This window comes from Nerophis ophidion, linkage group LG04, assembly GCF_033978795.1.
Source record: "Nerophis ophidion isolate RoL-2023_Sa linkage group LG04, RoL_Noph_v1.0, whole genome shotgun sequence".
Lineage (NCBI taxonomy): Eukaryota > Metazoa > Chordata > Actinopteri > Syngnathiformes > Syngnathidae > Nerophis > Nerophis ophidion.
The window spans coordinates 7,285,248-7,357,336 of record NC_084614.1 but is presented as its reverse complement, the minus strand read 5'-3'; the positions used below and the strand labels follow the sequence as shown (position 1 = coordinate 7,357,336).

At 40.1% G+C, this 72,089-nt stretch overlaps 1 long non-coding RNA gene across 1 annotated transcript; it reads left to right on the top strand.

Moving 5' to 3' along the window:
• The first annotated feature begins 17,488 nt into the window (after window positions 1-17,488).
• Window positions 17,489-68,728, top strand: LOC133550508 (uncharacterized). Its single transcript, XR_009806283.1, has 6 exons — window positions 17,489-17,600; window positions 17,693-17,856; window positions 26,817-26,952; window positions 67,921-67,980; window positions 68,309-68,368; window positions 68,590-68,728. It is a non-coding gene; the product is annotated as an uncharacterized LOC133550508 (long non-coding RNA).
• The last annotated feature ends 3,361 nt before the right edge of the window (window positions 68,729-72,089 follow it).

Below are 72,089 nucleotides of genomic sequence, written 5' to 3'. Positions count from 1 at the left end.
CAAAGTGTAGTAAAAAAAAACATGGGGCTTGTCTTCTGGCAAACAGGGTAAATGACTTCATGAAACTACCCTGGTTGTTGGTAGTACGTACTCCGTCATGGACCCAATTCCACTTGTCAATCAAGAGAATTTGCCTCAGTTCCCGTTCCAAAAATTTCAACAAATCAATTGCTCATTATTAGTCATGTCTGTAAGTCGAGTTCCCAAAACCCATGACAGAGTTTCAACTCAACAATATTGAGTCAAGGTCGTTCCATCAGTGCCACAACTAAGTCGTATTTCAACTGTGCCGCTCTCGGTGGGACAATCTGTGACACATTTTTCACACGCCCATATGTTCCCAGGACTGACAATAAATTATATGTTCCTAGGACTGACAATAAATGATATGTTCCCAGGACTGACAATAAATGATATGTTCCCAGGACTGACAATAAATGATATGTTCCCAATACTGACAATAAATGATATGTTCCTAGGACTGACAATAAATGATATGTTCCCAGGACTGGCAATAAATGATATGTTCCTAGGACTGACAATAAATGATATGTTCCCAGGACTGACAATAAATGATATGTTCCTAGGACTGACAATAAATGATATGTTCCTAGGACTGACAATAAATGATATGTTCCCAATACTGACAATAAATGATATGTTCCTAGGACTGACAATAAATGATATGTTCCCAGGACTGGCAATAAATGATATGTTCCTAGGACTGACAATAAATGATATGTTCCCAGGACTGACAATAAATGATATGTTCCCAATACTGACAATAAATGATATGTTCCCAGGACTGACAATAAATGATATGTTCCCAGGACTGACAATAAATGATATGTTCCCAGGACTGACAATAAAAGATATGTTCCCAGGACTGACAATAAATGATATGTTCCTAGGACTGACAATAAATGATATGTTCCCAATAAAATGTAGGATGCAGGATAAAGTATTATTGTCATCTAATCAATGCGTTCCCCCGCAGAGTCTGAATCGATCGGAAAGTGTGCAATATCTATAGGTCCCCTTTTCATCGTACTTTGGCCAAGGAGCGTTTCGAGGTCTTATTGGTCAGATGAACAGGACTTGAGCATTCCTACTGCAGTCGGGTCGGTTTTATAGATTGTTTAGAACAGGACAATTCGAGAATGTACCTAAGGATCATGTTTCACACTACAGTACCCGGAAGAAACCTCTGCAGGCGAGTGGAGATCTGATGCCGACTCCACACAGACCTGTCACACCTGGTACAATCCAACACAGACTTGTCACACCTGGTACCATCCAACACAGACTTGTCACACCTGGTACCATCCAACACAGACCTGTCACACCTGGTACCATCCAACACAGAGTTGTCACACCTGGTACCATCCAACACAAAGCTGTCACACCTGGTACCATCCAACACAGACCTGTCACACCTGGTACCATCCAACACAGAGTTGTCACACCTGGTACCATCCAACACAAAGCTGTCACACCTGGTACCATCCAACACAGAGCTGTCACACCTGGTACCATCCAACACAGAGTTGTCACACCTGGTACCATCCAACACAGAGTTGTCACACCTAGTACTATCCAACACTACCCATAGTGCTTCGAGTCTATTTTCAGATGAAAGTGACCAAACATCAAATACAAATGAAGCTTATTGCCTTTGTCTGGTCTTTGGTCTAATTTGAGCTGGTGATAGAAATAGAGCTTTGCAAACACTGTCAACGTTCACCGCCTAAATATATCCCCCTTGTCTCCGTCTAAGAACCGAGTCCTCATTCAAGTGCAAGTTTTTAGGACATCAACAGCTGGCAAGAGTGATTGTCAAACGGATATTTCTGAGAGATTGCACAGTTTTTAAAAAGCCTTCCCAAATAAGGGTGATTGCACAATCTTTTTTTGTGTCGCAACCTCTGTCTTCCCACTCCTGAGAGATCGCGACTTCTTGCCTGGAAAAGAGTGATGTGCCATCTCCGGGTTGGGGAGGAGACCCTGCCCCAAGTACCTAGGAGTCTTGTTCACCAGTATATGGTGAGATCGACAGGTGGATCGGTGCGGCGTCTTCAGTAATGCGGACGCTGTACCGATCCCTTGTGGTGAAGAAGGAGCTGAGCCGGAAGGCAATGCTCTCAATTTAGTGGTCCATCTACGTTCCCATCCTCACCTATGGTCATGAGCTTTGGGTTATGACCGAAAGGACAGGATCACAGGTACAAGCGGCCCAAATGAGCTTGTTTTGCCGGGTGGCGGGGCTTTGGTCTGGATGCCACCCGAACGCCTTGCTAGGGAGGGGTAGACCGGTAGTAGACCACAGGGAAGACCCAGGACACATCGGGAAGACTCTTTCTCCTGGCTGGCCTGTGAACCCTTGGGAAGAGCTAGACAAAGTGGCTGGGGAGAGGGAAGTCTGGGCTTCCCTGCTTAGGCTGCTGCCCCCGCTACCCGACCTCGGCTAAGCGGGTGAAGATGGACGGGTGGATGTATTTTACAGTTTTTAAAAAGCCTTCCAAAATAAGGGTGATTGCACAATCTTTCTTTGTGTTGCAACCTCTGTCTCCCCCTCTCTGGAGAGACGGTGACTTCTTCCTGTCTCTGTCAGAGACTCGAATAGATAGCCCGCCTTGTTTCGGGAAGGGTTCTTCAAATCTGGGAAGAATACCGAGGAATTCCCAGATAGTGACACTTATTTCCCCGCTGACGCGGCCCCCAGCCTCGGAGCTGGACGGCGTCCAATGCGACAGCAGTTTTCCTGCTCTGCTTCCTGCCTTCCGTACCATCTGGCCTGTGGACAGAGAAGCCAGTGGTTTTGCATATTCAGCCGGCGGTCCGTCTCTCGGAACAGGTGGAGGCCGAGCTGATGCATGACAACGAAGGAGGCCAGCTGGTCACATGATCCTATCTGCGCGTTACCAAATGTCAGCGGGACATCAAACATGAAGCAAATCAATGTTAAGCAGCCGCCGTTGCCCGCGATCATGTCGACGTCGCCATGAATTATTCCGAGGAAGACGTTTCCAAAGAATCGCCTGCGGGGGACTAATAGGTCTGGACTCGCAAACGAGGCCGGCCGGCAGGATGTGTGACCCCCGGCTAATTGGGTACATTGCCAGAGAAAACTGACTCCCGCCCCCTCCGCGCCGCTAATGCGCCCACCTTTATTCTGAAATCTGGCTGACACGATGGGTCAAGAAGGCGGCGGTAAACAAGACAGGCGTGTCACCTCGGCGTGATGAGGGCGCCGGCGCCTCCTTCACATGGACCACGTTGCAGCGCTCGTTAGGCGGACTTGCACAAGGCTGTGATGTAACCTCGTCGTCTTCTCTTCAACGCCCGGGCGGGACACGGTTCTGGACTCGGTACATTGGGCTGATTGTTCCACATGCAGTCGTTCTGGCTGTGTGGAACAATGGAATCGAGAGAAAACCCCTGCTTTGAGGTACCGGTGGAAACACAAGTTGCGGCCGTGTTGAAGTTACCATCATTTTTTAACTGATTGATGACAACTAAAGATTGAGAAAGTTTGCCAGCAGATCGGTGTGAGGAAAAGAGTCTCAATCACACGGAATATTCCCAGGAGTTTTTGAGAGACAATGAGCAAGCCAGAGGAGGAACCACAGATCTCTTCCCCTTCAACAACAATGCTAACCAAGCAGACTTTGTGAGAGACAACAAGCATTACTTTACCAATAATAATTATCATTTTAAAATCACTCTTTGTGCGAACATTTCGATTGGTCATATCGAGTCTTAGACTTAGGTTGGTCACTTCTAGTCTTTGACTTAGATTGGTCACATCTAGTCTTAAATTTAGATTGGTCACATCTAGTCTAAGACTTTGATTGGTCAGATTTAGTCTTAGACTTAGATCGGTCACGTCTAGACTTTGACTCAGACTGGTCACATCTAGTCTTAGATTGGTCACATCTAGTCTTAGACTTAGATTGGTCACATCTAGTCTTACATTGGTCACATCTAGTCTTGGACTTAGATTGGTCACATCTAGTCTTAGACTTAGATTGGTCACATCTAGTCTTACATTGGTCACATCTAGTCTTAGACTTAGATTGGTCACATCTAGTCTTAGACTTAGATTGGTCACAGCAAGTCTTGGACTTAGATCATTCACATCTAGTCTTAGACTTAGATTAGTCACATCTACTCTTAGACTTGGATTATTTCATCTAGTCTTAGACTTAGATTGGTCACATATAGTTTTAGAATTAGACCGGTCACATCTAGTCTTAGACTTAGATTATTTCATCTAGTCTTAGACTTAGATTGGTCACATCTAGTCTTAGTCTTAGATTGGTCACATCGAGTCTTAGACTCGGATTGGCCCCCTTTAGTCTTAAACTTAGATTGGTCACATGTAGTCTTAGACTTAGATTGGTCACAGCTAGTCTTAGACTTAGATAATTCATATATAGTCTTAGACTTAGATTAGTCACATATAGTCTTAGACTTAGATTGGTCACATCTAGTCTTTGACTTAGATCGGTCACATATAGTCTTAGACTTAGATTGGTCACATCTAGTCTTGGACTTAAATTGGTCACATCTAGTCTTAGACTTAGACTGGTCACATGTAGTCTTAGACTTAGATTGGGCACATATAGTCTTAGACTTAGATTGGTCATATTGAGTCTTAGACTTGGTTTGGTCACCTTTAGTCTTAGACTTAGATCGGTCACATCTAGTCTTAGACTTAGATTGGTCACATCGAGTCTTAGACTTAGATTGGTCACATCTAGTCTAAGACTTTGATTGGTCAGATTTAGTCTTAGACTTAGATCGGTCACGTCTAGACTTTGACTCAGACTGGTCACATCTAGTCTTAGATTGGTCACATCTAGTCTTAGACTTAGATTGGTCACATCTAGTCTTAGATTGGTCACATCTAGTCTTGGACTTAGATTGGTCACATCTAGTCTTAGACTTAAATTGGTCACATCTAGTCTTACATTGGTCACATCTAGTCTTAGACTTAGATTGGTCACATCTAGTCTTAGACTTAGATTGGTCACAGCAAGTCTTGGACTTAGATCATTCACATCTAGTCTTAGACTTAGATTAGTCACATCTACTCTTAGATTTGGATTATTTCATCTAGTCTTAGACTTAGATTGGTCACATATAGTTTTAGAATTAGACCGGTCACATCTAGTCTTAGACTTAGATTATTTCATCTAGTCTTAGACTTAGATTGGTCACATCTAGTCTTAGACTTAGATCGGTCACATCTAGTCTTAGTCTTAGATTGGTCACATCGAGTCTTAGACTCGGATTGGCCCCCTTTAGTCTTAAACTTAGATTGGTCACATGTAGTCTTAGACTTAGATTGGTCACATCTAGTCTTACATTGGTCACATCTAGTCTTAGACTTAGATTGGTCACATCTAGTCTTAGACTTAGATTGGTCACAGCAAGTCTTGGACTTAGATCATTCACATCTAGTCTTAGACTTAGATTAGTCACATCTACTCTTAGATTTGGATTATTTCATCTAGTCTTAGACTTAGATTGGTCACATATAGTTTTAGAATTAGACCGGTCACATCTAGTCTTAGACTTAGATTATTTCATCTAGTCTTAGACTTAGATTGGTCACATCTAGTCTTAGACTTAGATCGGTCACATCTAGTCTTAGTCTTAGATTGGTCACATCGAGTCTTAGACTCGGATTGGCCCCCTTTAGTCTTAAACTTAGATTGGTCACATGTAGTCTTAGACTTAGATTGGTCACAGCTAGTCTTAGACTTAGATAATTCATATATAGTCTTAGACTTAGATTAGTCACATATAGTCTTAGACTTAGATTGGTCACATCTAGTCTTAGACTTAAATTGGTCAAATCTAGTCTTAGACTTAGACTGGTCACATGTAGTCTTAGACTTAGATTGGGCACATATAGTCTTAGACTTAGATTGGTCACATCTAGTCTAAGACTTTGATTGGTCAGATTTAGTCTTAGACTTAGATCGGTCACGTCTAGACTTTGACTCAGACTGGTCACATCTAGTCTTAGATTGGTCACATCTAGTCTTAGACTTAGATTGGTCACATCTAGTCTCAGATTGGTCACATCTAGTCTTGGACTTAGATTGGTCACATCTAGTCTTAGACTTAGATTGGTCACATCTAGTCTTACATTGGTCACATCTAGTCTTAGACTTAGATTGGTCACATCTAGTCTTAGACTTAGATTGGTCACAGCAAGTCTTGGACTTAGATCATTCACATCTAGTCTTAGACTTAGATTAGTCACATCTACTCTTAGATTTGGATTATTTCATCTAGTCTTAGACTTAGATTGGTCACATATAGTTTTAGAATTAGACCGGTCACATCTAGTCTTAGACTTAGATTATTTCATCTAGTCTTGGACTTAGATTGGTCACATCTAGTCTTAGACTTAGATCGGTCACATCTAGTCTTAGTCTTAGATTGGTCACATCGAGTCTTAGACTCGGATTGGCCCCCTTTAGTCTTAAACTTAGATTGGTCACATGTAGTCTTAGACTTAGATTGGTCACAGCTAGTCTTAGACTTAGATAATTCATATATAGTCTTAGACTTAGATTAGTCACATATAGTCTTAGACTTAGATTGGTCACATCTAGTCTTAGACTTAAATTGGTCAAATCTAGTCTTAGACTTAGACTGGTCACATGTAGTCTTAGACTTAGATTGGGCACATATAGTCTTAGACTTAGATTGGTCATATTGAGTCTTAGACTTGGTTTGGTCACCTTTAGTCTTAGACTTAGATCGGTCACATCTAGTCTTAGACTTAGATTGGTCACATCGAGTCTTAGACTTAGATTGGTCACAAATAGTCTTAGACTTGGTTTGGTCACCTTTAGTCTTAGACTGAGATTGTCACATATAGTCTTTGACTTAGATCGGTCACATCTAGTCTTAGACTTAGATTGGTCACATATATTCTTAGAATTAGGTTGGTCACATCTAGTGTTGGACTTAGATTGGTCACATGTAGTCTTAGACTTAGATTGGTCACATCTAGTCTTAGACTTAGATTGGTCACATGTAGTCTTAGACTTAGATTGGTCACATCTAGTCTTAGACTTAGATTGGTCACATTGAGTCTTAGACTTAGATTGGTCACATCGAGTCTTAGACTTAGAATGGTCACATCTAGTCTTAGACTTAGATTGGTCACATCTAGTCTTGGACTTAGATTGGTCACATCTAGTCTTAGACTTAGATTGGTCACATCAAGTCTTAGACTTAGATTGGTCACATCTAGTCTTAGACTTAGATTGGTCACAACTAGTCTTAGACCTACATTAGTCACATATATTTTTAGACTTACATTTGTCACATCTCGTCTCAGACTTAGACTGGTCCCATCTAGTCTTAGACTTAGATTTGTCACATCTAGTCTGAGACTTAGATTGGTCACATCTAGTCTTAGATTGGTCACATCTAGTCTTAGACTTAGATTGGTCACATCTAGTCTTAGACTTAGACTGGTCACATCTAGTCTTAGACTTAGATTTGTCACATCTAGTCTGAGACTTAGATTGGTCACATCTAGTCTTAGATTGGTCACATCTAGTCTGAGACTTAGATTGGTCACATCTAGTCTTAGATTGGTCACATCTAGTCTTAGACTTAGATTGGTCACATCTAGTCTTAGACTTAGACTGGTCACATCTAGTCTTAGACTTAGATTTGTCAAATCTAGTCTGAGACGTAGATTGGTCACATCTAGTCTTTGACTAAGATCGGTCGAATCTAGTCTTAGATTGGTCACATCTAGTCTTAGACTTAGATTGGTCACATCTAGTCTTTGACTAAGATCGGTCAAATCTAGTCTTTCACTAAGATCGGTCAAATCTAGTTTTAGATTGGTCACATCTAGTCTTAGACTTAGATTGGTCACATCTAGTCTTTGACTAAGATCGGTCAAATCTAGTCTTTGACTAAGATTGGTCAAATCTAGTCTTAGATTGGTCCCATCTAGTCTTAGACTTAGATTTGTCACATCTAGCCTGAGACTTAGATTGGTCACATCTAGTCTTAGATAGGTCACATCTAGTCTTAGACTTAGATTGGTCACATCTAGTCTTAGACTTAGACTGGTCACATCTAGTCTTAGACTTAGATTTGTCAAATCTAGTCTGAGACGTAGATTGGTCACATCTAGTCTTTGACTAAGATCGGTCAAATCTAGTCTTAGATTGGTCACATCTAGTCTTAGACTTAGATTGGTCACATCTGGGGACGGCATGGCGCAGTGGGAGAGTGGCCGTGCGCAACCCGAGGGTCACTGGTTCAAATCCCACCTAGAACCAACCTCGTCACGTCCGTTGTGTCCTGAGCAAGACACTTCACCCTTGCTCCTGATGGGTGCTGGTTGGCGCCTTGCATGGCAGCTCCCTCCCTCAGTGTGTGAATGTGTGTGTGAATGGGTAAATGTGGAAGTAGTGTCAAAGCGCTTTGAGTACCTTGAAGGTAGAAAAGCGCTATACAAGTACAACCCATTTATCATTTATCTAGTCTTTGACTAAGATCGGTCAAATCTAGTCTTTGACTAAGATCGGTCAAATCTAGTTTTATATTGGTCACATCTAGTCTTAGACTTAGATTGGTCACATCTAGTCTTTGACTAAGATCGGTCACATCTAGTCTTTGACTAAGATCGGTCAAATCTAGTCTTTGACTAAGATCGGTCAAATCTAGTCTTAGATTGGTCACATCTAGTCTTAGACTTAGATTGGTCACATCTAGTCTTTGACTAAGATCGGTCAAATCTAGTCTTTGACTAAGATCGGTCAAATCTAGTCTTAGATTGGTCACATCTAGTCTTAGACTTAGATTGGTCAAAACTAGTCTTTGACTAAGATCGGTCAAATCTAGTCTTAGATTGGTCACATCTAGTCTTGGACTTAGATTGGTCACATCTAGTCTTAGACTTAGATTGGTCAAAACCAGTCTTTGACTAAGATCGGTCAAATCTAGTCTTAGATTGGTCACATCTAGTCTTAGAATTAGATTGGTCACATCTAGTCTTAGACTTAGATTGGTCACATCTAGTCTTAGACTTAGATTGGTCACATCTAGTCTTGTCAAAGAAAAGTGTGTTGACAAACATTTACTTTCACTATGTGCAGTCCCAGTCCATTTGTACCGGGTCCGGGTTATGCAGTAACCAGGGCACTCCAGCAGAGGGAGCTGTTACCAGTGGCAGTTTTAAGCCTGCTGGACCTGTTCAGGGTCTGCAAGCACATCAGTTTATATATATATATATATATATTTGCTTGGCAACGCTCAAGTGTAAGAGTGGAGACCTGGAGCGCTTCTTCGAAAGGGACTCTGTGTTTGCGGGTCATTAGACGGTGTGGTCGTGCTCACAGCGTGCTCAGGCTGATGTGTGGAGTAGACTCCTACGTGGTCTAACTCCTACGTGGTCTGACTCATCTCTTCCACTCACCCCTAAGACAGTGCATTAGGTACACCTTCCCCACCAGGGTCCGTGCACAGAAAAAACTTTTTTGTCACATCTTCTCACAGCAACACCCAGGACGGGAGTTGTCACCTACGTACAAATCATATTTTGAGGCAAAAAGACGAAATAATTTGTAAAAGGAAGCCAATTATATCAAAAATATAAAGAAATAAATTGACACCTGCAGAAAAATCTGTTTTTTTTTAACCTTCTTGACCTGGTTCTCTCCCAAGTGTCCCTGGTGTCCCTTTTTTAAGGGACACCAGTATAAAGATGACGCGATATAAGATATTGTTCTAAAATGCGCTGAACGGGCAGGATGTCGACTGAAAACAGGACTGGTACTAGGAATTGAACCCAGTAACAGGTGTCCCTTTTCTTTTTTAGAGGGACACCAGCATAAAGATGACACAATATATGATATTGTTTTAAAATGCGTTGAACGGGCAGGATGGAGACTGAAAACAGGACTAGTACTAGGATTCAACCCAGAATTGAACCCAGTAACATGTGTCCCTTTTCTTTTTTAAAGGGACACCAGTATAAAGATGACACAATATAAGATATTGTTCTAAAATGCGCTGAACGGGCAGGATGTCGACTGAAAACAGGACTGGTACTAGGAATTGAACCCAGTAACACGTGTCCCTATATGTCTTGTTCTCAATGAAGTTTAGAAAGTTTACACGCAGGACAATTTAAAAGTGATTTTAAACATGTGTCCCTTTTTTTTTAAAGGGACACCAGCATGAAGATGACACGATATATGATATTGTTTTAAAATGCGCTGAACGGGCAGGATGGAGACTGAAAACAGGACTGGTACTAGGTTTGAACCATGGATTGAACCCAGGATTGAACCCAGTAACATGTGTCCCTTTTTCTTTTATAAAGGGACACCAGCATGAAGATGACACAATATATGATATTGTTTTAAAATGCGCTGAACGGGCAGGATGGAGACTGAAAACAGGACTGGTACTAGGATTGAACTCAGTAACAAGTGTCCCTATATGTCTTGTTCTCAATGAAGTTTAGAAAGTTTACACGCAGGACAATTTAAAAGTGATTTTAAACATGTGTCCCTTTTTTTAAAGGGACACCAGCATAAAGATGACACGATATATGGTATTGTTTTAAAATGCGTTGAACGGGCAGGATGGAGACTGAAAACATGACTGGTACTAGGTTTGAACCATGGATTGAACCCAGGATTGAAGCCAGTATCATGTGTCCCTTTTCTTTATTAAATGGACACCAGCATGAAGATGACACGATATATGATATTGTTTTAAAATGCGTTGAACGGGCAGGATGTCGACTGAAAACAGGACTGGTACTAGGCTTGAACCCAGTTCTGGAAGTACCGCGAGTATTCACCCAGAAGCTTTGAAGTGTTACAATCCAAACATATTCGAGCAGCCATTCTTGGAACACATCCAACTTCAATGAGTTTTTTTTTAGAAAAGTGGTCTATTTCCTGTTGTAAATCTCCCAGCTTTTAGGAGCCGACAGTAGTCGTTTGAGACTTATGTGACAGTAATGGCCAACAAATTCTCCCGCCTTGCCAAATTCCAGTCATGTGACTTTGAGCCAGAGTCATGTTTTGGGAACTGGCTCTCCCACCAGGATGGACGTCCACGGGTCACCCGATTGTGTTACCTCTGCTTGATAAGGAGATGGAATGTCCTTCCATGGCTGTCATATCTTCTTGTCAACAAACGGGCTATTGTTTGGATGGCAAGTTCGTCACTACAATCATTGATTTGTTGTTCAAAATCCCTTTACCAGATTGTGTTACCTCTGCTTGATAAGGAGATGGAATGTCCTTTGATGGCTGTCACATCTTCTTGTCAACAAACGGGGTATTGTTTGGATGGCAGGTTTGTTGCCTCAATTGTTCATTTGTTGTTCCATACTCTTTTCACCAGATTGTGCTACCTCTGATTAATAAAAAGACGGAATGTGTTTCCATGGCTGTCATATCTTCTTGTCAACAAACGGGCTATTGTTTGGATGGCAAGTTTGTCACTTCAATCATTGATTTGTTGTTCAAAATCCCTTTACCAGATTGTGTTACCTCTGCTTGATAAGGAGATGGAATATCCTTCCATGGCTGCCACATCTTCTTGTCAACAAACGGGGTATTGTTTGGATGGCAAGTTTGTTGCCTCAATTGTTGATTTGTTGTTCCATACTCTTTTCACCAGATTGTGCTACCTCTGATTAATAAAAAGACGGAATGTGTTTCCATGGCTGTCATATCTTCTTGTCAACAAACGGGCTATTGTTTGGATGGCAAGTTTGTCACTTCAGTCATTGATTTGTTGTTCAATACTCGTTTCACCCGATTGTTCCACCTCTGCTTGATAAGGAGATGGAATGTCCTTCCATGGCTGTCACATCTTCTTGTCAACAAACGGGGTATTGTTTGGATGGCAAGATTGTTGCCTCAATTGTTCATTTGTTGTTCCATACTCTTTTCACCAGATAGTGCTACCTCTGATTAATAAAAAGACGGAATGTGTTTCCATGGCTGTCATATCTTCTTGTCAACAAACGGGCTATTGTTTGGATGGCAAGTTTGTCACTTCAATCATTGATTTGTTGTTCAATACTCGTTTCACCCGATTGTTCCACCTCTGCTTGATAAGGAGATGGAATGTCCTTCCATGGCTGTCACATCTTCTTGTCAACAAACGGGGTATTGTTTGGATGGCAAGTTTGTTGCCTCAATTGTTGATTTGTTGTTCCATACTCTTTTCACCAGATTGTGCTACCTCTGATTAATAAAAAGACGGAATGTGTTTCCATGGCTGTCATATCTTCTTGTCAACAAACGGGCTATTGTTTGGATGGCAAGTTTGTCACTTCAATCATTGATTTGTTGTTTAATACTCGTTTCACCAGATTGTTCCACCTCTGCTAAATAAAGAGATGGAATGTGCCTCCATGGCTGTCATATCTTCTTGTCAACAAACGGGCTATTGTTTGGATGGCATGTTTGTCACTTCAATCATCGATTTGTTGTTCAAAATCCCTTTACCAGATTGTGTTACCTCTGCTAAATGAAGAGATGGAATGTCCTTCCATGGCTGTCATATCTTCTTGTCAACAAACGGGGTATTGTTTGGATGGCATGTTTGTCCCTTCATTGACTTGTTGTTCAATAGTCTTTTGACCAGATTGTGCTACAGTACCTCTGCTTAATAAAAAGATGGAATGTGCTTCCACGGCTGTCACATATCAAGTTATATGACCTATGGGTTGCAATATTAACCCAAAAAGCTACCACTGTAATGTTAGCATGTGAGAATGCTAACGTAAACATGCATACAGTTAGCATGTTTCAAATACCAAGCTATATGACTGTAAGGTGTGTGGCCGTTTAATTAGAGAAAAAAAAAACGTTAGCCAAAAAGTTAGCATTTTAACGTTATTAAGCTAGCATGCTAACTTTTCTAGCCGTTAACAAGCGTCACATACCAAGTTATATGACCCTAGGGTAGACGGTAGCTCAAAAATCTAATTACTGTTAGTATGCTAGCATGCTAGCTTTTCTAGCAGTTAACATGTGTCACATACCAAGTTATATGACCCGAGAGTAAACGGTTGCAAAATTAGCTCAGAAATCGAGGACTGTAATGTTAGCGTGTGAGAATGCTAACATAAACATGCTTACAGTTAGGATGTTTCAAATACCAAGCTATATGACTGTAAGGCGTGTGGCCGTCTAATTAGAGAACATTTTTTTTTAGCCAAAAAGTTAGCATGTTAATGTTAGTATGCTAGCATGCTAACTTTTCTAGCAGTTAACGAGTGTCACATACCAAGTTATACGACCTTAGGGTAAACGGTTGCAAAATTAGCTCAAAAATTGAGCACGGTAATGTTAGCATGTGAGAATGCTAACGTAAACATGCATACAGTTAGGATGTTTCAAGCATACAGTTAGCATTTTCCAAATACCAAGCTATATGACTTTAAGGCGTGTGGCCGTCTAATTAGAGAACATTTTTTTTTAGCTAAAAAGTCAGCATGTTAATGTTGGTATGCTAGCATGCTAACTTTTCTAGCAGTTAACGAGTGTCACATACCAAGTTATACGACCCTAGGGTAAACGGCTGCAAAATTAGCTCAAAAATTGAGCACGGTAATGTTAGCATGTGAGAATGCTAACGTAAACATGCATACAGTTAGGATGTTTCAAGCTTACAGTTAGCATTTTCCAAATACCAAGCTATACGACTTTAAGGCGTGTGGCCGTCTAATTAGAGAAAAAAAATGTTAGCTAAAAAGTTAGCATGTTAACGTTATTAAGCTAGCATGCTAACTTTTCTAGCCGTTAACAAGCGTCACATACCAAGTTATATGACCCTAGGGTAGACGGTAGCTCAAAAATCTAACACTGTAATGTTAGCATGCTAGAATGCTAACGTAAACATGCATACAGTTAGCATGCAAGCTAACGTAAACACCCATACAGTTAGCATGTTTCAAATACCATTATAATTAATGAAATCCTTTTTATATGACAAGTCTTTTCAAAATAAGACTCTTTGTACTTAAAACCAGGGATGGGATGATCCCGTTAAGCCCTTTCAGCCCTAACGGGATCAGCATGTTTACTCATTGCCTGAAATAAATGACAAAAATAAATGAAATGACGTCACGTCTTGGAAGTGCGCATGCTCCTGCTGCGACGATGGAATTCCCGTGAAGGACTAATGTTTCCCTCTGGTGGCCGCTCGCAGTACTGCAGCCGAGTGACAGCTCGCCAGATGGCGGGAGAACATGGCCACAACATTAGGTACAGCTGCTGAGGAACATCCAGCCATTTAATGAAGGTCCCTCTTTAAATCTTTCAATTAATTAATGTCTCTGGAAGGGTTTTCCTGGCATTTAAAGGGGAATATGTTTGGTATTAAAAAGTAATATATTTATGATAATAAACATTATTAATTAATTATAAAAGTAATATCTTTATCACACTTCCGGTGTGGTGATCAATTCTGTGGGCGGAGCTCTGTGCCTCGTTCGGACAGCACTTCCGTGTTATGAGCGATGTCAACGATTATAAATATTATCTAATTCCCTACTAACTATTTGTCCCGTGTGATTAATAAAACGTGACTAAATTCACAAGTTTTGTTGTTAATGGTGCCAAGTACCTACAGAATAAAACGCATGATGTTTTATTGAGGAAAACCGAAAGGGGGACACAATTTACGGCAGCACAGCTGAAATATTATGTATCGCTTACTATTATTTTTTTACATTAATAACGTGAGTCCAAATTCACAAGTTTTATTGTGGAATAAAACACATGATATCATGTAAATATAATGTATTTTATAATGCTGTATTATTGCTATAAATACATAATTTAATTATTTATTTTATTTGGATCTTTTTTTATTGAACAACAAACATACATTTATAATTCACACCAAAGTCAAGACACTTTCAACATCAAGGAAAAACAAAACAAAAATAAAATGCAGATAGAGTAATAATACTAAAAAATATATAATAATTAAAAAAAAAAAAACCACTAGTGCTAACTAAGGGGACGCATTTTACGGCAGCACAGAAATATGCTGAAATATTACGTATCCCTCAATATATATATTTTTAATTAATAACATGAGTCCAAAAATTCAAAAGTTTTATTGTAGAATAAAACACATGATGTCATGTACATATAATGTATTTTATAATGTTGTATTATTGTTATAAATACACCATTTTATTTTTTCATTTTATTTAATTTTTTTGATTGAACAACAAACATACATTTATAATTCACACCAAATTCAAGGCACTTTCAACATCAAGGAAAGAAAACAAAAGCAAATACAGATGGAGTAATGATGCTTAAAAAATATACAATAATTAAAATAAAAAAGACAAAAAGTGCTACCTAGGGGGACACATTTTACAGTGGCACCGAAATATACTAAAATGTTACGTATATCGTACTATATATTGTTAAAATTGATAACGTGAGTTCAAATTCACAGGTTTTGTTGTAGAATAAAACACATGATGTCATGTAAACATGATGCATTTTATAATGTTGAATTATTGTTATAAATACACAATTTTATTATTTTATTATTTTAATTTTTTTTTATTGAACAACAAACATACATTTATAATTCACACCAAAGTCAAGGCACTTTCAACATCAAGGGGGGAAAAAGCAAATACAGATGGAGTAATAATACTAAAAAATATATAATAATTTAAACAAAAGAGACAAAAAGTGCTACCTAGGGGGACACATTTTACGGTAGCACTGAAAAATTACGTATCTCTTACTAACTTTTTTTTTTCTAATCAATAACGCGAGTCCAAATCAACACGTTTTGTTGTAAAATAAAACACATGATGTCTTGTAAATATAATGTATTTTATAATGTTGTATTATTGTTATAAATATAAAATTTTTAATTGTATTTTAATTTTTTTTACATTGAACGACAAACATACATTTATAATTCACACCAAAGTCAAGGCACTTTCAACATCAAGGAAGAAAAACAAAAGCAAATACAGATCGAGTGATATTACTAAAAAATGTATAATTTAAAAAAAATTATAATAATGAAAAAGAGAAAAAGTGCTACCTTGGGGGACACATTTTACGGTAGCGCAGAAATATGCTGAAATATTATGTATCTCTTAATATATATTTATATTTTTAATTAATAACATGAGTCCAAATTCACAAGTTTTAGTATAAATTAAAACACACGATGTCATGCAAATATAATGTATTTTATAATGTTGTATTATTGATATAAATACACAAATGTTTTTAAAATTTTATTTAGATTTTTTAATTGAAAAACAAACATACATTTAGTTCACACCAAAGTCAAGGCGCTTTCAACATAAAGGAAAGAAAATAAAAGCGAATACAGATGGACTAATAATACTAAAAAGTATATGTAGTAATTTAAACAAATAAAATAAAAAAAAGACAAAAAGTGCTAACTAAGGGGACACATTTTACGGCTGCACAGACATATGCCATATATTACGTATCTCTCACTAACTTTTTTTGTAATTAATAACATGAGTCCAAATTCACAAGTTTTGTTGTAGAATAAAAAAACATGATGTCATGTAGATTTAATGTATTTTACAATGTTGTATTATTGTTATAAATACACCATTTTTTTTATTTACATGTTTTAATATATTTATACTTCACACCAAAGTCAAGGCACTTTCAACATCAAGGAAAGAAAACAAAAGCAAATACAGATGGAGTAATAATACAAAAATATATATAATAATAAAAAAAAAATGGACAAAAAGTGCTACCTAGGGGGACACATTTTGCGGCAGCACAGAAATATGCTGAAATATTATGTATCTCTACTAACTTTTTTTTGTTTCATAATAACGTCAGTCTGAATTCACAAGTTTTTTTTGTAAAATAAAACACATTATGTCATGTAAATATAATGTATTTTATAATCTTGAATTATAGTTATAATTACACAATTAATTTTTTTTTTGGACAATAAACATTTATTTATCATTCACACTTAAGTCAAAGCACTTTAAACATCAAGGAATGAAAATAAAAGCAAATACAGATGGAGTAATAATACTAAAATATATGATTAAATAAATAAATAAAAAAAAGACAAAAAGCGCTCCCTAAATCACTTTAAATGTTTTAACAACGATATCAACTGAAGAGTTTTTGTATTCTTAATCTTTCTCCAAGATTTGCTTGATAATTGTAACCTTAATAAAATATTTAGGCCTTACATTCATAAATCGACATTTATGAAGAACTAGTTTCGCCTGGTGCATAATAAAGTTGACGAACGTAACCTATTTTTATGGACTTCCGTCTGCTCTTACCGCCTTCACAAAAAGAGCTCAAGACATATACCGCTATAAACTGTTATTCAGTATATGCCTTGAGCTCTTATTTTGAAGGCGCCACGAGCGGAAGTCTATAAAAATAGGCTACACAAACATTTTCTAAAGTGGACAATAATTGTTGTGACACTTCCCTTTTGGTCCACGACGTCACCGTGAGAGGTAGACGTTGCAAAGAGTATTTATCGTCTCATTAAAATAACTTAAGGTCAGTATTTATTGTTCTATATTATTGTATTTGTCTAGCAGTTTGACGATTGGAAGACAAATATTGAATATTTCTATTTCCGGTATGGTCAGACGCATCGCCGCGAGTATTGTGCAGCTGAGCACCGACCCCTGGTGTCGGGCGAGTGTATTACATCCTCCAGAGATGAACATAGACACGTTCTGCTACTGCGTACTGGCGCTGACGAGACGCGGGGCCGCCATCTTGGAGTGGTGATCCAGGTTATATATACAATGTATGAATACATTACATAACTATATATTTTATAGACTGTATTTCTGTTGCAGTTTATTCTGCCTTGACCCTTTGTATTGATACTTTCTATTACATTCTTCCCTTAAATCAGGGGTGTCCAAAGTGCGGCCCGTAGGTCATTTTTTAACGGCCCCATGGCCCAGTTTGAAAATCTGATTGGAAAAAAAAAAAAAGAAAACTTAAAAAGTGTAATGAAAGAGCAAACAGGTGGAATGTAACAATAAAATGTTGCAATGTTTACTCTAATAACACAAAGCTGCCATGCAGGCTGTTTCTTTCCTTTAAAAAATAATAATGAATCAAAATCGATGTCATTATAAATTAGTGACCTATTCAAGGCTCCAAAAAAATCACATTGAATATTCCACTTTGAGATATTTTGCATGTTTTGTGTTTGCCATATATAAACAACAATACAACTTATAATTAACGGATAGATCTGAAGGTGATATCGAGATTATTGTGTTAAAAGTAAACAGTAAAAAAATAAAAATATAATTTATGTTTTTCATCCATCTTCTTCCGCTTATCCGAGGTCGGGTCGCGGGGGCAACAGCCTAAGTAGGGAAACCCAGGGAAATTTATGTTTTTAAACACTTTAATTAGTAGGACCCTTTTTGATTCCAATCATTTTCATGTGATTTGTTTTTAAGTGTCATTCCTCAAAAATAAGAAAATAAAATCAATGATGTTATGATTAATTGACCTCTTTAAGGCTCCAATTCTTAAATAACCCCAATATTCCACTTAAAAATTTTATTCGGTGAAAATATTGCATTTTTTTGTGTGTTTTTTTCCCATAAAAAACAGGGTTTTCTTCGACAAAAAGAGCATACAAGTTAAATATTTAAAATTGTTATATTGACAGAATGACCTAATGTTGATCTAGAGGTTTAAAACTTGAAAAATAATACACATTTTTTAAAAATATTTTTTTGACCAAAATCCTATGGGGACTGAGTGGAGGCCTGAATGTATATTTTTATACATATATTGTATTGTTTAAAAAAAAAATATCAAAATGGCCTTTGGTTGCTTTGATTTTTCAGTGTGTGGCCCTCAGTGGAAAAAGTTTGGACACCCCTGCCTTAAATGATCATGTTTACAGTGATTGTTTTATATGTATTTTTTTTTTGATAAAAGCGTCTGCCAAATACTTCAACATAAACATATATAAACACCTGAAAGTCATATTTTCTGGCAAAAAAAAAAATGCTTTTTTGTGTTTTTATTTTAACACTGAACTGAGTTTACCCCGTAGTGTTTGTACTGTTGTTATTTTGTCATCCATCACACGGGTGTCAAATTCAAGGCCCCCGGGGGCCGCCATATAGATTTGTGTGACCCCCCCCCCCAAATACAGTATTGTTATGATAGTTATAACTCCAGTGATACAGTAACAGTTTAATGATAGTTTATTGAGTGTTTTGATGGACAATAGAGGTGAAGATGAAGTAAAAGACGTGACAAAAGATATTGGAAATGAAGGGAATTGTGTCTTTGTCATTTCTGTTAATGAATTGTGATGAGAGCGACCAGTCTGTAAACAACAGAAAAGCTTCTGTGTTCTAGTTCCTCCTGTTTAACAGGACATTACTATCGGACCTGCAACAGGTATTTGGGGGCTCGTCCGGGATGGTTAAATCTAACCTTACAGACCATTTTGAATAGTCACTGTTTTGCTAGAGAAAAGGAGAGAAACTTAACCAAGATGCCTGTGATCGAACAGTGTGTTAATAATAAACTGGAAAGTGAATAGTGGATCTAACATAATAGTGTGAGTCCAGTCCATAGTGGATCTAACATAATAGTGAGAGTCCAGTCCATAGTGGATCTAACATAATAGTGAGAGAGTCCCGTCCATAGTGGATCTAACATAATAGTGAGAGAGTCCAGTCCATAGTGGATCTAACATAATAGTGTGAGAGTCCAGTCCATAGTGGATCTAACATAATAGTGAGAGTCCAGTCCATAGTAGATCTAACATAACAGTGTGAGAGTTCAGTCCATAGTGGATCTAACATAATAGTGTGAGAGTCCAGTCCATAGTGGATCTAACATAACAGTGTGAGAGTCCAGTCCATAGTGGATCTAACATAATAGTGTGAGAGTTCAGTCCATAGTGGATCTAACATAATAGTGTGAGAGTCCAGTCCATAGTGGATCTAACATAATAGTGTGAGAGTCCAGTCCATAGTGGATCTAACATAATAGTGAGAGTCCAGTCCATAGTGGATCTAACATAATAGTGAGAGAGTCCCGTCCATAGTGGATCTAACATAATAGTGAGAGAGTCCAGTCCATAGTGGATCTAACATAATAGTGTGAGAGTCCAGTCCATAGTGGATCTAACATAATAGTGAGAGTCCAGTCCATAGTAGATCTAACATAACAGTGTGAGAGTTCAGTCCATAGTGGATCTAACATAATAGTGTGAGAGTCCAGTCCATAGTGGATCTAACATAACAGTGTGAGAGTCCAGTCCATAGTGGATCTAACATAATAGTGTGAGAGTTCAGTCCATAGTGGATCTAACATAATAGTGTGAGAGTCCAGTCCATAGTGGATCTAACATAATAGTGTGAGAGTCCAGTCCATAGTGGATCTAACATAATAGTGTGAGAGTTCAGTCCATAGTGGATCTAACATAATAGTGTGAGAGTCCAGTCCATAGTGGATCTAACATAACAGTGTGAGAGTCCAGTCCATAGTGGATCTAACATAATAGTGTGGGAGTCCAGTCCATAGTGGAGACCAGCAGGAGACCATCCAAAGTGGAGACAGAGAAATCTCCCCAACTGATGCACAGACGAGCGGTTCAAAAATCCCCAAAAATCAAAATAATAATTTGCATTATTTTTCTGAAGTCCTCATGAATCTCTTTAGATTAGACTCAGAAAAGTTTTATGCAGTTCTTAGCTTCACCAGCTGATGGCGCCAGAGTTCCACCTCCTCCCTGACCTCCTCCCCCCCCCCCCCATAGCAACAAAGTACAGAAATATCACTTTGTCAAAGGCGTGTTGGGAATAAAAAAAAAACGCTAACGTGTTCCAAAGATAGGAAATGTTTCAATGGCAGAAGAAAGAATCGATACATTCAAAGCCGGAGAAACCTCTTTTGTGTCACATAATTGGATCGTCAGTGCCTGCCAGCCACGGAGTGAAGGCAAGTTGCATGTGCTAAACACCTGGTGCAATCTCTGCATTCATGGCAGCAAACAGAAGATTGGCCGCTCTGTCTTTAGCAGCAATTTGATTCTTTTGTTGTCATCCTGGGATTGTTTACATGTTTGTCCGCTGCCCAAGACAACATCATCATCTATAACTCTTCATGGCTGCCACATGCATACATCGGAGTTTTTATACTTGAATACATAAAGCTTAGCACAAAAAGTGTCATTATTGTCTTTATTATAACAAAAAATGTTGGTGTACATGAAACATGTTTATTATTGTCATTTAGTCCTTCAATAAAATGTTGAACATAAGTAAACAAACAAAGACTCCTAATTAGTCTGCAGTAACATATTGTGTCATTTATACACCTATTATTTTTGACGCATTATGAGGGACAAACTGTAAAAAAATGATTATTAATTTACTGTTATTATCTTTAAGAAATACTGATGTAAAGGGTAGGTGTCGCACTGTTTTCTGTTTAAACATGTTCTATCTACACTTCTGTTCAAATGTAATAATCACTTATTCTTCCCTTCTTTGATACTCTACATTAGTTGTGGATGATACCACACATTTAGGTATCGATCCGATACCAAGTAGTTACAGGATCATACAATGAAATATAATACCAGATAAACCAAAAAAAAAAAAAGGTTAATAAATTCTGATGTAAAGGGTAGGTGTCGCACTGTTTTCTGTTTAAACATGTTCTATTTACACTTCTGTTCAAATGTAATAATCACTTATTCTTCTCTTCTTTGATACTTGACATTAGTTTCGGATGATACCACACATTTAGGTGTCGATCCGATACCAAGTAGTTACAGGATCATACAATAAAATATAATACCAGATAAACCCCCAAAAATATGGTTAATAAATTCTGATGTAAAGGGTAGGTGTCGCACTGTTTTCTGTTTAAACATGTTCTATCTACACTTCTGTTCAAATGTAATAATCACTTATTCTTCTCTTCTTTGATACTTTACATTAGTTTTGGATGATACCACAAATGTAGGTATTATTCTGATACCGAGCAGTTACAATAAAATACAATACGGTTAGGAAATACTGATGTAAAGGGAAGGTGTCGCGCTGTAAGGAGCGGGAACGGAAATGGAAAAGTAATACATCATAAGCCCGTATCAGCATGTGCCGGATTCGAATCATAATTCAATAATAATATCAGGGACAAACTGTAAAAATTGATTTTTAATCTACTTCTTTCGTTACTGTTAATATCTGCTTATTATCTGTTTTAACATGTTCTATCTACACTTCTGTTCAAATGTAATAATCACTTATTCTTCTCTTCTTTGATACTTAACATTAGTTTTGGATGACACCACACATTTAGGTGTCGATCCGATACCAAGTAGTTACAGGATCATACAATAAAATATAATACCAGATAAACCCCAAAAAAATATGGTGAATCAATTCTGATGTAAAGGGTGGGTGTTGCACTGTTTTCTGTTTAAACATGTTCTATTTACACTTCTGTTCAAATGTAATAATCACTTATTCTTCTCTTCTTTGATACTTTACATTAGTTTTGGATGATACCACAAATGTAGGTATTATTCTGATACCGAGCAGTTACAGGATCATACAATAAAATACAATACGGTTCGGAAATACTGATGCAAAGGGTAGGTGTCGCACTGTTTTCTGTTTAAACATGTTCTATCTACACTTCTGTTCAAATGTAATAATCACTTATTCTTCTCTTCTTTGATACTTGACATTAGTTTCGGATGAAACCACACATTTAGGTGTCGATCCGATACCAAGTAGTTACAGGATCATACAATAAAATATAATACCAGATAAACCCCAAAAAAATATGGTTTATAAATTCTGATGTAAAGGGTAGGTGTCGCACTGTTTTCTGTTTAAACATGTGCTATCTACACTTCTGTTCAAATGTAATGATCACTTATTCTTCTCTTCTTTGATACTTTACATTAGTTTTGGATGATACCACAAATGTAGGTATTGTTCTGATACCGAGCAGTTACAGGATCATACAATAAAATACAATACGGTTCGGAAATACTGATGTAAAGGGTAGGTGTTGCACTGTTTTCTGTTTAAACATGTTCTATCTACACTTCTGTTCAAATGTAATAATCACTTATTCTTCTCTTCTTTGATACTTGACATTAGTTTCGGATGATACCACACATTTAGGTGTCGATCCGATACCAAGTAGTTACAGGATCATACAATAAAATATAATACCAGATAAACCAAAAAAAAATATGGTTAATAAATTCTGATGTAAAGGGTAGGTGTCGCACTGTTTTCTGTTTAAACATGTTCTATCTACACTTCTTTTCAAATGTAATAATCACTTATTCTTCTCTTCTTTGATACTTTACATTAGTTTTGGATGATACCACAAATGTAGGTATTGTTCTGATACCGAGCAGTTACAGGATCATACAATAAAATACAATACGGTTAGGAAATACTGATGTAAAGGGTAGGTGTCGCACTGTTTTCTGTTTAAACATGTTCTATCTACACTTCGGTTCAAATGTAATAATCACTTATTCTTCTTTTCTTTGATACTTTACATTAGTTTTGGATGACACCACACATTTAGGTGTCGATGCAATACCAAGTAGTTACAGGATCACACAATAAAATATAATACCAGATAAACCCCCAAAAAATATGGTTAATAAATTCTGATTTAAAGGGTAAATGTCACACTGTTTTCTGTTTAAACATGTTCTATCTAGACTTCTGTTCAAATGTAATAATCACTTATTTTTCTCTTCTTTGATACTTTACATTAGTTGTGGATGATACCACACATTTAGGTATCGATCCGATACCAAGTAGTTACAGGATCATACAAGGAAATATAATACCAGATAAACCAAAAAAAAATATGGTTAATAAATTCTGATGTAAAGGGTAGGTGTCGCACTGTTTTCTGTTTAAACATGTTCTATTTACACTTCTGTTCAAATGTAATAATCACTTATTCTTCTCTTCTTTGATACTTGACATTAGTTTTGGATGATACCACACATTTAGGTGTCGATCCGATACCAAGTAGTTACAGGATCATACAATAAAATATAATACCAGATAAACCAAAAAAAAATATGGTTAATAAATTCTGATGTAAAGGGTAGGTGTCACACTGTTTTCTGTTTAAACATGTTCTATTTACACTTCTGTTCAAATGTAATAATCACTTATTCTTCTCTTCTTTGATACTTTACATTAGTTTTGGATGATACCACAAATGTAGGTATTATTCTGATACCGAGCAGTTACAGGATCATACAATAAAATACAATACGGTTCGGAAATACTGATGTAAAGGGTAGGTGTCGCACTGTTTTCTATTTAAACATGTTCTATCTACACTTCTGTTCAAATGTAATAATCACTTATTCTTCTCTTCTTTGATACTTGACATTAGTTTCGGATGAAACCACACATTTAGGTGTCGATCCGATACCAAGTAGTTACAGGATCATACAATAAAATATAATACCAGATAAACCCCAAAAAAATATGGTTTATAAATTCTGATGTAAAGGGTAGGTGTCGCACTGTTTTCTGTTTAAACATGTGCTATCTACACTTCTGTTCAAATGTAATGATCACTTATTCTTCTCTTCTTTGATACTTTACATTAGTTTTGGATGATACCACAAATGTAGGTATTGTTCTGATACCGAGCAGTTACAGGATCATACAATAAAATACAATACGGTTCGGAAATACTGATGTAAAGGGTAGGTGTTGCACTGTTTTCTGTTTAAACATGTTCTATCTACACTTCTGTTCAAATGTAATAATCACTTATTCTTCTCTTCTTTGATACTTGACATTAGTTTCGGATGATACCACACATTTAGGTATCGATCCGATACCAAGTAGTTACAGGATCATACAATGAAATATAATACCAGATAAACCAAAAAAAAATATGGTTAATAAATTCTGATGTAAAGGGTAGGTGTCGCACTGTTTTCTGTTTAAACATGTTCTATTTACACTTCTGTTCAAATGTAATAATCACTTATTCTTCTCTTCTTTGATACTTTACATTAGTTTTGGATGATACCACAAATGTAGGTATTATTCTGATACCGAGCAGTTACAGGATCATACAATAAAATACAATACGGTTAGGAAATACTGATGTAAAGGGAAGGTGTCGCGCTGTAAGGAGCAGGAACGGAAATGGAAAAGTAATACATCATAAGCCCGTATCAGCATGTGCCGGATTCGAATAATAATTCAATAATAATATCAGGGACGAACTGTAAAAATAGATTTTTAATCTACTTCTTTCGTTACTGTTAATATCTGCTTTTTTCTCTTTCAACATGTTCTATCTACACTTCTGTTCAAATGTAATAATCACTTATTCTTCTCTTCTTTGATACTTGACTTCCGCCCGATTGTAGCTGAGATAGGCGCCAGCGCCCCCCGCGACCCCGAAAGGGAATAAGCGGTAGAAAATGGATGGATGGACATTAGTTTTGGATGATACCACACATTTAGGTGTCGATCCGACATCCAAGTAGTTACAGGATCATACAATAAAATATAATACCAGATAAACCCCAACAAATATGGTTAATAAATTCTGATGTAAAGGGTAGGTGTTGCACTGTTTTCTTTTTCAACATGTTCTATCTACACTTCTGTTCAAATATAATAATCACTTATTCTTCTCTTCTTTGATACTTGACATTAGTTTTGGATGATACCACACATTTAGGTGTCGATGCGATACCAAGTAGTTACAGGATCATACACTGGTCATATTCAAAGTCTTCATGTGTCCATAGGTTCTGACTTTATAAACATTATATCAACAAATCATTTGTGATAATAAAAAATATTGATGTAATCACAGTAGATACGCTCTTGTACTTGGTTTGTTTACATTGTGACGCCGGTGACGCTACGGCGTGTAGTGAAGGATGTTTAGCTATCCCTCGTCTTCCGGTGATAATATTAATTGTAAGAATTTCACTTTGTCGCCATGGAGGCCAAGATTAGTGATTTAGAAGTAGCCAAAACACTGCGGAGGGATGCTAGCTGCTAGTCTTCAAGCAGCTCTTCCTGAGGGTGTTTCAGTGTTATAACTTCACCTTTATCTTGACTTTTTGCAGCAAAATGCGTCCATTCTCCCTTTTCTATCTACACATTGTGTCTGCTTGTAAGTACTCTGTGTGTGTGCGCTGCCAAACATGCTCCTTTGCTCCGAAAAACCAGCAATGTCACCACCTGATGACAAGCCTTTACTTTTCAAACAGACTATAGTACCGTTTTTAATCCATTAGTACCCTAATACTGGTATACCGTACAACCCTAGTATGTACATATATATATACATATACTGTATATGTATATATATGTATGTATGTATATATATGTATGTATGTATATATATATATGTATGTATATATGTACGTAGATGCATAAATATATATATATGTATGTATATATATATATGTATGTATGTATGTAAATATATATATATATACATATATATATATATATATATATATATATATATATATATATATATATATATATATATATATATATACACATATATATATATATAGCATTTGACATTTCAGCGTTGTTCTTCCTGTCTCCTGAATGCACTTTAACAACAATCCCACTTTCTGCTCTGCCTGGAAATGATCGGCCATTGTTGTGTTTCAGCAATGTTTACTTGCGGATCTGTTTTTCACTTCCTGTCTTTCAGGCGCCGTGATTGCAGTTATTGAGGGAGCGCATATTTTCTTCATTGGCTTGTCTGCATTCTAAACAGACTTCAGGAATCTCGCCGATTGTCTTCTTTGTCGGAGGAATGATGAGGACCGGTTGCAGGTATTTTGCATGTAAGTCCACCTTTAAACGTTTGCTTTGGAAGGTCAGAGTTGTGACCTGGACCGCCCCTGCTTATGCATGCTAATGGAGGTCTCAGGAACTTCTTAGCCCGCTTTGTTTCCTTGCAACTAAGCGTTATGCTAAAAGTCGACTAGTCAGATCTGCTTTACGCGTTAAAAGCCATGACTTGATGTGAACTCATTTTAAAAATCAATAATAAATTGTAGTTATTATAGTACAATTCTGGAAAAAAAATAATATTAGGCCCATACTCTCTTAAATTGTAAAAAATTATAAACTTTTTTTTTTTAAGTTTATAATTTTCAGGGTATAGAGTGCACTGGAATTTTGGAATAATGAAGTATTATTACATATATATATATATACCTTTTTATAATGTTTAATACCATTAAAATCCCTATATTAGTCGCATCATTTAAACAATCTATAGTAAATTGTAGGTATTATAGTCAATTCTAAGATAAAAAAAAATATCAAGCCCATATTCTCTTAAATTGTTAAAAATATACACTTTTTATGTTAAAGTACACGATGTATTGTAATTTTCAGGGTGTAGGTCGCACTGGAATGTTATTAAATAGATGATGTTTTGGTGTATAATCTTATATGTGTGAATATCCGACATTCACACAATAATAATAATAAAAATACTACAAATACTACTAGTAATAATTAGATATAGTTCTGGTGTGTATTGATGTGTGTGTATGTGTGTGTGTGTGAGTGAAGAGGAAGTAGTGTGTCCAGTCCCGGGTCATCTGCAAGCATGCAACACAGCAGAGAGTGTATGAGTGCTAAATGTGCACGGGCGAGGGTGAGTGATAAATGCACGCTTCAGTTTGTCAGCGGCGGGCCTCTGAGGAAACATGAGCTGCACTAATGTGAGTGTGTTTAACAAGCATGGCGGCAAGGGGGGGGAGTTTATGGAGGGCACCAGCCCCTGGGAGACATCGGGAGTAATCACTGGTGACCCAGGCGGACCTTTTGTTGGTCTTATTTGCCGACTAATGACCTACACTGACCTTGGACACCTACTTTGACCTAAGTAGTAGACCTAAGTATTCATTAAGTACCACCATAATGAAAACGTTCAATACAGTAGTGTAGTAGACCTAAGTATTCATTAAGTACCACCATAATGACAACATTAAATACAGTAGTGTAGTAGACCTAAGTATTCATTAAGTACCACCATAATGACAACATTAAATACAGTAGTGTAGTAGACCTAAGTATTCATTAAGTACCACCATAATGACAACATTAAATACAGTAGTGTAGTAGACCTAAGTATTCATTAAGTACAACCATCATGACAACATTAAATACAGTAGTGTAGTAGACCTAAGTATTCATTAAGTACCACCATCATGACAACATTAAATACAGTAGTGTAGTAGACCTAAGTATTCATTAAGTACCACCATAATGAACACGTTAAAATACAGTAGTGTAGTAGACCTAAGTATTCATTAAGTACCACCATAATGACAACATTAAATACAGTAGTGTAGTAGACCTAAGTATTCATTAAGTACCACCATAATGACAACATTAAATACAGTAGTGTAGTAGACCTAAGTATTCATTAAATACCACCATCATGACAACATTAAATACAGTAGTGTAGTAGACCATGGCCATTACTTCTGTTTTGTTTAATCAGCTGTTTTATTGCCGTGTTACAGAAAACAATTAAGGTACGTAAATAAACATTTACTAAATATTTCTGTGTAAATAACTCATCTCAAGCTTATAGTCTAGTGCGGCTAATATTTGGAAAAACTAGTGTTTTTTTTGTAAAATTGAGTGGGTGCGGCTTTGTAGTCTGGAAAACACGGTAGTCTTCTACCAAATGGGGGAAAACATGTTATTTTGTAGACCAACAGATATTACATTTTTTCATTTGGAAACAATTAAGGTAAACATTTCCAGAATATGTCTGTGTAAATAACTCATTCCACAACGTATTTCAGAAGTCACGGTCATGGTCTACTATGCTCCTGTATTTTAATGTTGTCATGATGGTGGTACTTAATGAATACTTAGGTCTACTACACTACTGTATTTAATGTTGTCATGATGGTGGTACTTAATGAATACTTAGGTCTACTACACTACTGTATTTAATGTTGTCATGATGGTGGTACTTAATGAATACTTAGGTCTACTACACTACTGTATTTAATGTTGTCATGATGGTGGTACTTAATGAATACTTAGGTCTACTACACTACTGTATTTAATGTTGTCATGATGGTTGTACTTAATGAATACTTAGGTCTACTACACTACTGTATTTAATGTTGTCATGATGGTGGTACTTAATGAATACTTAGGTCTACTACACTACTGTATTTAATGTTGTCATGATGGTGGTACTTAATGAATACTTAGGTCTACTACACTACTGTATTTAATGTTGTCATGATGGTGGTACTTAATGAATACTTAGGTCTACTACAATACTGTATTTAATGTTGTCATGATGGTGGTACTTAATGAATACTTAGGTCTACTACATTACTGTATTTAATGTTGTCATTATGGTGGTACTTAATGAATAATTAGGTCTATTACACTACTGTATTTAATGTTGCCATTATGGTGGTACTTAATGAATACTTAGGTCTACTACACTACTGTATTTAATGTTGTCATGATGGTGGTACTTGATGAATACTTAGATCCACTACACTACTATTAAGTAGTACGACACTACTACTTAATAGTAGTGTCGTACTACTTGGTAGTAGTGTAGTCTTCTACCAAATGGGGGGAAAACATGTTATTTTGTGGACTAACAGATACTACTTTGCTTCATTTGGAAACAATGAAGGTATGTAAAAAAAAACAATGACTTAATATGTCTTTGTAAATAACTCATTCCACAACATATATATATGTGACTTAATAGTCAGGTGCGGCTAATATATGGAAAACTATTTTTGTCATGATCCGGCAGTTACGATCTTCTTTTTGTTGCAGTGCCTAATTTTTGGGTAACAGGTGTAGCCAACTGTACGTACATTAACTGACATGAACTTCCTCCTGACTACTTTAGCCCTCCAGTCCCTTCACTCCTGATGTTTCACCCTTCCAGTCGTGTACATCTCCTCTGCTTTGGCTCCATTCCCGCTTCTCGTCATGCTTGTGGTGTTGATCGTTGTCCTCCTCACCTGCCGCCATTTGCACGTATTTTTTTTGCCTAAATGCATTTTTTAACGCGCTACTCGACATATATTGTGATAAAAATCTTTAATAGGGAAGAGAATATGCAGTTTTACTGTAAATGCGGAGTATTAATTATTTAAATGTGTTTGCTGTTTATTCTGTACCTCTGGTTTAAATGAACCACATACTTCACCCAGAATTATTCCAGGAGGTCGTGTTGAAAATCAGCACGGAGGAAAATGCGGTGAGCACTCCCGCCTCACCGCCTCGTGACTTCGGGTTTGACTCCCAACCAGGACTCTGCTAGCGTACCTGACGGTCTGATCCAATGAGTGATTCATCACATTGGATTACTTGATGTGCCTCAACTCCAATTGTAAACTACAGACATTCCATCCATCCGTCCATTTACTACCACGTATCTGAGGTCGGGTCGCGGGGGCAGCAGCCTAAGCAGAAAAGCCCAGACTTCCCTCTCCCCAGCCACTTGGTCCATCTCCTCCCGGGGGATCCCGAGGCGTTCCCAGGCCAGCTGGGAGACATAGTCTTCCCAACGTGTCCTGGGTCTCGCCCCTGGGCTCCTACCGGAACCCTCCTAAGGGTGCATCCTGACCAGATGCCCGAACCACCTCAGATGTGGATTGACAGACCCACTACCCGGCGGAGGAAAACTCGTTTTGGCCGCTTGTCCTTTCGGTCATGACCCAAAGCTCATGACCATAGGTGGGGATGGGAATGTAGATCGACCCGGTAAATTGAGAGCTTTGCCTTCCGGCTCAGATCCTTCTTCACCTTCTTGCCGGATTGTATTAAGAACAATTCTTAGTTTGTGAACCTGTTCTCAAACAATGGCAATAAAACTATTCTGAAGCGAACTGAACTGAACACGATGGATCGATACATTACCGAAGACACCGCAACAATCCGCCTGTCGATCTCACTAGCCATTTTTCCATCACTCGTGAACAAGACTCTGAGGTACTTGAAGTCCTCCACATGGTTCAAGATCTCCTCCCGGAACTCAGAGTAGGCACTCCACCCTTTCCCAGGCAAGAACCCTGGACTTGGGCTTGGAGGGGCTGATTCTCATTCCGGTCGCTTCACACTCGGCTGCGAACCGATCCAGTGAGAGCTGAAGATCCTGGTCGGATGAAGCCATCAGGACCACATCATCTGCAAATAGCAGAGACCTAATCCTACAGCCACCAAACCGGATCCTGTCAACGCCCTGACTGCGCCTAAAAATTCTGTCGATAAAAGTTATGAACGGACTCAGTGACAAAGCCGGAGTCCAACCCTCACTGGAAACAGGTCCGACTTACCGCCGGCAATCCAGACCAAGCTCTGACTCTGATCCTACAGGGAGCGGACCGATACCCCATACTCCATGAGCACTTCCCACAGGACTTTCCGAGGGACACGGTCCAATGCCTTCTCCAAGTCCACAAAGCACAAGTAGACTGGTTGGGCAAACTCCCATGCACCCTCAAGGACCGTGCCCAGAGTATAGAGCTGGTCCACAGTTGCTGGGACCGACTTTGGCTGGTGTTTCCTGCCTTTACCCATTCAACATATCTTTACCTGCACATTACCTACCTTCCCTGCATCCTGGGGTCACACTGGTGCTTCTTTCTCTCACCCATACACGCTGGTGCTTCCTGCCATCACCCAGACAACATATCTTTACCTGCACATTACCTACCTTCTCTGTATCCTGGAGTCCAACTGGCGCCTCCTTCTTTCACCCAGTCAACATATCTTTACCCGCACATTACCTACCTTCTCTGCATTGTGTGGTCACGCTGGTGCTTCCTGCTTTTAAGCGGCCATCTCGAGACGGCAGCAGCATCAGCTGAGCGGTTCTTTGAAGGCTCGTAAAATCAAAACCGGAGCAGTTAGAAAAAGTTTTTCGTCAACTTTTAATCAGAAGGGTTCAATCTCTTTCCTGTGCGAGTTTGAAGCCGACACAACAAACACGCTCGGAGGAGATAATGTTTGAAAAAAAGTGAAGGGGTAATAGCCCACTTTCTGTAGATTTTTGTAAATGGATGAAATTTAGGTCTAAGTGAGACCTACATAGAGGTTTTTGTTTCATGTCTCTACGACATTCCTACCGGAAGTTACAAGAGCAGTTTTGTCTGTGTTTTATTCCTAGGGGGCGCTGTGTTTTCTTTTTTAGATCGCAATTTTCGCCAGTCCTGATGTGTGTGTCCAGTTTGGTGAGTTTTGAAGCATTTTAAGGGGGTGAAAAAACAGCTCAAATAGGCAAAAATGACATTTTTTAGGAAACTTTTGTTTTGAAGGGTTTTTTTGTCAACTTCCTGTTGATTTTTGCTGAATGATGTCAATGTATGAAATGTAGGTCTAACTCAGACCTACATAGACGTTTTGTTTCATGTTTCTACGACATTCCTAACGGAAGTTACAAGCAGTAACTAGGGGGCGCTAGAGCACAATTTTGAGTTTTTTTTTTTTTTTTTTATCAGATGGAAATTTCCTGATGTGTGTGTCAAATATGGTGAGTTTTGAAGCATGTTTGGGGGTTAAAGAGGCGGCAGAATAATAATTCAATAGGGTCCTCTGTCCCAAAGGGACATGGGTCCCTAAATACATTGACATTCACACAATCACGGGTAAAAAATACATTTGAATCATTCCTATCATATTTTTAGTGCCGAGATATAATTTCAATATGTCCATGGAGAGCACAAAATAGGGGCAAATATTCAATAATGTATGAAGGAGCCAAATTGACAAGTGACTCACACTGAAGCTGAGGAATTTGAATATAGACATGATCAAAATAAAATTATATAAAATATCGCACCAGTCTGCAGAAGTTTAAGGAGCACGGAAGGGAACAACACACAACAGAACATGTGTGTCCAACACGGCAATATATGGATTGTTGTCCTCTGGCATCGACCTGCGCGCCGTGAAAGCTAATTAAGTTTCTGATTGGACATTTGCACTTGACTATCATGCCATCATCAGCATCTTATTTCGTTTGGAGGGCTTGTGAGCGTGGAGGATCACTTCCTGGCCCTAATCAACATCAACAACAACAACACAGGATTTTCATCAAGGCTCTGCCTAATCACACACACGTTAATGTAGTTCTTACCTTCTGGGGACCGGCCCACCCATCCATCCATCATCTTCCGCTTATCCGAGGTCGGGTCGCGGGGTAGGCACTAATTATATAAATATAATTCACTTCACTTCACTTGTTATTACGTATGTTGGCCAAAGGGGGATCTCTTCAAATTTTTACACACACTTGTTATTTCATATGTTGACCGGAGAGGGAGAACTTTAAAATGTTTGCACACACACTTTTTATATGCATAGCGGCATAGCTCGGTTGGTAGAGCGGCTGTGCCAGGAACTTGAGGGTTAAAGGTTCGATTCCCGCCTCCGCCATCCTAGTCACTGCCGTTGTGTCCTTGGGCAAGACACTTTACCCACCTGCTCCCAGTGCCACCCACACTGGTTTAAATGTAACTTAGATATTGGGTTTCACTATGTAAAGCGCTATATAAATATAATTCACTTCACTTCACTTGTTATTACATATGTTGGCCAAAGAGGGATCTCTTCAAATTTTTACACACACTTGTTATTTCATATGTTGACCGGAGAGGGAGAACTTTAAAATGTTTGCACACACACTTGTTATATGCATAGCGGCATAGCTCGGTTGGTAGAGCGGCCGCGCCAGCAACTTGAGGGTTGCAGGTTTGATTCCCGCCTCCGCCATCCTAGTCACTGCCGTTGTGTCCTTGGGCAAGACACTTTACCCACCTGCTCCCAGTGCCACCCACACTGGTTTAAATGTAACTTAGATATTGGGTTTCACTATGTAAAGCGCTTTGAGTCACTAGAGAAAAGCGCTATATAAATATAATTCACTTCACTTGTTATTACGTATGTTGGCCAAAGGGGGATCTCTTCAAATTTTTACACACACTTGTCATTTCATATGTTGACCGGAGAGGGAGAACTTTAAAATGTTTGCACACACACTTGTTATATGCATAGCGGCATAGCTCGGTTGGTAGAGCGGCTGTGCCAGGAATTTGAGGGTTGCGGGTTTGATTCCCGCCTCCGCCATCCTAGTCACTGCCGTTGTGTCCTTGGGCAAGACACTTTACCCACCTGCTCCCAGTGCCACCCACACTGGTTTAAATGTAACTTAGATATCGGGTTTCACTATGTAAAGCGCTATATAAATATAATTCACTTCACTTCACTTGTTATTACATATGTTGGCCAAAGGGGGATCTCTTCAAATTTTTACACACACTTGTTATTTCATATGTTGACCGGAGAGGGAGAACTTTAAAATGTTTTCACACACACTTGTTATATGCATAGCGGCATAGCTCGGTTGGTAGAGCGGCTGCGCCAGCAACTTGAGGGTTGCAGGTTTGATTCCCGCCTCCGCCATCCTAGTCACTGCCGTTGTGTCCTTGGGCAAGACACTTTACCCACCTGCTCCCAGTGCCACCCACACTGTTTTAAATGTAACTTAGATATCGGGTTTCACTATGTAAAGCGCTTTGAGTCACTAGAGAAAAGCGCTATATAAATATAATTCACTTCACTTGTTATTACGTATGTTGGCCAAAGGGGGATCTCTTCAAATTTCTACACACACTTGTCATTTCATATGTTGACTGGAGAGGGAGAACTTTAAAATGTTTGCACACACACTTGTTATATGCATAGCGGCATAGCTCGGTTGGTAGAGCGGCTGTGCCAGGAATTTGAGGGTTGCGGGTTTGATTCCCACCTCCGCCATCCTAGTCACTGCCGTTGTGTCCTTGGGCAAGACACTTTACCCACCTGCTCCCAGTGCCACCCACACTGGTTTAAATGTAACTTAGATATCGGGTTTCACTATGTAAAGCGCTTTGAGTCACTAGAGAAAAGCGCTATATGAATATAATTCACTTCACTTGTTATTACATATGTTGGCCAAAGAGGGATCTCTTCAAATTTTTACACACACTTGTTATTTTATATGTTAACCAGAGGGGGTGCTCTTCAAATTCTCACACACTTGTTATTACCGATGTTGGCCAAAGGGGGATCTCTTCAAATTTTTACACACACTTGTTATTTCATATGTTGACCGGAGAGGGAGAACTTTTAAATGTTTGCACACACACTTGTTATATGCATAGCGGCATAGCTCGGTTGGTAGAGCGGCTGTGCCAGGAACTTGAGGGTTGCAGGTTTGATTCCCGCCTCCGCCATCCTAGTCACTGCCGTTGTGTCCTTGGGCAAGACACTTTACCCACCTGCTCCCAGTGCCACCCACACTGGTTTAAATGTAACTTAGATATTGGGTTTCACTATGTAAAGCGCTATATAAATATAATTCACTTCACTTCACTTGTTATTACGTATGTTGGCCAAAGGGGGATCTCTTCAAATTTTTACGCACACTTGTTATTTTATATGTTGACCGGAGAGGGAGAACTTTAAAATGTTTGCACACACACTTGTTATATGCATAGCGGCATAGCTCGGTTGGTAGAGCGGCTGTGCCAGGAACTTGAGGGTTGCAGGTCTGATTCCCGCCTCCGCCATCCTAGTCACTGCCGTTGTGTCCTTGGGCAAGACATTTTACCCACCTGCTCCCAGTGCCACCCACACTGGTTTGAAGGTAACTTAGATATTGGGTTTCACTATGTAAAGCGCTTTGAGTAACTAGAGAAAAGTGCTATATGAATACAATTCACTTCCCTTGTTATTACGTATGTTGGCCAAAGGGGGATCTCTTCAAATTTTTACACACACTTGTTATTTCATATGTTGACCGGAGAGGGAGAACTTTAAAATGTTTGCACACACACTTGTTATATGCATAGCGGCATAGCTCGGTTGGTAGAGCGGCTGTGCCAGGAACTTGAGGGTTGCAGGTTCGATTCTCGCCTCCGCCACCCTAGTCACTGCCGTTGTGTCCTTGGGCAAGCCACTTTACCCACCTGCTCCCAGTGCCACCCACACTGGTTTAAATGTAACTTAGATATTGGGTTTCACTATGTAAAGCGCTTTGAGTCACTAGAGAAAAGCGCTATATAAATATAATTCACTTCACTTCACTTGTTATTACGTATGTTGGCCAAAGGGGGATCTCTTCAAATTTTTACACACACTTGTTATTTCATATGTTGACCGGAGAGGGAGAACTTTTAAATGTTTGCACACACACTTGTTATATGCATAGCTCGGTTGGTAGAGCGGCTGTGCTAGGAACTTGAGGGTTGCAGGTTTGATTCCCGCCTCCGCCATCCTACTCACTGCCGTTGTATCCTTGGGCAAGACACTTTACCCACCTGCTCCCAGTGCCATCCACACCGGTTTAAATGTAACTTAGATATCGGGTTTCACTATATAAAGCGCTTTGAGTCACTAGAGAAAAGCGCTATATAAATATAATTCACTTCACTTGTTATTACATATGTTGGCCAAAGGGGGATCTCTTCAAATATTTACACACACTTGTTATTTCATATGTTGACCAGCGGGGGTAGCTCTTCAATTTCTCACACACACTTGTTATTACCGATGTTGGCCAAAGGGGGATCTCTTCAATTTCTTACACACACTTGTTATTACCGATGTTGGCCAAAGGGGGATCTCTTCAAATTTTTACACACATTTGTTATTTCATATGTTGACCAGCGGGGGGAGCTCTTCAATTTCTTACACACACTTGTTATTAACGATGTTGGCCAAAGGGGGATCTTTTCACATTTTTACACACACTTGTTATTTCATATGTTGACCAGCGGGGGTAGCTCTTCAATTTCTTACACACACTTGTTATTACCGATGTTGGCCAAAGGGGGATCTCTTCAAATTTTTACACACACTTGTTATTTCATATGTTGACCAGCGGGGGAGCTCTTCAATTTCTTACGCACACTTGTTATTACCGATGTTGGCCAAAGGGGGATCTCTTCAATTACTTACACACACTTGTTATTACCGATGTTGGCCAAAGGGGGAGCTCTTCAAATTTTTACACACACTTGTTATTTCATATGTTGACCAGCGGGGGGAGCTCTTCAATTTCTTACACACACTTGTTATTACCGATGTTGGCCAAAGGGGGATCCTTTCAAATTTTTACACACACTTGTTATTTCATATGTTGACCAGCGGGGGAGCTCTTCAATTTCTTACACACACTTGTTATTACCGATGTTGGCCAAAGGGGGATCTCTTCAAATTTTTACACACACTTGTTATTTCATATGTTGACCAGCGGGGGGAGCTCTTCAATTTCTTACACACACTTGTTATTACCGATGTTGGCCAAAGGGGGATCTCTTCAAATTATTACACACACTTGTTATTCCATATGTTGGCCAAAGGAGGATCTCTTCAAATTTTTACACACACTTGTTATTTTATATGTTGACTAGCGGGGTAGCTCTTCAATTTCTTACACACACTTGTTATTACCGATGTCGGCCAAAGGAGGATCTCTTCAAATTTTTACACACACTTATTTTTTCATATGTTGACCAGCGGGGGGAGCTCTTCAATTTCTTACACACACTTGTTATTACCGATGTTGGCCAAAGGGGGATCTCTTCCATTTCTTACACACACTTGTTATTACCGATGTTGGCCAAAGGGGGAGCTCTTCAAATTTTTACACACATTTGTTATTTCATATGTTGACCAGCGGGGGGAGCTCTTCAATTTCTTACACACACTTGTTATTAACGATGTTGGCCAAAGGGGGATCTTTTCAAATTTTTACACACACTTGTTATTTCATATGTTGACCAGCGGGGGAGCTCTTCAATTTCTTACACACACTTGTTATTACCGATGTTGGCCAAAGGGGGATCTCTTCAAATTTTTACACACACTTGTTATTTCATATGTTGACTTTTAAAGTCAATTTGAAAAATCTCTCCTTTTTGGGACCACCCTCATTTCCACCAGCAGGGTGCAAATGAGACCCTCTCTATTGGATGCAATGGTTTTGCATATTGGGACCATGGTCCATGTCTTCACTTCTTCACCGGTCCTCATATGGACGGTACTTTTCCACGTCGGTGTGTCAAGAAAGATAGAAACACAAGGACACACACAAAGGGAAGGCGGCCATCGTTCACCTACCCAGCTCATTATTGGCGAGCACTAACGACCCAGTCAGGATCAAGGAGTGGCGTGCAGATGAAAGAGGACTTACCATGCGTCCCAGATCACTGATGAAGCACAAACAGGAGTCTGCCTGGGGGTTGGGGGCGCACCACCAGGGAGTGGGGATTTAGTCCACTGATTCGCCATCATCCTCCTTAAACTGCCGGCATTAGCGAGGAAGAGGGAATAAATCCCGCTGAGGGCCACCCCGGATCCAACCTGCCACATCTGCGGGGACGAAAAAACCCACAGTGGGTTTGAGTTTATGCGGCACATAGACTGGAAGTGCACGCTATCTGCTCTTATTATCTCCGGAAAGCTTGTTGTGTCCTCAAAGAGACTCTTCAGCACAACCATGTAATCCAATTCCCATCACAAACTGGCCACGGACTGGAGGGTAGGGATTATTGGAGGAGGTAATCAAGGCTCTTATTGTCGGATGTGTTGTTTGATGTCAGATCCAGCTGGTTAGGGATGGCTGGAGCGCCCACAAAAGGGACACGGCTTGGACATTGGAGCCCCTCCTCCCTCCTCCTTTTGCAAGTCTGGTGTGTTCTGTGTCGTAACATGTTTAAGTGTACACACCGGGTTTCTTTTCCGAACCCCACCCCATTCACACATATCAGATTACTCACCAAAAATAGTCTATTTAGGGACCGATGTCCCTATAGGGACAGTGGACCCTATTGAATTTTTAAGGTTTCATTAGGGACCGAATCTCCCATTGGGACAGAGGACCTTTTGGTATTTCTAAGGTTTTATTATTATCATAAGCTGTAATTTGACCCCGTTAACATGCTTCAAAACTCACCAAATTTAACACACACATCAGGACTGGCGAACATTGCGATCTAATCCAAAAAATCAAAACCCAAAACTCAAAATTGCGCTCTAGTTCCCCCTAGGAAAAAACAAAGACAAACTGCTTGTAACTTCTGTTAAGAATGTCGTACAGATATGAAACAAAAACATCTATGTAGGTCTGACTTAGACCTACATTTCATACATTGACACCCTTCAGCAAAAATCAACAGGAAGTTGGTAAAAACCCCTTCAAAACAAAAGTTTCCTTTAAAAATGACATTTTTGCCTATTTGAGCTGTAATTTGACCCCCTTAAAATGCTTCAAAACTCACCAAACTGGACACACACATCAGGACTGGTGAAAATTGCGATCTAATAAAACAAAACAAAACCCAAAAATCAAAATTGCGCTCTAGCGTCCCCTAGGAATAAAACACTGACAAAAGTGCTCCTAGAAAAAAACACAGACACAACTGCTTGTAACTTCCGGTAAAAATGTCGTAGAGACATGAAACAAAAACCTCTATGTAGGTCTCACTTAGACCTACATTTCATTAATTGACAGCCTTCAGCAAAAATCAACAGGAAGTTGGCAATTATCCCTTCAAAACAAAAGTTTTTTAAAAACCTGTCACCTTTTTTCAAAATTATTTTCTCTGAGCGCGTTTGTTTTGGCAGCTTCAAATTCGCACAGAAGAGAGATTGAACCCTTCTGATTAAAAGTTGAGAAAATAGTTTTTCTAACTGCTCCGGTTTTGATTTTACGAGCCTTCAAAGGAATGCTGCGCTGATGCTGCTGCGCTGCTGCCGTCTCAAGATGGCCGCTTAAAAGCAGGAAACACCAGCGTGACCACACAATGCAGAGAAGGTAGGTAATGTGCAGGTAAAGATATGTTGAACGGGTAAAGGCAGGAAACACCAGCAACACCTGCTTACAGCTTTAATTATTATTATTGTTATTATTATTATTATTATTATTATTATTATTGTGTGACTTTCCAAGAATTCACACACATGTTTATTGGAGGAAATAATCAAGGCTCTTATTGTCAGACGTGTTGTTTGATGTCAGACCCAGCTCGTTAGGGATGGCTGGAGTGGCGCCAAAAGGAACGTAGCTTAGACATTGGAGCCCCCACCCCTTCCTTTTGCAAGTCTGGTGTATTCTGTGTCGTAACATGTTTAAGTTTCTTTTCCGAACCCCATCCCATTCAGAAATATAAGATTGCTCACCAAAAATAATCTATTTATTATTATTATTATTGTCATTATTATTATCATTATTATTGTTATTATTATTGTGTGGCTCTCCAAGCATTCACACACATGATTATTGGAGTAGATAATCAGTGCTCTTATTGTCGGATGTATTGTTTGATGTCAAACCCAGCCCGTTAGGCATGGCTGGATGATTGCAAGTCTGGTGTATTCTGTGTCGTAACATGTTTAACTGTGCTCATTGTGGCCACCGAGTTTCTTTTCCGAATAGTCGGAGCCTAGTCTGGGATCGACTCTTTTGGACTCATCCCGCCCCTTGCCTTCTCCCAACTTTTAATAATTGGTAGTAATTATGACGTTGATGATATGCTAATCTTGCTAACATATTATCTGTAATTTTGTCCCATCTAATTAGATTTTGATCAAAAATTGCTAATGAGTTAAAATGAACTAATCTAAAATACAAATAACTAATTAGATGTTTATGCTTATATTGCTAACTTGATATCTATCATGATTTTCCTCATATCTAATTAGCTGTTAATCAATTATACTAATTTTGTAGTAATGTTAACATTGCTCAGTATCTGTAATTTGGTCATATATAATGAAATATTGATCCATTATGCTGATTAGGTACTAATGTTGATCTTGCTAATGTAGTATCTGTCTGTAATTTTGTCATATCTAATTAGCTGTTAATCAATCATCCTAATCAGATGCTAACGATAACATTGCGAATGTTTGAGATACCTCTCTAGCTGTTATTCCCACTAAAATATTAATTTTACTCTTGATTGTAATGGGATTTGATGATTATGTTTTACCAATTTAAACCATGTGTTAATCACAAAGATTATTTCCAAGGCTTAGGTCAGGCTGATTACAAAAATACTGATGTAAAGGGTAGGTGTCGCGCTGTAAGGAGCAGGAACGAATATGGAAAAGTAATACATAATAAGCGCGTATTGGCATGTGCTGGATTCAAACCTTAAACCAATAATAATATGAGGGCCAAACTGTAAAAATGATAATTAATCTACTTGTTTAGTTACTGTTAATATCTGGTTATCTGTTTTAACATGTTCTATCTACACTTCTGTTAAAATGTAATAATCACCTATTCTCCTTTTTTTTTTAATACTTAACATTAGTTTTGGATGATGCAACACATTTAGGTGTCGATCCGATACCAAGTATTTACAAGATCATACAATAAAATACAATACCTAATAAACCAATAATAATATGGTTAAGAAATACTGATATATAGGGTAGGTGTCGGGCTGTTTTTGGTTTTAACACGTTCTATCTACACTTCTGTAAAATGTAATAATCACTTATTCCTTCGGTTGTTTGATACTTTACTTTCATTGTGGATGATACCACACATGTAGGTATCGATCCAATACCCAGCAATTACAGGATCATACAATAAAATACAATACGGTTAGGAAATACTGATGTTAAGGGTAGGTGTCGCGCTGTACGGGGCAGGAACGAAAATGGAAAAGTAATACTTAATAAGTGTGTATCGGCATGTGCCGGATTTGAACCTTAAACCAATAATAGTATGAGAGACAAACTGTAAAAATAGATTATTAATCTACTTCGTTACTGTTAATTTCTGCTTATTTTCTGTTTTAACATGTTCTATCTACACTTCTGTTCAAATGTAATAATCACTTATCCTTGTCTTCTTTGATACTTGACATTAGTTTTGGATGATACAACAAATTTAGGTATCGATCTGATACCAAGTAGTTGCAGGATTATACAATAAAATATAATTCTTAATAAACTACTTAAGAAATACTGATGTAAAGAGTAGGTGTCGCGCTGTTTTCTATTTTAACATGTTCTAACTAAACTTCTGTAAAATGTAATAATCACTTATTAGTTCTGTTGTTTGATACTATACATTCATTTTGGATGATACCACACATGTAGGTATCGATCCAATACCCAGCAATTACAGGATCATACCATAAGATACAATACGGTTAGGAAATACTGATGTTAAGGGTAGGTGTCGCGCTGTACGGGGCAGGAACGAAAATGGAAAAGTAATACTTAATAAGTGTGTATCGGCATGTGCCGGATTTGAACCTTAAACCAATAATAGTATGAGAGACAAACTGTAAAAATAGATTATTAATCTACTTGTTTAGTTACTGTTAATTTCAGCTTATTTTCTGTTTTAACATGTTCTATCTACACTTCTGTTCAAATGTAATAATCACTTATCCTTCTCTTCTTTGATACTTGACGTTAGTTTTGGATGATACTACACATTTAGGTATCGATCTGATACCAAGTAGTTGCAGGATTATACAATAAAATATAATTCTTAATCAACTACTTAAGATATACTGATGTAAAGGGTAGGTGTCGCGCTGTTTTCTATTTTAACATGTTCTATCTAAACTTCTGTAAAATGTAATAATCACTTATTCCTTCTGCTGTTTGATACTATACATTCATTTTGGATGATACCACAAATGTAGGTATTGTTCCGATACCGAGCAGTTACGGGATCATACAATAAAATACAATACGGTCAGGAAATACTGATGTTAAGGGTAGGTGTCGCGCTGTACGGGGCAGGAACGAAAATGGAAAAGTAATACTTAATAAGTGTGTATCAGCATGCGCCGGATTTGAACCTTAAACCAATAATAGTATGAGAGACAAACTGTAAAAATGGATTATTAATCTACTCGTTTAGTTACTGATAATGTCTACTTATTTTCTCTTTTAACATGTTCTATCTACTCTTCTGTTCAAATGTAATAATCACTTATCCTTCTGTTCTTTGATACTTGACATTAGTTTTGGATGATACTACAAATTTAGGTATCGATCTGATACCAAATAGTTGCAGTATTATACAATAAAATATAATTCTTGATAAACTACTTAAGAAATTCTGATGTAAAGGGTAGGTGTCGCGCTGTTTTCTATTTTAACATGTTCTATCTAAACTTCTGTAAAATGTAATAATCACTTATTCCTTCTGTTGTTTGATACTATACATTCATTTTGGATTATACCACAAATGTAGGTATTGTTCCGATACCGAGCAGTTACGGGATCATACAATAAAATACAATACGGTCAGGAAATACTGATGTTAAGGGTAGGTGTCGCGCTGTGTGGGGCAGGAACGAAAATGGAAAAGTAATACTTAATAAGTGTGTATCAGCATGCGCCGGATTTGAACCTTAAACCAATAATAGTATGAGAGACAAACTGTAAAAATAGATTATTAATCTACTTGTTTAGTTACTGATAATGTCTGCTTATTTTCTCTTTTAACATGTTCAATCTACACTTCTGTTCAAATGTAATAATCACTTATCCTTCTCTTCTTTGATACTTGATATTAGTTTTGGATGATACAACAAATTTAGGTATCGATCTGATACCAAGTAGTTGCAGGATTATACAATAAAATATAATTCTTAATCAACTACTTAAGAAATACTGATGTAAAGGGTAGGTGTCGCGCTGTTTTCTATTTTAACATGTTCTATCTAAACTTCTGTAAAATGTAATAATCACTCATTACTTCTGTTGTTTGATACTATACATTCATTTTGGATGATACCACAAATGTAGGTATTGTTCCGATACCGAGCAGTTACGGGATCATACAATAAAATACAATACGGTCAGGAAATACTGATGTAAAGGGTAGGTGTCGCGCTGTAAGGAGCTGGAACGAAAATGGAAAAGTAATACTTAATAAGTGTGTATCAGCATGCGCCGGATTTGAACCTTAAACCAATAATAGTATGAGAGACAAACTGTAAAAATAGATTATTAATCTACTTGTTTAGTTACTGTTAATGTCTGCTTATTTTCTCTTTTAACATGTTCTATCTAAACTTCTGTAAAATTTAATAATCACTTATTCCTTCTGTTGTTTGATACTATACATTCATTTTGGATGATACCACAAATGTACGTATTGTTCCGATACCGAGCAGTTACAGGATCATACAATAAAATACAATACGGTCAGGAAATACTGATGTAAAGGGTAGGTGTCTCGCTGTAAGGAGCAGGAACGAAAATGGAAAAGTAATACTTAATAAGTGTTGTATCAGCATGCGCTGGATTTGAACCTTAAACCAATAATAGTATGAGAGACAAACTGTAAAAATAGATGATTAATCTACTTGTTAAGTTACTGTTAATATCTGCTTATTTTCTGTTTTAACATGTTCTATCTACACTTCTGTTCAAATGTAATAATCACTTATCCTCCTCTTCTTTGATACTTGACATTAGTTTTGGATGATACTACAAATTTAGGTATCGATCTGATACCAAGTAGTTGCAGGATTATACAATAAAATATAATTCTTGATAAACTACTTAAGAAATACTGATGTAAAGAGTAGGTGTTGCGCTATTTTCTATTTTAACATGTTCTATCTAAACTTCTGTAAAATGTAATAATCACTTATTACTTCTGTTGTTTGATACTATACATTCATTTTGGATGATACCACAAATGTAGGTATTGTTCCGATACCGAGCAGTTACGGGATCATACAATAAAATACAATACGGTTAGGAAATACTGATGTTAAGGGTAGGTGTCGCGCTGTACGGGGCAGGAACGAAAATGGAAAAGTAATACTTAATAAGTGTGTATCAGCATGCGCCGGATTTGAACCTTAAACCAATAATAGTATGAGAGACAAACTGTAAAAATAGATTATTAATCTACTTGTTTAGTTACTGTTAATGTCTGCTTATTTTCTGTTTTAACATGTTCTATCTACACTTCTGTTCAAATGTAATAATCACTTATCCTTCTCTTCTTTGATACTTGACATTAGTTTTGGATGATACAACACATTTAGGTATCGATCTGATACCAAGTAGTTGCAGGATTATACAATAAAATATAATTCTTGATAAACTACTTAAGAAATTCTGATGTAAAGGGTAGGTGTCGCGCTGTTTTCTATTTTAACATGTTCTATCTAAACTTCTGTAAAATTTAACAATCACTTATTCCTTCTAAACATTCATTTTGGATGATACCACAAATGTAGGTATTGTTCCGATACCGAGCAGTTACGGGATCATACAATAAAATACAATACGATCAGGAAATAATGATGTAAAGGGTAGGTGTCGCGCTGTACGGGGCGGGAAGGAAAATGGAAAAGTAATACATAAAAGACCATTCACGTAAGTCAACGACAAAAAAGATCGGATTCGACCAAACTATCCAAACCGTAAACCCCACCTCGCAGTTCGAATTCACGACACGGGCGAGTGAAGCCGGGGAACATTTCATCATCTCATTAAAATCTCCGCCTGCCACGTCTCGTCTTTCAAATGTTTACCCCCCCAAAACACAAAATAAGCTGCTTAAAATTTTTGGGGGAAGAGACACCGTTTCTTTTTTTTTTTTTTGTCTGGTGGGAATGTCATAATTACAGCAAAAACAAAATGCACTTCTGGAGTTTAGCCCGAACGATCGAGGCAGGAACATTAAAGTGGCGCCACGTTGTTCTCATGCGGTGTGTGTGTGTGTGTGTGTGTGTGTGTGTGTGTGTGCGTCCACACACACCCCTATCTTGTGTTTTTATTGTTATTAGCACAGAAATTCTGCTGCAACGATTAGCACGGTTCATTTGTGCAGCTTTGTTGGCCCGGCAGCTATCCCTGATCACATTATTCAAACCATAACTTATTCCTGAAAACAAAAAAAAAAGCATCCGAACAGCATTTTTTGATTAGGAAGGAATAGGCTTTTTAATAAAAAAACGCCATTGGAACCAGCGCTGGGAGCCCGTGGGGACTGTCGGCAGGCAGAAGCTGCCATATATGGCCGGACGGTAATCTCACAGCTGGGGAACTGCCGGCCAATTATTGGGAAGGAAGCGGCGAATCTGCGGACGGCTTAAGCAAACCTGAGCGGGATGTAGCAATTATGTGGGAAAATCACAAGGTATTGATCTGGTTTAAAACGCTTCCAAGCTGCAACATTGTTTCAGTGGTTTTATTGGGTCCGTGTAACATTTATTTGCCGCAGGATGTACCGTATATGTCAGGGGTCGGGAACCTTTTTGGCTGAGAGAGCCGAAAAGCCAAATATTTTCAAATGTATTTCCGTAAGAGCCATATAATATATTTTTTTTAACACTGAACACAACAAAACGCGTGCATTTTTAGGTATAATAGTTCTCTTATTCTTTGTAATAACATTGTTATTCTGAAGCTAACATGGAGGGGGCGTGGCCTGCGGGCCTGCAGCGACAGGTGCGTAGAAGGCCCACCTGGGCCTTGTTCTCTATTCACCTGTCGCTCTGTTATAAGCAGCAGCCAGGAGGAGAGATGGGGGTTGGGGCTGGAAATACAAATGCTGGAAAACAACTGAGAGAATTATTCAATCAATTAATCAATGTTTACTTATATAGCCCTAAATCACTAGTGTCTCAAAGGGCTGCACAAACCACTACGACATCCTCGGTAGGCCCACATAAGGGCAATGAAAACTCACACCCAGTGGGACGTCGGTGACAATGATGACTATGAGAACCTTGGAAAGGAGGAAAGCAATGGATGTCGAGCGGGTCTAACATGATACTGTGAAAGTTCAATCCATAATGGATCCAACACAGTCGCGAGAGTCCAGTCCAAAGCGGATCCAACACAGCAGCGAGAGTCCCGTTCACAGCGGAGCCAGCAGGAAACCATCCCAAGCGGAGGCGGATCAGCAGCGCAGAGATGTCCCCAGGCCGATACACAGGCAAGCAGTACATGGCCACCGGATCGGACCAGACCCCCTCCATAAGGGAGAGTGGGACATAGGAGAAAAAGAAAAGAAACGGCAGATCAACTGGTCTAAAAAGGGAGTCTATTTAAAGGCTAGAGTATACAAATGAGTTTTAAGGTGAGACTTAAATGCTTCTACTGAGGTGGCATCTCGAACTGTTACCGGGAGGGCATTCCAGAGTACTGGAGCCCGAAATGAAAACGCTCTATAGCCCGCAGACTTTTTTTGGGCTTTGGGAATCACTAATAAGCCGGAGTCTTTTGAAGGCAGATTTCTTGCCGGGACATATGGTACAATACAATCAGCAAGATAGGATGGAGCTAGACCGTGTAGTATTTTATACGTAAGTAGTAAAACCTTAAAGTCACATCTTAAGTGCACAGGAAGCCAGTGCAGGTGAGCCAGTACAGGCGTAATATGATCAAACTTTCTTGTTCTTGTCAAAAGTCTAGCAGCCGCATTTTGTACCAACTGTAATCTTTTAATGCTAGACATGGGGAGAACCCAAAATAATACGTTACAGTAATCGAGACGAGACGTAACAAACGCATGGATAATGATCTCAGCGTCTTTAGTGGACAAAATGGAGCGGATTTTAGCGATATTACGGAGATGAAAGAAGGCCGTTTTAGTAACGCTTTTAATGTGTGACTCAAAGGAGAGAGTTGGGTGGAAGATAATACCCAGATTCTTTACCGTGTCGCCTTGTTTAATTGTTTGGTTGTCAAATGTTAGAGTTGTATCATTAAATAGAGGTCGGTGTCTAGCAGGACCGATAATCAGCATTTCAGTTTTTTGGGCGTTGAGTTGCAAAAAGTTAGCGGACATCCATTGTTTAATTTCATTAAGACACACCTCCAGCTGACTACAATCCGGCGTGTTGGTCAGCTTTAGGGGCATGTAGAGTTATTGAAAAATAAAACAATATTGCAACCCTGAAAACGGCTCTCATGTCGGTGCTTGGGGGTCTGAAGAACCCCCAGGAGGGCAAGCCCCACACTAACCAAGAATAACTGAATAACTTCTTACCATTAACGTAACTTCTTGAACGCATGGATGGATTAAAAATGCATGAGAATGTTTTATATTTTGAACATTTTTAACACTTTGATTACAGTGAAATTATTCATTACTTTTCATTTTAAGCAACTTCAGCTCAGATTTATCCGAGAGCCAGATGCAGTCATCAAAAGAGCCACTTCTGGCTCCCGAGCCATAGGCTCCCTACCCCTGGTATATGTCTTGTCCAGGGGGTCGCAGCTGGCTGGCTGCGGGGTTTGTTCTCCCGGGATGCAAACGGACTACTCTGGACCAGGCGTGAAGGTAGGAACATATTTAATATCCTCTCTTAAAAAGGTACAAAGAAACGGAAAATAAGGCCGATCGCACTTGGAGTTGAAGTAAACTACGGGCCTAAGCTATGGCATAGAAAGAAACAAAGATGAAACTGTGGCATGAACAAACAAAAAGGTACTTGGCGAGCAACAATCGCATGATACAAGCATCAAATTATGGCATGAAAAGAGGAAAAAAAAAAGAGTAATGTCGCCGGGACGACTAACTGACAAAACAGGCTTAAATAATAGTCTCCGATTAAAGCAGGTGCGTGATCCAAACACATTAATGAGTCGTCATGGAAACCATTACAAACAAAGGTGCACAAAAACAGGAAGTAATGGAGTCCAAAACCAACAGAACACAACTAAACAAAACAAGATCTAGACCACAGATCATGACAGAACACCCCCCCCCTTAAGGACAAATCCCAGATGTCCAAAAAGCAAACAACAAAACAAGACCTAGACCACAGATCACGACAAACCCCCCCCCCTCAAACGACAAAACAAAACAACAGCAGTATCGTTAGTCCAGAATCTTCACGGTCCTAATTACCCCCCCCAACCACAGGTGAGTCACCAGTGTACTCGTTACTTCCACCATCACTGACTGTCTCTTCAATTAAGGCAGCACTCGTTAGGGAGGCTGAGGCCGGGTCATGTGGTCTGCTGCTCCTGGACCGGGTAATGCCACTGAGCTTTAGTGCGGTCACTCACACACACACACACACACACACACACACACACACACACACACACACACACACACACACACACACACACACACACACACACACACACACACACACACACACACACACACACACACACACACACACACAGTGAGTCAGATAAGTGGAAGTGGGGCAGAGAAATGTAAACATTGACTTTTGCTCCTCTTCCAACATTCTGCTGCAATCAGGGACAAATGGTATGGATGGTAGACCACACCTGGATGTACCGACTTCAACTCCCAAACATGTGGAAGTCAACAAAGTGGTGGTGAGGGCCAGATGGTATGGATGGTAGACCACACCTGGATGTACCGACTTCAACTCCCAAACATGTGGAAGTCAACAAAGTGGTGGTGAGGGCCAGATGGTATAGATGGTAGACCACACCTGGATGTACCGACTTCAACTCCCAAACATGTGGAAGTCAACAAAGTGGTGGTGAGGGCCAGATGGTATAGATGGTGGACCACACCTGGCTGTACCGACTTCAACTCCCAAACATGTGGAAGTCAACAAAGTGGTGGTGAGGGCCAGATGGTATGGATGGTAGACCACACCTGGATGTACCGACTTCAACTCCCAAACATGTGGAAGTCAACAAAGTGGTGGTGAGGGCCAGATGGTATGGATGGTAGACCACACCTGGATGTACCGACTTCAACTCCCAAACATGTGGAAGTCAACAAAGTGGTGGTGAGGGCCAGATGGTATAGATGGTAGACCACACCTGGATGTACCGACTTCAACTCCCAAACATGTGGAAGTCAACAAAGTGGTGGTGAGGGCCAGATGGTATGGATGGTAGACCACACCTGGATGTACCGACTTCAACTCCCAAACATGTGGAAGTCAACAAAGTGGTGGTGAGGGCCAGATGGTATGGATGGTAGACCACACCTGGATGTACCGACTTCAACTCCCAAACATGTGGAAGTCAACAAAGTGGTGGTGAGGGCCAGATGGTATAGATGGTAGACCACACCTGGATGTACCGACTTCAACTCCCAAACATGTGGAAGTCAACAAAGTGGTGGTGAGGGCCAGATGGTATAGATGGTGGACCACACCTGGCTGTACCGACTTCAACTCCCAAACATGTGGAAGTCAACAAAGTGGTGGTGAGGGCCAGATGGTATGGATGGTAGACCACACCTGGATGTACCGACTTCAACTCCCAAACATGTGGAAGTCAACAAAGTGGTGGTGAGGGCCAGATGGTATGGATGGTAGACCACACCTGGATGTACCGACTTCAACTCCCAAACATGTGGAAGTCAACAAAGTGGTGGTGAGGGCCAGATGGTATAGATGGTAGACCACACCTGGCTGTACCGACTTCAACTCCCAAACATGTGGAAGTCAACAAAGTGGTGGTGAAGGCCAGATGGTATAGATGGTAGACCCCACCTGGATGTACCGACTTCAACTCCCAAACATGTGGAAGTCAACAAAGTGGTGGTGAGGGCCAGATGGTATGGATGGTAGACCACACCTGGCTGTACCTACTTAAACTCCAAAACATGTGGAAGTCAACAAAGTGGTGGTGAGGGCCAGATGGTATAGATGGTAGACCACACCTGGATGTACCGACTTCAACTCCAATCCTGTGTATTTCCATTTTCGTTCCTGTTCCTTACAGCGAGACACCTACCCTTTACATCAGTATTTCCTGACCGTATTGTATTTTATTGTATGATCCCGTAATTGCTCGGTATCGGAACAATGCCTACATTTGTGGTATCATCCAAAATGAATGTATAGTATCAAACAACAGAAGGAATAAGTGATTATTACATTTTACAGAAGTGTAAATAGAACATGTCAAAACAGAAAATTTCATCTTCTCCTGCTTTGTCTTCTTCTTCGTCTTTGCCTTTCTTTGTCTTCTTCTTCTTCTTCTTCTTCTTCTTCTTCTTCTTCACCATCTTCTTTTTGTACAACTTAATGATTTCTACCCTCTTCTTCTTCTTCGTCTTCTTCTCTTTCTTTTCCTTCTTCTTCTCCTTCTTCTTCTTCGTCCCCATCTTCTTTTTGTAAAACTTTTTGATTTCTACCCTCTTCTTCTTCTTCTTCGTCTTCTTCTCTTTCTTCTCCTTCTTCTTCTTCTTCTGCTTGTCTTCTTTGTCTTTGCCTTTTTCTTCTCTTTCTTCTTCTCCTTTCTTCTTCTTCTTCTTCTTGTGCTTTGTCTTCTTCATCTTGGCCTTTTTCTTCTCCTTCTTCTTCTCCATCTTCTTTTTGTACAACTTAATATTTTCTACCTTCTTCTTCTTCTTTTTGTTTTTGTTCTTGTTCTTCTTCTTCTTCTTCTTTGTCTATGCCTTTTTCTTTTCCTCCTTTTTTTCTTCTTTTTTTTCCTTCTTTATCTTCTTCATCTTCGCCTTTGTCTTTGCCTTCTTCTTCTCCTCCTTCTCCTTCTTCTCCTTCTCCTACAATCTTCTTCTTCTCCATCCTCTTTTTGTACAACTTAATGGTTTCTACCTTTTTCTTCTTCTTCTTCGTCTTAGCCTTTTCTTCTCCTTCTCCTTTTTTCTTTTTCTTCACCTTCTCCTTCTTCTTTTGCTTGTCTTCTTTGTCTTTGCCTTTTCCTTCTCTTTCTTCTTCTCCTTTCTTCTTCTTCTTCTTGTGCTTCGTCTTCTTCATCTTTGGCTTTTTTTTCTCCTTCTTCTTCTCATCTTCTTTTTGTACAACTTAATGATTTCTACCTTCTTCTTCTTCTTTTTGTTGTTGTTGTTGTTGTTCTTCTTCTTCTTCTTTGTCTATGCCTTTTTCTTCTCCTTTTTTTTCTTCTTTTTCTTCTTTGTCTTCTTCATCTTCGCCTTTGCCTTCTTCTTCTCCTTCTCCTTAAATCTTCTTCTTCTCCATCCTCTTTTTGTACAACTTAATGGTTTCTACCTTCTTCTTCTTCTTCTTCTTTTTCTTCTTCTTCTTTGTCTTCGTCTTAGCCTTTTCTTCTCCTTCTCCTTTTTTCTTTTTCTTCACCTTCTCCTTCTTCTTCTGCTTGTCTTCTTTGTCTTTGCCTTTTTCTTCTCTTTCTTCTTCTCCTTTCTTCTTCTCCTTGTGCTTCGTCTTCTTCATCTTTGCCTTTTTCTTCTCCTTCTTCTTCTCCATCTTCTTTTTGTACAACTTAATGATTTCTACCTTCTTCTTCTTCTTCTTGTTGTTGTTGTTCTTCTTCTTCTTTGTCTATGCCTTTTCTTCTCCTCCTTTTTTTTCTTCTTTGTCTTCTTCATCTTCGCCTTTGTCTTTGCCTTCTTTTTCTCCTCCTCCTTCTTCTTCTTCTTCTTCTCCTTCTCCTACAATCTTCTTCTCCATCCTCTTTTCGTACAACTTAATGGTTTCTACCTTCTTCTTCTTTGTCTTTGTCTTAGCCTTTTTCTTCTCCTTCTCCTTCTTCTTCTGCTTGTCTTCTTTGTCTTTGCCTTTTTCTTCTCTTTCTTCTTCTCCTTTCTTCTTCTTCTTGTGCTTCGTCTTCTTCATCTTTGCCTTTTTCTTCTCCTTCTTCTTCTCCATCTTCTTTTTGTACAACTTAATGATTTCTACCTTCTTTTTCTTCTTCTTTTTGTTGTTGTTTTTGTTGTTCTTCTTCTTCTCTGTCTATGCATTTTTCTTCTCCTTTTTTTTCTTTTTCTTTTTCTTCTTTGTTTTCTTCATCTTCGCCTTTGTCTTTGCCTTCTTCTTCTCCTCCTCATTCTTCTTCTTCTCCTCCTACAATCGTCTTCTTCTCCATCCTCTTTTTGTACAACTTAATGGTTTCTACCTTCCTCTTCTTCTTTTTCTTCTTCTTCTTTGTCTTCGTCTTAGCCTTTTTCTTCTCCTTCTCCTTTTTTCTTTTTCTTCACCTTCTCCTTCTTCTTTTTTTTCTTCTTCTTTGTCTTTGCCCTTTTTTCTCCTTCGCCTTTTTTTCTTCTTCTTTTCCTTCTTCTTCTTCTACAATCTTCTTCTTTATATTCCCGTCATCCTCTTTCTTTTTCTTCTTGTCCTTCTTTTTCTTCCTCTTCTTTTCTTCTTCTTTTTCTTCTTATCCATTTTTCAAATTCCCACATGTTTCAAGCTATTCAAAGCATTCCACCTTCAACACATTCCACTCCTCCTGGACATCCAAACAGCCATGTTTCCACATTCAACAAATTTGCAGGAATTCTTGTTTTTGTCCTTTTTTAGCGCGATGACTCCCTCCACATTTTTCAATGTGTGTCTAAACATTCCTTCTTAGTCAGGACAGAAAAAAAAAATTGGTTTAAGAACTTAAACATTCCCGGTTTTAATTCCATAATGCAATTACAAAACTGTTACTACTTCGACATTTCCAACACCAACCAATTCATGACATTCATGCTCATAATAATTTTCAGAAAAAAATGCTGTTTTCCCCAAATTTCCATTAAGTTCCCGTTGAAATAAATGGGACATTTTTCCAAGTTGAACAATTCCCACATTTTTCGAGCTATTGAAAGCATTCCAACACCAACACATTCCACTCATCCTGGACATTCTAACTAACACTTTCCCAAGTTCCTGGAAATTAACACATTTTGCACATCTGTTTAAGTGTGCAATATTCCAATGCATTTGGTTTATTTATTTACATTATTTCTCAATAATTGCATACTTAGTCATCGTTATTGTCATATTATTGTGTTTGCTAAGTCTCTGTTGTTGCGTCATGCTCTGGGCTTGTTTGGATCGAGCTCTTTTTGTGCCCATAAGAAGCACTTAGTGAGAAGTGCAGCATAAATCAAATAAATCAAATAAATCAAATGTACTCACCGACTTACTTCTTCACTGAGAAGTCTCACTTGTTGTGACAGCGCCGCTAATCTGCCTAATTATGTAGCAAACATACACAAACACCAGTGCATTAGTACCAGCACAATGACAACATTAAATACAGTAGTGTAGTAGACCTAAGTATTAATTAAGTACCACCATAATGACAACATTAAATACAGTAGTGTAGTAGACCTAAGTATTCATTAAGTACCACCATAATGACAACATTAAATACAGTAGTGTAGTAGACCTAAGTATTAATTAAGTACCACCATAATGACAACATTAAATACAGTAGTGTAGTAGACCTAAGTATTAATTAAGTACCACCATAATGACAACATTAAATACAGTAGTGTAGTAGACCTAAGTATTAATTAAGTACCACCATAATGACAACATTAAATACAGTAGTGTAGTAGACCTAAGTATTAATTAAGTACCACCATAATGACAACATTAAATACAGTAGTGTAGTAGACCTAAGTATTCATTAAGTACCACCATAATGACAACATTAAATACAGTAGTGTAGTAGACCTAAGTATTAATTAAGTACCACCATAATGACAACATTAAATACAGTAGTGTAGTAGACCTAAGTATTAATTAAGTACCACCATAATGACAACATTAAATACAGTAGTGTAGTAGACCTAAGTATTAATTAAGTACCACCATAATGACAACATTAAATACAGTAGTGTAGTAGACCTAAGTATTAATTAAGTACCACCATAATGACAACATTAAATACAGTAGTGTAGTAGACCTAAGTATTAATTAAGTACCACCATAATGACAACATTTAATACAGTAGTGTAGTAGACCTAAGTATTCATTAAGTACCACCATAATGACAACATTAAATACAGTAGTGTAGTAGACCTAAGTATTCATTAAGTACCACCACAATGACAACATTAAATACAGTAGCGTAGTAGACCTAAGTATTCATTAAGTACCACCATAATGACAACATTAAAACACTGTATTCAAGTAGACCTAAGTACTCATCAAGTACTACCATAATGATAACGTTTAAACATAGTAGCGTAGTATACATAAGTATTCATTAACCATAAGGTCAAGGTTGTACTTAATAAGTATATTTAATATTGTTGTATTATTAGTGTATTATGCCGATGAGCGGGTCTATTCAGGTCTATTTTCATACAAAAGGAGCATTAAAGGGGTCCTATTATATTTTTATTATAATGTTTCGGTGTTGTTTGCTTACGGATATTTGCTAGCGTCGTTTATTGAACAGGCGTCAAACTGCAGTCCACACGTATCTCTTATGTGTGACTGCCGTCTACTGGTCACACTTCTCACGACACTGTGTACCGAATAACATTGCTTGGAGGTCGGTAGGTACAGCCAGATTTAATACGTACATGCACCGTCCATTTTTGATGAAATGAAAGGATTTTCAAGTGCGAATGTCCTTGGTGTTCAATTCCCGTGACCTTGCCGAGCAGCAAGAATGTCCCGACCAAAACAGAAAAGCAGCAGTTCTATCCATGATTCATCGTTTGTGTTTTTCTCTGCTATTAGTGGCCTTGGAAGTGAAAAATCAATTGGGTTTTCAGCCACACAAAAAAAAACAAGAAAGCACATTAGACAGTAAGAAAGAGTAATGTAGAACTCCTGGAGAGTAATGTAGAACTCACTCCTGGAGAGTAATGTACAACTCCTGGTGAGTAATGTAGAACTCACTCCTGGAGAGTAATGTAGAACTCCTGGAGAGTGATGTAGGACTCCTGGAGAGTGATGTAGAACTCCTGGAGAGTAACATAGAACTCCATGAGAGTAATGTAGAACTCCTGGAGAGTGATGTAGAACTCCTGGAGAGTAATGTAGAACCCCTGGAGAGTAAGGTAGAACACACTCCTGGAGAGTAATGTAGAACTCCTGGAGAGGGATGTAGAACTCCTGGAGAGTAATGTAGAACTCCTGGAGAGTAACGTAGAACTCCTGGAGAGTGATGTAGAACTCCTGGAGAGTAATGTAGAACCCCTGGAGAGTAATGTAGAACTCCTGGAGAGTAAGGTAGAACTCACTCCTGGAGAGTAATGTAGAACTCACTCCTGGAGAGTAATGTAGAACTCCTGGAGAGTGATGTAGAACTCCTGGAGAGTAATGTAGAACTCCTGGAGAGTAAGGTAGAACTCACTCCTGGAGAGTAATGTAGAACTCCTGGAGAGTAATGTAGAACTCCTGGTGAGTAATGTAGAACTCCAGGAGAGTAATGTAGAACTCCTGGAGAGTGATGTAGAACTCCTGGAGAGTAATGTAGAACTCCTGGAGAGTAATGTAGAACTCCTGCAGAGTAAGGTAGAACACACTCCTGGAGAGTAATGTAGAACTCCTGGAGAGTGATGTAGAATTCCTGGAGAGTAACATAGAACTCCTGGAGAGTAATGTAGAACTCCTGGAGAGTGATGTAGAACTCCTGGAGAGTAAGGTAGAACTCACTCCTGGAGAGTAATGTAGAACTCACTCCTGGGGAGTAATGTAGAACTCCTGGAGAGTGATGTAGAACTCCTGGAGAGTGATGTAGAACTCCTGGAGAGTAATGTAGAACTCCTGGAGAGTAAGGTAGAACTCACTCCTGGAGAGTAATGTAGAACTCCTGGAGAGTAATGTAGAACTCCTGGTGAGTAATGTAGAACTCCAGGAGAGTAATGTAGAACTCCTGGAGAGTGATGTAGAACTCCTGGAGAGTAATGTAGAACTCCTGGAGAGTAATGTAGAACTCCTGGAGAGTAAGGTAGAACACACTCCTGGAGAGTAATGTAGAACTCCTGGAGAGTGATGTAGAATTCCTGGAGAGTAACATAGAACTCCTGGAGAGTAATGTAGAACTCCTGGAGAGTGATGTAGAACTCCGGGAGAGTAAGGTAGAACTCACTCCTGGAGAGTAATGTAGAACTCACTCCTGGGGAGTAATGTAGAACTCCTGGAGAGTGATGTAGAACTCCTGGAGAGTAATGTAGAACTCCTGGAGAGTAATGTAGAACTCACTCCTGGAGAGTAATGTAGAACTCCTGGAGAGTGATGTAGAACTCCTGGAGAGTAAGGTAGAACTCACTCCTGAAGAGTGATGTAGAACTCCTGGAGAGTGATGTAGAACTCCTGGAGAGTAATGTAAAACCCCTGGAGAGTAAGGTAGAACTCACTCCTGGAGAGTAATGTAAAACTCACTCCTGGAGAGTAATGTAGAACTCCTGGTGAGTAATGTAGAACTCACTCCTGGAGAGTAATGTAGAACTCCTGGAGAGTGATGTAGAACTCCTGGAGAGTAAGGTATAACTCACTCCTGAAGAGTAATGTAGAACTCCTGGAGAGTGATGTAGAACTCCTGGAGAGTAATATAAAACCCCTGGAGAGTAAGGTAGAACTCACTCCTGGAGAGTAATGTAAAACTCACTCCTGGAGAGTAATGTAGAACTCCTGGAGAGTGATGTAGAACTCCTGGGGAGTAATGTAGAACTCCTGGAGAGTAATGTAGAACTCCTGGAGAGTAAGGTAGAACTCACTCCTGGAGAGTATTGTAGAACTCCTGGAGAGTAAGGTAGAACTCACTCCTGGAGAGTAATGTAGAATTCCTGGAGAGTAAGGTAGAACTCACTCCTGGAGAGTAATGTAGAACTCCTGGTGAGTAATGTAGAACTCCTGGAGAGTAAGGTAGAACTCCTGGAGTGTAAGGTAGAACTCACTCCTGGAGAGTAATGTAGAACTCCTGGAGAGTAAGGTAGAACTCACTCCTGGAGAGTAATGTAGAATTCCTGGAGAGTAAGGTAGAACTCACTCCTGGAGAGTAATGTAGAACTCCTGGAGAGTGATGTAGAACTCCTGGAGAGTAAGGTAGAACTCCTGGAGAGTAAGGTAGAACTCACTCCTGGAGAGTAATGTAGAATTCCTGGAGAGTAAGGTAGAACTCACTCCTGGAGAGTAATGTAGAACTCCTGGAGAGTGATGTAGAACTCCTGGTGAGTAATGTAGAACTCCTGGAGAGTAATGTAGAACTCCTGGTGAGTAATGTAGAACTCACTCCTGGAGAGTAATGTAGAACTCCTGGAGAGTGATGTAGAACTCCTGGAGAGTAAGGTATAACTCACTCCTGAAGAGTAATGTAGAACTCCTGGAGAGTGATGTAGAACTCCTGGAGAGTAATATAAAACCCCTGGAGAGTAAGGTAGAACTCACTCCTGGAGAGTAATGTAAAACTCACTCCTGGAGAGTAATGTAGAACTCCTGGAGAGTGATGTAGAACTCCTGGGGAGTAATGTAGAACTCCTGGAGAGTAATGTAGAACTCCTGGAGAGTAAGGTAGAACTCACTCCTGGAGAGTATTGTAGAACTCCTGGAGAGTAAGGTAGAACTCACTCCTGGAGAGTAATGTAGAATTCCTGGAGAGTAAGGTAGAACTCACTCCTGGAGAGTAATGTAGAACTCCTGGAGAGTGATGTAGAACTCCTGGTGAGTAATGTAGAACTCCTGGAGAGTAAGGTAGAACTCCTGGAGAGTAAGGTAGAACTCACTCCTGGAGAGTAATGTAGAACTCCTGGAGAGTAAGGTAGAACTCACTCCTGGAGAGTAATGTAGAATTCCTGGAGAGTAAGGTAGAACTCACTCCTGGAGAGTAATGTAGAACTCCTGGAGAGTGATGTAGAACTCCTGGAGAGTAAGGTAGAACTCCTGGAGAGTAAGGTAGAACTCACTCCTGGAGAGTAATGTAGAATTCCTGGAGAGTAAGGTAGAACTCACTCCTGGAGAGTAATGTAGAACTCCTGGAGAGTGATGTAGAACTCCTGGTGAGTAATGTAGAACTCCTGGAGAGTACGCCATCTACAGTAGAGAAGCAAAACAACAAAGTCAAATAGCATTTGCAAAAGTGCTTGTAAAAAGAATGTGCATGACACAGTAAACAAACAGAAGATCTTCAGAGCGATTCATTGGTTCATTGAGGCTGTGGTGACATGAACGGACATTTTGACATTTTAGGAAAAAACGGTAATTTTTCAAGTTTCTTAAACCAACCTGTTTTTTTTTTGTCCTGACTAAGAGGAATGTTTCGATGGTGAAGGGGTGTTGAAAAATGTGTTGAAAGATTTTCTTTTAAATTGGTCGAGAAATTGTTTTTTAGGGCTGTAGGATTTTTTGGACCTATAAACCATCCCAGGTTTTATCAGCATTTCCACACATAACCAAAGTCACGCCAATCTATTTTGGGTCTTAAATCCTGCGCTTTTGTCTCCGTCCTGCACTATAAAGGTGCGAGAGGGCATTCGTTTCCAAAATAAGTCTGTTGTTCAGGATGATATCCCCCACCACAGTATACATTCTGCACTCTACACAATACATGAAGAAGATGGATTGACAATGGTCTACAGTACTTTAGCAAATTAGGACACGGAACACAATATGCTTAAAAAAAAAAGAAGTAAAAAATTAAACATACAAAAAAATTCTGTGTAACAGTGAGGGAACTCGAAATAAAAATCGGCTTTCAAATAAACTTACCGTACCTTATATTTTAGTCGACTAAATTTACTGTAGTTTTAGCTGACTAAAATGTTGTGTAATTTCGTTGACTAAATCAATTTAGATGACTCAAATTAGACCAAAACTACGATCCATTTTGGTGGAAAGTCTACAACCAAATGAAAAACTGAAAGTAGAGTCAAGGCTGAAATGAATGCGGAACATCACCGCTCCCGTCTAGAAATAATCATCCCTCTGTGATCAATGAATATGTATCCAATCAACAAATCATGTAAATGTATTCACCATCAAATGAAAGTGTGCTGCCTCTGACTGAAACATTCCTGTCCATGGATTTGCCTCCGGAGAGATTAATACTTGCTGGCCCCCTTTCCCTGGTTTTGTCCCGTGTTGTTGCCAAGCACAAAGATCCGTTTTCTAGCGGGTGAAATCGTCAGATTAGCAAGAAATAACGAGTCATGAGCAGATGTCTGTCGCCGTTAAAAAAAAAAAACGTGGCCATCAGAAATAGAGGTATAAAAGGAAACAGTTTTTGTCCCACAGAGTGCCGTGAAACCCGGAAGTGCCCCGGCGGGCTCGTTTTGAGACTCCAACATATGTTGCCAAGCTGTAAAAGTCAAGGAGACGAAAATCTGCCAAAGTTCTGCAAGGACCATCTCAGCGACACACCCACTTACCGGGGTATCAGGGTCAAAATTATCCAGACCAGCACCAGTCCACGTTCAGGAGTTGCAGTCATCAGTGAGAACTCCTGGAAAACTGTACGAAAATCTGCCAAACTTCTGCAAGGACCATTTCAGCGACACACGCATTTACCGGGGTATCAGGGTCAAAATTATCCAGACCAGCACCAGTCCACGTTCAGGAGTTGCAGTCATCAGTGAGAACTCCTGGAAAACTGTACGAAAATCTGCCAAACTTCTGCAAGGACCATTTCAGCGACACACGCATTTACCGGGGTATCAGGGTCAAAATCATAGAGACCAGCACCAGTCCACGTTCAGGAGTTGCAGTCATCAGTGAGAACTTCTGGAAAACTGTACGAAAATCTGCCAAACTTCTGCAAGGACCATCTCAGCGACACACGCACTTACCGGGGTTTCAGGGTCAAAATCATAGAGACCAGCACCAGTCCACGTTCAGGAGTTGCAGTCATCAGTGAGAACTCCTGGAAAACTGTACGAAAATCTGCCAAACTTCTGCAAGGACCATTTCAGCGACACACGCATTTACCGGGGTATCAGGGTCAAAATTATCCAGACCAGCACCAGTCCACGTTCAGGAGTTGCAGTCATCAGTGAGAACTCCTGGAAAACTGTACGAAAATCTGCCAAACTTCTGCAAGGACCATTTCAGCGACACACGCATTTACCGGGGTATCAGGGTCAAAATTATCCAGACCAGCACCAGTCCACGTTCAGGAGTTGCAGTCATCAGTGAGAACTCCTGGAAAACTGTACGAAAATCTGCCAAACTTCTGCAAGGACCATTTCAGCGACACACGCATTTACCGGGGTATCAGGGTCAAAATCATAGAGACCAGCACCAGTCCACGTTCAGGAGTTGCAGTCATCAGTGAGAACTCCTGGAAAACTGTACGAAAATCTGCCAAACTTCTGCAAGGACCATCTCAGCGACACACGCACTTACCGGGGTTTCAGGGTCAAAATCATAGAGACCAGCACCAGTCCACGTTCAGGAGTTGCAGTCATCAGTGAGAACTCCTGGAAAACTATACGAAAATCTGCCAAACTTCTGCAAGGACCATCTCAGCGACACACGCACTTACCGGGGTTTCAGGGTCAAAATCATCCAGACCAGCACCAGTCCACGTTCAGGAGTTGCAGTCATCAGTGAGAACTCCTGGAAAACTATACGAAAATCTGCCAAACTTCTGCAAGGACCATCTCAGCGACACACGCATTTACCGGGGTATCAGGGTCAAAATCATCCAGACCAGCACCAGTCCACGTTCAGGAGTTCTAGTCTTCATTGAGAACTCCTGGAAAACTGTACGAAAATCTGCCAAACTTCTGCAAGGACCATCTCAGCGACACACGCACTTACCGGGGTTTCAGGGTCAAAATCATCCAGACCAGCACCTGTCCACGTTCAGGCCTTGCAGTATTGATTGAGAACTCCTGTAAAACTTTTTGCACTCATCCAACATTGTGGCAAGTTGCTGACATTTCCAGTGCCCCGCAGCCAACTCTCTCCGCGGTATGACAAACGAAGCCGTGGTTCTTTTAGACCGAGGCGTTGGCATCATTCCTGCAGACTTTGACACGTCCTCCCAAGTCTTGGAGCATTTTATCAGGTGTGACTGGGCATTTTTACTCTACATATACACACACATCTCAACTGCATCCCTAACAAATACTTAACACCTCTACAGCATTTTAGCAAGCATTTCAGTACGTGTTTATTATTCAACTTTATCTCACCAAGAGACAAGACCAGAGAGAGTAGGATATATTTAGAGTAGTCAGTGGTCAGCTTGTGTAGACGGAAAAAACCCCATCATTTCCGCCATTAAACGTCATTAATATTCGAGTACAGTATACTTCTGACGAGTCATTTACTGCTAAAAGTTGAACTTTCACACACGTAAAGAAATGGCAAGTCCTTTGTTATCGACTTTTACGCCGAGTGGTTGCAAGTTCGGGTTCCTGAACGGACAGAAAACTCGGTGGTGTGTAAAAAAAAAAAAAAAAGGCCAATCAGGGTTTCTGCGCATTGTGTCCGCTAAGGGACTGTAGACCATTGTCAATCCATCTTCTTCATGCCATGTGTCCTGTATAGTGCAGAATGTATACTGTGGTGGGGGATGTCATCCTGAACGAGCTTTGCCGTCCACCTGCAACGCAAAAACTTTAACCTTAAAGTTTTCGTTGTATATTAGTGCGACCCCCACCCTTTTTAAGGGGACGGGCAATATGCGCATACGTATAGTTAGGAGGAGATGCCTCATTTAGCGCAAAAAAGTCGTCAGGTTTAAGCCAGGTTTCGCTGAGACAGATGACGTTAAGATTGTTGTCTCTGATGACCTCATTAACTAACAACGTTTTGGGAGACAATGATCTTATGTTTAAAAAGCCTATATTATAGGTAGTAGACTGTTTTAGGGAATTTTTGATCAAATTATCCGTAGTAGCAATATTAATAATGTTGTGTTTATTCTGCATAGTGCACTTAAAATAAATATGACCATATCTAGGAATTGATATGACGGGAATTTTCCGATTGTTTGTTTGGTGCTTTGATAAACTGAACGCATCATAGTTTGCCACCTCAGTAAAACGCATGTTCCGATTGTTTGTTTGGTGCTTTGATAAACTGAACGCATCATAGTAGAATGCATGTCCAACTCCGAAACAATCAAAGCAGAAAAAACTTGTTCTAACTTAACAGACTCCTTACCTAGGCCAGTAGGCTCGTGTGTTCCTTTTAAATCCGGCTTCAGGATGGAGGGAAGCGGTGTTCTGTGGGGATTCAGCTTTTGCTTTGTTTTAAGCCCCGCTCAGCATCCGCGTTTCCGCTTCTGATCACACCGCTTGCGTCTGTTCCTTTGATGGCCCCCGCTGGTACTATACTCCCCTGCTTCACAGGCCGCTGGATTTAGCCGGTGAAGTATTCCCATGCTAGCTAGCAGGTTTAGCAAGCACACGTCTATCAGACCAAAACGGCCTGATCTGTCCACATCCAGAAGTGTCTGGCGGTCGTAAGTGATCACGGAGTTACCATGATATAAGCCAGCCATGAAGTTTGCAGAATTGTCCGGTATTTTTGCCAAATGTTCCATCTTCACCAGGAGCTTCTCGATGCTGCAGCCCGTCCGGGCGTCGCCATCTTGAACCATCCAATGTGGCCCCAACGAGGCCGCAAAAATTTCCCCAAGGTGCCACCTATGTCGCCCAAATGTGGTCACAATGTGGTCACAATGCAGATCCAAAATGGCCCCAATGTGGCCCCAATGTGATCACAATGTGGCCCCAATGTGTCCCCAATGAGACCCCAAAGTGGCCCCAATGTGGTCCCAATGTGAAGTGAATTATATTTATATAGCGCTTTTCTCTAGTGACTCAAAGCGCTTTACATAGTGAAACCCAATATCTGAGTTACATTTAAACCAGTGTGGGTGGCACTGGGAGCAGGTGGGTAAAGTGTCTTGCCCAAGGACACAACGGCAGTGACTAGGATGGCGGAAGCGGGAATCGAACCTGCAACCCTTTGAGTTGCTGGCACGGCCACTCTACCAACCGAGCTATGCCGCCCCAATGTGGCCCCAATGTATTCCCTAAGTGGCCCCAATGTGGTAAAATTTGGCCCCAATTTATTCCCTAAGTGGCCCCAATGTGGTCAAATTTGGCCCCAATTTATTCCCTAAGTGGCCCCAATGTGGCCCCAATGTATTCCCAAAGTGGCCTCAAAGTGGGCCTGAAGTGGCCCCAATGTGGCGTCAATGTATTCCCTAAGTGGCCCCAATGTGGCCCCAATGTATTCCCTAAGTGGCCCCAATGTGGCCCCAATGTATTCCCAAAGTGGCCTCAAAATGGGCCCAAAGTGGCCCCAATGTGGTCTCAATGTATTCCCAAAGTGGGCCCAATGTGGCCCCAATGTGGCCTCGACATCACTTGCATGCACACTTTGATTAAGTGAAAACAAAGGAAGTGGACCTGGAGGAAGTCGCTACTACTACAAAATAAAATGAAAGTATTTTTTTACATGTTTTTCCCCGAAAGTGGATATTGTAATGAAATATCCATTTCTGCTGGCAGCCGTGTCTTTCCTCCGCACACGAGTGACGTCGTTTGCCCAAAACAATCCAACTCAGGTCACATTGTGTTGAGGCCGAAGTCACACGTGACAACAATCTGACGGCAAAAGATCCGATATGTGTCACTTGAGGGCAGAACAATGAGATTGGGTGTGCAGTGTAAAGGTGTGCATGTTGCAGATGAATGGACACCACATCATTGATTTATTGTGCACCGGGGAGCAGTGAAGGGCCTGCAGGACTCAGACGGTGGTAAGTAACCAGTCTACAGAAAAAGCAGAAACAAAGGAAGCAGTACTGGAGATAATACCAAAGCTGGACAGGAACTGAAGAACAAAACCCACAAATTAACCCCAAGCAGTCATGTGACAGACAAAGAAAAATATCATTCCAACCAAGACCGAGGCCAACAAATAGAAACAAGTGTTGCTTGGTGCCTACCAAAGAAGAGTCCGGAACATAAGATCCCAAGAAAAAGAGCGGCGTGCATGTGACAATACATACTTGGAAGTCTGCCAGCACAGACGTGTCCTCCAAACTAAAGTGCAAGGGGAAAATCCAAGGTACTTGCAGAAAATACACGCTTACAAAGGACAAGAGTAATAAAATAGGAAGAACACAACAAGGACAAAACCCCGGGCCGAACAACCGATAAGTTCCATTTAGAGGAGGTCTGCTTTTTTTAGTTAGTTGAGATTCGTCATTAAATAGGTCATTCGACTATTTTGGTTGTACGTTTTGTTGATTTAGATAACTCCCGTCTGACAAAGTGGAAATAGATTTGAGTTCCTCAAGGAACAAAGCTGAATGTCGATGAGCAGTGCCCTAATCCAACTGGCCATTGAATCCTAGTTCTCAAACCTTTTCCGGCGAGTAGCAACCCAGAAAACTCCATAAGTACACCATAATCACCGACATTAAAATACAGTAGCATAATAGGCCCATTAGTTCATTAAAACATAAGAACAGGTTTTATTTAACGAGTATATTTAATATTTTTGGCCTCTGTAACATTACACACATTTTGACCGGTAACACCGTGTTTGAATATAGGAAAATAAAACACTGTACTTCAATCGTGAAACAAATCCGGGGCGTACCACAAGACGGCGCCTGCGTACCACAGTTTGAGAATCCCTGCTGTGCACCGCAGCTGCGCAGGGAGCTACTGGAATCCGTCTCCCAAGCTATGTTTCCGTTGAAGTTTTTCGCAAATGAAGTCGCCATTTCTAAAAATTTGACAAAGTACATTTGCGACTCGGAGCTGTTTCCACTAAAAGGTGTTTTGCGTCACCGGCCAGAATTCTCTTTAAATCTTGAAACAACGTTGCAAAAATATTAAGAGGCAGTGGAAGTTGGAAGTTCCTTGGAGTAGCCCAGTCCATCCAGCTGGGTTCTTGGACATCTGGCAACCTCAGTGACGCGCATGAACGGATGAATGAGATTCCCACTGTCCCTACCCACTATCTAGCGAAACCACAGCCAAGGGAACGGGCTTGGCAGAATCAGCGGGGAAAGAAGACCCTGTTGAGCTTGACTCTAGTCTACAATTGTGAAGAGACATGAGGGGTGTAGAATAAGTGGGAGGATATAGGAAAATAAAACACTGTACTTTAATCGTGAAACAAATCCGGGCCGTACCACAAGACGGCGCCTGCGTACCACAGTTTGAGAATCCCTGCTGTGCACCGCAGCTGCGCAGGGAGCTACTGGAATCCGTCTCCCAAGCTATGTTTCCATTCAAGTTTTTCGCAAATGAAGTCGCCATTTCTAAAAATTTGACAAAGTACATTTGCGACTCGGAGCTGTTTCCACTAGAGGGTGTTTTGCGTCACCAGCCAGAATTCTCTTTAAATCTCGAAACAGCGTTGCAAAAATATTAAGAGGCAGTGGAAGTTTGAAGTTCCTTGGAGTAGCCCAGTCCATCCAGCTGGGTTCTTGGACATCTGGCAACCTCAGTGACGCGCATGAACGGATGAATGAGATTCCCACTGTCCCTACCCACTGTCTAGCGAAACCACAGCCAAGGTAACGGGCTTGGCAGAATCAGCGGGGAAAGAAGACCCTGTTGAGCTTGACTCTAGCCTGCAATTGTGAAGAGACATGAGGGGTGTAGAATAAGTGGGAGGATATAGGAAAATAAAACACTGTACTTTAATCGTGAAACAAATCCGGGGCGTACCACAAGAGGGCGCCTGCGTACCACAGTTTGAGAATCCCTGCTGTGCGCCGCAGCTGTGCAGGGAGCTACTGGAATCCGTCTCCCAAGCTATGTTTCCATTCAAGTTTTTCGCAAATTAAGTCGCCATTTCTAAAAATTTGACAAAGTACATTTGCGACTCGGAGCTGTTTCCACTAAAGGGTGTTTTGCGTCACCAGCCAGAATTCTCTTTAAATCTCGAAACAACGGTGCAAAAATATTAAGAGGCGGTGGAAGTTTGAAGTTCCTTGGAGTAGCCCAGTCCATCCAGCTGGGTTCTTGGACATCTGGCAACCTCAGTGACGCGCATGAACGGATGAATGAGATTCCCACTGTCCCTACCCACTATCTAGCGAAACCACAGCTAAGGGAACGGGCTTGGCAGAATCAGCGGGGAAAGAAGACCCTGTTGAGCTTGACTCTAGTCTGCAATTGTGAAGAGACATGAGGGGTGTAGAATAAGTGGGAGGATATAGGAAAATAAAACACTGTACTTTAATCGTGAAACAAATCCGGGCCGTACCACAAGACGGCGCCTGCGTACCACAGTTTGAGAATCCCTGCTGTGCACCGCAGCTGCGCAGGGAGCTACTGGAATCCGTCTCCCAAGCTATGTTTCCATTCAAGTTTTTCGCAAATTAAGTCGCCATTTCTAAAAATTTGACAAAGTACATTTGCGACTCGGAGCTGTTTCCACTAAAGGGTGTTTTGCGTCACGAGCCAGAATTCTCTTTAAATCTCGAAACAACGGTGCAAAAATATTAAGAGGCGGTGGAAGTTTGAAGTTCCTTGGAGTAGCCCAGTCCATCCAGCTGGGTTCTTGGACATCTGGCAACCTCAGTGACGCGAATGAACGGATGAATGAGATTCCCACTGTCCCTACCCACTATCTAGCGAAACCACAGCCAAGGGAACGAGCTTGGCAGAATCAGCGGGGAAAGAAGACCCTGTTGAGCTTGACTCTAGTCTGCAATTGTGAAGAGACATGAGGGGTGTAGAATAAGTGGGAGGATATAGGAAAATAAAACACTGTACTTTAATCGTGAAACAAATCCGGGGCATACCACAAGAGGGCGCCTGCGTACCACAGTTTGAGAATCCCTGCTGTGCACCGCAGCTGCGCAGGGAGCTACTGGAATCCGTCTCCCAAGCTATGTTTCCATTGAAGTTTTTCGCAAATGAAGTCGCCATTTCTAAAAATTTGACAAAGTACATTTGCGACTCGGAGCTGTTTCCACTAAAGGGTGTTTTGCGTCACCAGCCAGAATTCTCTTTAAATCTCGAGAGTAGCCCAGTCCATCCAGCTGGGTTCTTGGACATCTGGCAACCTCAGTCTGTTACACATGGCTCCTTTAAGTATTGCATTTGTATGAAATTTATATCAAAGACTTCTTAATTTCTGTTGAGATACTGTTGATTTATTCTGCTCCTTCCTGTCGTTGCACACCATCAGGTTTCCGTAGTCTCCTGTAACTCCTCCCCTTCCTCCTCACTTCCCTCTTGCGATGCTGAGGTGAGTTGTGTCCAAATTGGTGTCTTGTTGTATGTGGTTTTCTAACAAAAACAAACATTTTATTTTTTCAATCCTGGCCCTATATTGTTTACTTTTACGTACCCTTAAGATATTTAGTGTTTTTGTGTCGTTTTAACCGCTACTTTGAGCACTACAAGCGTTTTTGTGAGTGACAACTGTTGGCGCGATTTGTTTGAAGCAGTCCTCACAACGTAGGCTGTTGGTAAAATGTGTGTTAAATATTGCGTTTGTATGAATTTTATATCCTTACTTTTTGTTGACATACTGTTAATTTATTCTGCTCCTTCCTGTCGTTGCACACCATCAGGTTTCCGTAGTCTCCTGTAACTCCTCCCCTTCCTCCTCACTTCCTGCTTGCGATGCTGAGGTGAGTTGTGTCCAAATTGGTGTCTTGTTGTATGTCGAACGGTTTATTTTTGTAATCCTCGCCCTATATTGTTTACTTTTACGTACCGTTAAGATACTGAGTGTTTTTGTGTCGTTTTAACCGCTACTTTGAGTGCTAGAAGCGTTTTTGGGAGTGACAAGTGTGGATTTGTTTGAAGAGGTCCTCACAATGTTGGTAAAATGTGTGTTTTATTTGTGTAGGAAGCAGAGCGATACAAGGAGTCACATATATGTCCATCCATCCATTTTCCACCGCTTATTCCCTTTGGGGTCACGATGGCGCTGGTGCCTATTTCAGCTTCAATCGGGCGGAAGGCGGTGTACATCCTGGACAAGCCGCCACCTCATCGCAGGTCACATGTATGTGTAATACTGTAAATGTATTTTTTCTTTCCATTTTGGGAGAAAAACAATATATGTATTCCATGTAATGGCAAATGGTGTTCACCTAAATATTGTAGAATTATGCACAAACATATTATCAAACTATTTTTAAAATAGAAATAATTACTACTAATAATGATTTCAAAGCAAGTTATCCATCAATGTAAAAGTAGCTATAGATTTCATGGTCAAATTGCGAAATTGACTGTGCTTTTTACAGCATTTTTGTCAAAGCTCATCCGTGCCTCGTGACGAGCGCACCGCCGGCCACGCCCACTTGCGCTCTCTCAGCTGACAGCGCGCTCGGACACGCCCCTGCTCGCGCTGAGAGTAGCACGCCCACGCAGATACAAGCCTGCAGACAATTGCCTTTGCACACACCTGTAATTGATGAGGGCGAGCTGCTTAAAAGCCCAGTTGGACCCAGGGATCCTCGCGGGAACTTAGTTCTCATATGGTGAGCCAAGTTTTTCATGGTGTATCTGTTTTCCTTCCGTTGCCCTGGATTTCGACTGCCTCCCTCGTTCCTCGACTCCTCGCTCGCCCCACGACTCTGACGCCTCTCTCTCGCCCCGGACCCCCTGCATGCCCCATGGATGGCCTCGTTTGTTCGCTCTCGTCAAAACTTGGTAACACACACTCCAGTTAATCTACACACATAGTCACACGCATACACTCTTGGATTTCGTTACACTCCATTGAAGTGAAGTGAATTATATTTATATAGCGCTTTTCTCAAGTGACTCAAAGCGCTTTGCATAGTGACACCCAATATTAAAGTTACATTTAAACCAGTGTGGGTGGCACTGGGAGCAGGTGGGTAAAGTGTCTTGCCCAAGAACTCAACGGCAGTAACTAGGATGGCACAAGCGGGAATCGAACCTGCAACCCTCAAGTTGCTGACACAGCCACTCTACCAACCGAGCTATGCCGCCCCATTATATAGTTCAGTAGTATTGTTTGTTATTATTATATACACATTCAATCAATCAATCAATGTTTATTTATATAGCCCCAAATCACAAATGTCTCAAAGGACTGCACAAATCATTACGACTACAACATCCTCGGAAGAACCCACAAAAGGGCAAGGAAAACTCACATCCAGTGGGCAGGGAGAATTCACATCCAGTGGGACGCCAGTGACAATGCTGACTATGAGAAACCTTGGAGAGGACCCCCCCCCCCCCACTCTAGGGGACCGAAAGCAATGGATGTCGAGCGGGTCCAACATGATACTGTGAAAGTTCAATCCATAGTGGCTCCAACACAGCCGCGAGAGTTCAGTTCAAAGCGGATCCAAGACAGCAGCGAGAGTCCCGTCCACAGGAGACCATCTCAAGCGGAGGCGGATCAGCAGCGTAGAGATGTCCCCAATCGATACAGGCGAGCGGTCCATCCTGGGTCTCGACTCTGGACAGCCAGTACTTCATCCATGGTCATCGGACCGGACCCCCTCCACAAGGGAGGGGGGGACATAGGAGAAAGAAAAGAAGCGGCAGATCAACTGGTCTAAAAATTAGGTCTATTTAAAGGCTAGAGTATACAGATGAGTTTTAAGACTACATATATAATACATTTATTACCACCCTCTGGTGTCCGTTTGCCGTCACATCCCTGTGTGTAAACCATAACAAGTTTTCTCTAAAATAACAGTACTTTTTTTTTTTTTTTTACTGTAATAAACTGGTGCCGTTTCGGCATTTACATGTACAGTAACACACAGAAAAACCTACACTCGTCGATTCGGGGTAAAACAAAGTTCGGCAGATCAGGTGCCAAAATTGTCCTGTAAAATTGCAGATTTTAAAAAGCAAATGTACATTTTACAGTAAAATTCTGGCAACTGAGCTGCCTTTTTTTCTTATCCTAAAAACAGCAGTACTGTTTTTCCACTTACAGTTATATACACTACATTTTGAGGTGAATTTAGTGCATTTTTTTTTGTTACATTTTTTATTTTTTTTTAAATTCTACTTATAAAATGGTGTAATAATGGTATTCACTGTTAAAAGCGGCCCTCTGCGGTGTGGCCCTCAGTGAACAGGACTTCGACACCTCTGGTCTAAGAGCGGATGCATGAGAACATCCATAGACCGGCTCTTTAATGCTACCTCTAAGTAGCTCCATTTACATCAGCCATTAAAATAACAGTATAAAAATAGGTAATTGTAGCACAGACATTTTTATGTGGTTCTTTACTACGGACTACGTGGTTATATGGCGCGGCGGGGATGGAAGGATGAGTTACAGGCCGCTTTAATGACTGCAACGCGAGTCTCTGGCCCCCTCACGCTGAAAGTGAACTCCCGACAACATGACGAAAATACAAAAAAATCCAACATTTGATGTCTTTTATCTTAGTTTAGTTCAAACGCCAGTCTCTCTGCTTTCATTTGGACAGCCGCGCTTCTCTCTGTGGGGCTGGTTTGCCTGCAGCTGCTGGGGAATTCAGCGAGCGGGAGACCGCGGCGCTGGTGGTGTGGCCCCTGATGACTGCTCACCCCTTGAATTTATTCGAGGTTTACTTTACTATTGTTTAATAACGCGGGATCCGGCTCTTAATCCTCTGCAGACCTCAGAGTTGCTGCTCTTGTTTACACAAAAAATTCGACCCTTCCAATTTTTATTCCGACAGTCTCTCCGGCATTGTCATGGAAACCCCTCAGCACCTATAGTATTGGAGAGTCCTGTTGTGCGCATTGGTTTGTAAAAATGAAGCTGCCAACGTTCAAGGCTGTCCGTTGTCCTAGAAGGCTGCTACAAAAAACCCAAATAGAAAGGTAAAACATAGCCAACAACCTCACCATTCTGGAAGGAATAAGCATTGTGCGAAGGGGACAGCTATCCATCCATCCATTTCTTTCCGCTTATCCGAGTTCAGGTTGCGGGGGCAGCAGCCTAAGCAGGGAAGCCCAGTGTGCAGAGGCGGAGCCAGCAGCCCGACAGCGAGGCAGGGCACACCGTAACCCAGCCCAAAATGGCTGCAAGGAGGCGTGGCTGGCAGTCCCACAGCGAGGCAGGGCCCTCCCGGTAACAGTTCGAGATGCTACCTCAGTAGAAGCATTTAAGTCTCACCTTAAAACTCATCTGTGTACTCTAGCCTTTAAATAGACCTCCTTTTTAGACCAGTTGATCTGCCGCTTCTTTTCTTTCTCCTATGTCCCCCCCTCCCTTGTGGAGGGGGTCCGGTCCCATGACCATGGATGAAGTACTGGCTGTCCAGAGTCGAGACCCAGGATGGACCGCTCGTCGGGACCCAGGATGGACCGCTCGCCTGTATCGGTTGGGGACGTCTCTACGCTGCTGATCCGCTT